The 72,089-nt window shown below is 38.7% G+C and overlaps 2 protein-coding genes, 1 long non-coding RNA gene, 4 other non-coding genes and 1 pseudogene across 7 annotated transcripts; 6 read left to right on the top strand and 2 right to left on the bottom strand.

Annotated features, from left to right (window-relative positions):
- Window positions 1–15,557: 15,557 nt before the first annotated feature.
- On the bottom strand, window positions 15,558–17,630 carry LOC131244614 (uncharacterized). Its single transcript, XR_009170424.1, has 3 exons — window positions 16,499–17,630; window positions 16,248–16,329; window positions 15,558–15,927 (listed from the first exon to the last, which is right to left on the bottom strand). It is a non-coding gene; the product is annotated as an uncharacterized LOC131244614 (long non-coding RNA).
- Window positions 17,631–20,891: 3,261 nt separating this feature from the next.
- LOC131244236 (uncharacterized) lies at window positions 20,892–24,239 on the top strand. Its single transcript, XM_058243875.1, has 6 exons — window positions 20,892–21,004; window positions 22,551–22,616; window positions 22,930–23,080; window positions 23,200–23,280; window positions 23,620–23,746; window positions 24,220–24,239. Exons 1-6 carry the CDS (start codon window positions 20,892–20,894, stop codon window positions 24,237–24,239), a joined length of 558 nt encoding a protein of 185 aa, XP_058099858.1.
- Window positions 24,240–30,647: 6,408 nt separating this feature from the next.
- LOC131244725 (U1 spliceosomal RNA) lies at window positions 30,648–30,808 on the top strand. The gene has a single exon (XR_009170502.1). It is a non-coding gene; the product is annotated as a U1 spliceosomal RNA (small nuclear RNA).
- A 5,541-nt stretch (window positions 30,809–36,349) lies between these two features.
- Window positions 36,350–36,509, top strand: LOC131244703 (U1 spliceosomal RNA). Its single transcript, XR_009170480.1, has one exon. It is a non-coding gene; the product is annotated as a U1 spliceosomal RNA (small nuclear RNA).
- A 5,597-nt stretch (window positions 36,510–42,106) lies between these two features.
- LOC131244969 (U1 spliceosomal RNA) lies at window positions 42,107–42,267 on the top strand. Its single transcript, XR_009170734.1, has one exon. It is a non-coding gene; the product is annotated as a U1 spliceosomal RNA (small nuclear RNA).
- A 5,666-nt stretch (window positions 42,268–47,933) lies between these two features.
- LOC131244772 (U1 spliceosomal RNA) lies at window positions 47,934–48,081 on the top strand (annotated as a pseudogene).
- A 4,776-nt stretch (window positions 48,082–52,857) lies between these two features.
- On the top strand, window positions 52,858–53,018 carry LOC131244981 (U1 spliceosomal RNA). Its single transcript, XR_009170745.1, has one exon. It is a non-coding gene; the product is annotated as a U1 spliceosomal RNA (small nuclear RNA).
- Window positions 53,019–58,363: 5,345 nt separating this feature from the next.
- LOC131243490 (tubulin beta chain-like) lies at window positions 58,364–64,881 on the bottom strand. Its single transcript, XM_058242871.1, has 3 exons — window positions 64,388–64,881; window positions 59,967–60,236; window positions 58,364–59,269 (listed from the first exon to the last, which is right to left on the bottom strand). The coding sequence occupies exons 1-3, from the start codon at window positions 64,782–64,784 to the stop codon at window positions 58,590–58,592; spliced, it is 1,347 nt and encodes a 448-aa protein (XP_058098854.1). The 5' UTR covers window positions 64,785–64,881; the 3' UTR covers window positions 58,364–58,589.
- Between the last annotated feature and the right edge of the window lie 7,208 nt (window positions 64,882–72,089).

Raw genomic sequence — 72,089 nt, 5'->3', positions numbered from 1 at the left:
CGGTGGCCACAGTCGCTGGTTGGGCTTCTTAACCTTCCTAGCGGTGGCATGCAGATGGACGGTTAAGAACGTTCGGGTGGGAAGAAGCCTTCAAATCACAAGGTTAGGGTTAGGGTCATTATATGGTGCAAAATTCGTAATGCACATCCATGATGGGGTCGTCCAATTAACGGTGAAGATCAGCATATAGCTTTGTGGATGTAGTTCTGAATCTTCATGTTCTCACAAAAGCAATGTGGACCCAACTTCAGAGATAATTTACTCTTGCGGAGTGTGCTATGATGGATGATGATACGCAGGCATTTAGAAATTACTTAGAAATGAATATGTGGTACTCTAAATTATGATACCTGCTGTAAATGTATCATCAAACAAAAATTAAGCTCATCTTATTATCTGACTATCAGATTAGTGGACATTTATTGGACGGTTAAAAATGAAAAAAATAAAATCCAATAGTGCTGTTTCCACAAACAAGTGTCCACGAATCAGCGGTTAGGATTGTTCAATCAATCCGATCTCGGGATTGTGACCTGGCGACAGTGGGCTGCACAATCTAATGGGTCCCACTATTGAAGGGCAATTGTACCCAGGTTAGTATGTGAAAATAATCTTATATGCCTTTCCCCATTTAACATGGCCCATTTACTTATTTGATTTTCATCTACGTTGGATGGATGGATAGGATTAATGACCAATACAATAACAGATGGCCATCAAGTGAAGGGCTGACTACATGGATGGTGCAGATCATTGGTCCATCCAACTACATGGCCCCATCATGGATAGGCCAAACGATAACCTCTCCGGCCGCGAGTCACCTAATGCAGAAAGAGTACATTTCTTCAGAAATATAGAAATAGGATTGCGTACTGAGTTACTCAGTACGGTTTTATCGGACTGAGTAAACTCAGTTGGGCCTACTATGAATGTATGTGGGTTATCCACGCCGTCCATCCGTTTTTCGAGAACATTTTAGCGGTTGAGTCTAAAATAGAAGTATTCCCAAAGCTCAAGTGGACCACACTATAAGAAATAATGCGAATAATGACTTCCACCGTTGAAACCTTGCTAAGGCCACAGTGATTTTTATTTGTCATCTAACCTGTTCATAAGATCATAAAATAGAAGTATTCCCAAAGCTCGAGTGGACCACACTATAAGAAATAATGTGAATAATGACTTCCACCGTTGAAACCTTGCTAGGGCCACAATGATTTTTATTTGTCATCTAACCTGTTCATAAGATCACGCAGGCATGGATGAAGGTAAAAAAAAAAAAAAAAAACAAATATCAGCTTGATCCAAAACTTCCATGGGCCCCAAGAAATTTTCAATGGTAGAATTTCAATTCACACTATTTCCCTTGGTGAGGTCTACTTGAGATTTGGATATATCTCATTTTTGGGATCGAGGCATAAAATTATCCGTTAAAATGGATGGACGGAGTAGATAAAATATGCAAATCATGGTAGCCCCACAAAGTTTACTCAGCACACCAGCGTACTGAGTTACTCAGTACCCAATCCGCTTTTAGAAATATAAGCTCGAAATCGTATAGCTGCAAAGATGGTCTATGTTTTACTTGGAGTGTAATAAAAAATTCTCCTACTGAGGGATTTCATTTTGTTGTCACTTACTTGTATTAAACTGCTTTGCTATTACTTATGATCTTCATGATAGTTTCATTTTATGATGTAACCCTCGGTTTCTCGTACTCGAGCGATCATCATCGGGTCATGAGAATCAGGACATTACATAATCAAATTCCATATAAAGTGCACTATATAGTAGGAGTTAAATGTCCACCTCCAATCTTTGTCCTTATTTAAAAATTATAGTGGCCCTGGAAAGTTTTTAATGGTGGAAATTCAATGACCACTTTTTCCTATGATGTGGTGTAACACCCTGTACTTTATAGTCTTCGGGTGTTACCATAAAGACTTAACTTAGTATATGCACAAGTCGACTCATTTAATTGTTCACTTCATTTTAACATAAATCAGATCATTAGGAACCATCTCCATTTATGAATTGAGTCATCCAACCGTTGATTTACATTAAAAACTACTACATCACCAAAAAATTCACATCAACTAAGCTTTGTTAAATTGACAAAGTTGTACGAACTCAATTTTGGGAACAAGGTGTCGAACCAACCATCCATTGGATATTGATGTCTGATAAGATGAAATCCCCACCCTGATGTAACTAATGGGCTATTCAATCCCATATTAGCCATTAAATCCGGTGTAATTAGTGCTAGAACCCTAGATCAATGAGAAGCTTATCTCATAGAATGATTCGACTATTAGAATTTCATAAGTTGTGAATTAACTATATAAATTTAGGAAGCGTGACCATCTAGCTCTGAACTCAACCGTCAAAAACTCATCCAAATAGACTTTAGAATCCCTAGGACCATACCGTGTATGGTCAAATTAAATGCAATCCGACCATCGAATGATTGGAGATCTACAATTAAAGGACCAAAATCTAAATTTATGGCCCATCTGACGGACAGATCTACTAGAAAATCGGTCTGATGACCTATTAGGAGTTGCAATGTAGAATTGGCGGTGTAGATTTGATAAAATATTACCGTGGACCCCACCTTTATACCGGGTGTGCACATCACACCGCGGTGCACTGGATGCACAGCCTGGTCAATCGGGCGTTGACCGGAGCAAAATTTACAAAAAAGGAGAAATCTCTCCCGTTTTCCCGCCCGACGCTAGTTCAAATGGGACCGTCCCATCTGACGAAGCTCTCACCATCCATCTGAATACAGGAGTAAAATCCACACCGTCCATCTGAACTGTAGAGTCCCACCGACCACGACCATGATGGTATTTCCGATTGAAAGCCATCCGCGCCGCCTCGGTTAACAACCCAGCAAACAACACACGAGCGTGTCGCTGACGAGGATGAAATAACCACGTCCGCCTCACCTCTAACCAATCCGACCGTTGGAAACCGTCGGACGGGATCCACGCACGCAATCAGCGCCCCGTCAACCCTACAGTTTCTAAAAACACACCCCCTACCTGACGGATTACGGAAAGAATCTTTCCTAATAAGGAAAGATGCATCTCGTCCGTTCATGGAGGTCTGATAGCTTGTCTCAAACTCATCCTGAACATTGAGATTAGGGTTCTGTAAGGTTACCCTAGCAAACGAGAATATGGAGAGATTTTCAAGTGGCGGTGCGTTTTTCCCTTATGGAGTGGCTGTCTTAACCAAAGGCCCTCCGTGCACCGTTAGATGGACCCCACATAATTTTTGAGCCATATCAGGACCGTCCAAACGGTCCTGATCTATGGATGAACCACCCGATTGAAAATTGCCATTATCATCTCCCATCTTCCTTAAACTGATTGTGAAACCCACCTTCCGTTGATGTGGCCCATTCGCTCATCCAAGCCGTTCATCGGGTGGACCACACCACTTAAAGTCCATCAAGATGAATTGTTCGGACTGCTATCAGAGCGAATGCATAATGATGTCCGGACTGCAAGCCAGCCGCGGCTAACTCAAATCCTCTCCACGCTAATCTGCGTGATTAGCTGTGGAAACGTCCGGAAACAGTAAAGGCTATAAGTAGCCCGATTTTAGGGCGAATCCCAAGGAGAAAAGGATAGGCAATAGAAAGAGGAAGGGACTGAGATTTTGACGCCACTGGGGCGAGTTGCAAGCTGTGTAGCAACTCGACTCAGCTCGAGGCATCTGATTCTAAAGAGGAAGCTGTGATTGGGAAAGAAACTGTAAGAGAGGAAGAAGCAGGGTGAATGAAAAAGGGGAGGCTGTGAGGGTGAGTTCGGGAGAAACTGCTGGGACGAACTCCTAGCTACGATTCCGCCTCAAAACAGGGACCGGAACCGGGTTCGGGCCGAGTATCCCTGACTTCCAGCGTATTAGCTCCCTTCCAGCACTCGTACCGTGCCCTTGATCAGGTAAACTCGCAAATCCTCCCTCAGTTATCGCTGAAATCCGTCTGCTTGGCTGACTTTATTTACTGTCACCTCAACTCAGTCACGAGTTGAGTGACTCAGTTACATTTCTGGATGGAGAATCCAGATCGGAACCCATGGCTGTGATCGGCCTATCATGCACAACGACCAACACCACAATCCAATCTCCAATGGATTCACCCAGTTATTCACTGCTAGCCATAGGAACTCGGTTTGGCGAGCTAGCACTGAGTCAGTGACTCAGGTTCAGTTTTGGGAAGAAAACCCCGACTCAGCTGAGCCTGGGTTACGGTTCGCCCAGTTTAACTTGTGCCCAGCCATGAGGGTTACAGGTTTGCCTAATTGGGGACTGACCCGATCATGTTTCCCAACTGGGTCAACTCAGTACCCCTTATCAGGCTGACTCAGTCAGTTTTTCCGGCCGAGTCAAGCTGACTCCAACCAGTTGCAAGTAATCTTGAGAAGCACTGGGTCCAATAGACCCATGATCTAACCCTATGGCTAACAAAACCCTTGAAACAAGCTCAACTAGTTATTAGTTGGTGACCTCAACCGAGTCAACTCGGTCATGGCTCACTAGTATCTTCTAATGTGACAAACAGGTGCTGATCTCAACTGTTTGCCGTAAAGAATACTCTTCTTCAATCAATCCAAACCAGATCATCACACTCATTTCATTGGATCATTACAAATCAGGGAAAATACCCCAAGGTGAGGAATGTCCCACATTGCTTCATTCATTTCATTGAACTCTAAGCTAGTTTGAGCCTAATGTTTAGGGACACTAAAGTTGTGATTTCATTTCTCTGTTCATTGATCAGCTATGAGTGAATGCCTAGAATTGCTACTATTGTTCATTTAAGGACTTGTATCATATTCTATGTTTGAGATTGCATAGTTACATGTGCATATCTATCTGCCAAGCATGAGGCAAGAGGACCTATTCCCAATCATATTATGAATAGTATTACATGCACGTTCCTGTCTGTAAAACATGAGGAAAGAGATCTTATTCACAGTCATATTATAAATAGTAGAATTTCCCATTACACTCTACATATGCTAGATCCATTCTTGGCTGAATCTGATGTGTTCTAAATTTTGGAACAATATGTATAGTGAACTATTTCTTCTATCTCTACTTTCTGCGATGAACACGATTCTATACTTCATTTCCTATTTCACAGATCCTATATTTATAAGATCTAGACTTAGTCTTGTGTTTTATATAGTATTTTAGAATTTGCTTGACTTTGGGTATAGTACCACTAGTGGTGACAAGAATCATGGTATTGCAATTCACCAAATGAGATCATGTATGATGAATGTTGGATGAGTTCCCTAACTACCTTCCATATGTCACATTCATGGGCCCCATTGGTCCTAGAAAGGGAATATGGAACTATATTGAACTTACCTTAGATTGTTTGACATCCTATTATAAGACCATGAGCTTGGCTATATTTACGAAAGTGATTGTGATAAAATCATGGAGTGTGCGTGAGCATCATGGTGCATGACATCCACGCATGACATATGAGCTTTTCCGAGTACTCAATGTAAGTCACATCTTGTACGATTTACTAAAGGCTCTAGCACTTCAGTTAAACTCACAGAGCATATGCATTTGTGCCACTTTGGGCACTCTTTTTTTACATGAGGCTTTTCCGGGATTAAACACTCCTCGGGCGTACCTCGTATATTTTTCCAGGAGATATCCTTGGGCGCACTCACTTACATGGCTTTTTCCAGGTAGATAATCTACCGCGGGCGGTCTGCATGGTCTTTTCCAGGTGGCTAGTTCTCCTTGGGCGTACCTATGAGTATTTTTCCTGGTGACTAGTTCGCTTTGGGCGACCCTTTATTTTGACAGCTGGATGTGCATCCCCAGATTTGTGACTTGTACATACATTCATACACCCATACATTCATTTATAATTTCATGATTCATCTCCTTGTAAATTGAATATATTGATTTAAACTGTTTTGGAATGATATGATATGCATGAATCCTTGTGGGAAGTTCTCACTGAGTTTTCACTCACCCAATCGTGCGGTTGCACCAAATAGACACAAGTATGATGAACAGGTGGAGACCCCTATGACGGGATTCCAAGGACGGCTGAGGTGGAGCTTGGCGAGGAAGAACTCTATGCGAATGTTGTTGAGCCTTTGGGGCTCCAGGATTTACTTGCTTTTGTACTTCAGATTATATGCTTTGTTTGAGTTGTAAAAATATTTCCCCTATTATGGGATTTTATTTTACTCCTATTTACATGTATTAAGCTTCCTTTTGTTACTCTTGACATCCTTAATTAATGCAATGTTGCCTTACTCCATGTTATGAAATTTGCCGTTATTTAGATGTATGTTAGTCCACTTTTTAACGTAATACTCGGGTTCTTAATGAGGAGCGACTATCCTCGGGTTTTGAGAACCAGGGTGTTACATGTGGTCCACTTGAAATTTGGATCTGCTTATTTTTTTTGTCATGCCCTAAAATGAACTGAAAAAATGGACTGAAAAAATTGGTGGATGACATAAACATAAACATTAAGGTGGTCCAACCATAAGGAAAAAGCACAAACGTCTCAACTGCATCTAGTGTCATACGTTATCCAAGTATTAAAAAAGAATTCTTTTTACAACTTTCTCACAAACGCCAATGCATGCAGATTGTTTGGAGCGGAAAGAAGAGCGACGAGAAAAGAGTGGATTTAAAAGCAGCACAACAAAAAGGAGAGGGGAAAAAGAGAGAACTGAGAAGGCACTATAGCTAAAGAAAAAGAAAAGTAACAGACTAAGCATGGCGCACCAGAAGAAGAAAAAAAAAAGAGGTACATACAATTTTTATTTCATTTACTTCTAGGGTTATCGTGCATAATAGCCGTTGGAGACTTACGGAACCGTAATGGGTCGTTTTTACACCATCTTCATTTCAGACCTCATCGCATAACGGCTAATATGTAACTGATTCAGCACACCTTGGCACTAACTGACTCAACTCTCAATATTCTCAATATAGTGGGCCAAGATCAAAATCCCTCTCCCAATAACCCATCTTAACCATTTAGATCAATTAATAATTATAAAAATAAAGTGTCAACCTTTTTTTCCACTAACTCAGTGGTTGGGCCTATGACCATTTTGTTGGGAGAGATTTATCCCGGACATTAGATCCACGTAAATAGTGGGCCCCTCCATGAAGATCCTCAACTGGTAGGCTGTGCTGTTGAAATCCCTGGATGGCCCAGGGTCAGACTCAGCATACACGTTTGGCCCATGTAATGAGTGGATCAGCCTAATTTTCAAGATATGTGATCCTCATGGAGATTGAAGAGCCCCACTAATTACATGGTTCAGAGATCTGACCTGTTGATGTGATGGGCCTCACCCAAAATGGCAATGCAATAAAAATTCCCCTAATGGGAAGATTGAAACTCTGGAGTGGCAGGCCTTTTGTTGAATGGACTGCTACACTTTTTACATTATAAATTGTCTGCAGATCCATAGCTCAAGTGGTAGACTGAGTGGAAGATACCTCGTTTCAACAATGAGGTCTTGGCATCGATTCCCTAGTGGGGGTGGCTAACACTGAAGTGTGATCTAACAATGGGTGTACTAACAAGCTAACAAAAAAAAAAAAACATTATGAATTGTCTATTTGTCAGGTCACCTATTGAATGGTTGGGATTTTACCATTTATAATATTTTTGGAGCATCCTCCATCCAAAGAGAGGACTCTGATGACAATGGTTTAATCTAGGGAATGATGGTACTTACCTGCTATATGTTTTACAAAAACATCCGAACCCAAAAATATTATGCTGAGTCCTATTAATTTCCATTTTTTTTAACCAACCGAGTTGGTTTAATCTTACACAATGTATGATATCTCTATAGAAAAAAGTTTGTACTGCTTCTATTTTGACTTAGGATGGACAACCCTTTCATAGCATCATCTTACAATATAGACCAATTACCACCTTTTAATGAGTCGGATGGTAATTTTATTTTTTATTTTTTACTTCTTAGAGTTCTCACCATACAAGCATATATGATCCAATGGATGGTCATATAGTAGAAAATTATACATCCTATGGTGGACCGACTGTTTGGACCGTTTTCAGTTGCGTACTGCCCATCACATAAAAGGTCTCACTCTACATCTTGATGCATTGGTGTGATACATTGAAAATTGTAAAGTTGACTATTGTTAAATTTGATTGTTTGAAGGCCACATAATCTATAGTTGTCACACAACTGTGCTGGATTGGATCGAATAGTCACATGTAAAATGATATATGACATTGATTTGTGGTCGAGTTGTTTGATTGTTAGGTTCAAAGTAAAGGATGGCATGAAATTACTGTTGAATACATGGTTAAAACAGACCAAAACAATATTCATACATAGCATTACACTGAGAATCTCAGCATGCATTATGGTCGCCGCCCAATAATAGTAAACAAGAATTTTAAGTGCATTTCATAATAATCATTTCAAAATCAATGTATGAAATGCTTTTATATTTTGGCCAATAATCTTTAAATGTTCCAAGACAATGTGCCCAACTCGTACTGATTCATACATTCACATCATGCTCATTTTAAAGGGTTAATAATATCTCTATTTATTTAATGCAGGATTATTTGGGAATGTAAATATTTGGAATGAGTGGTGTTGGAAAAGGTCAGTAAATATTTTCTAAATATAATTTATGGTTCATTAATTGTTTGATATAGCTCGACTAAGACTACATATGATGCCTAATATACACTTTAAAAAATAGGGATTTTTCAATATGTTGCCATAACTTTTTGGCTATGGACCAAAAACCTCCTGCTTATCTTGTAACCTGCCCATATTTCAATAGCACAAATTACCCTTTACTGCACTTGCAATCTGCCTGTGGATTCACTGGCACGCCATCCCCTGGAAAAACAGATGGTAAAGGTGGATTTCTCACAAACATACTATGGCCCTACAATATTTCAATATCGGTTACAACATTCAATTCCAAATGTTCATGTTCATTTGGCCCACTTGTGTTCTGCATTCGCCTTAATTTTTTATGACATGCCCTAGAATGAGGTGTCAAAACAGATGGACTGAGTGTATTTGTCACAAATATTATTATGGCTGACCAATGATCGAGCAACTCTCACCTCATGTACCTAATGTCTGCGACTATCACACTGATTGGCCTTAAGTGCTGTGAAAATCAAACCTTGACCATACGGGGGGCTCACTTTTATGTTGTTAGAAATCCACCGTGTCCATCTGTTTTCTTAACTCATTTTAAGGTATGGGTCTAAAACTAAGGTAGATAAAAAGCTAAAAGTGGAGTGGATTTGTCACAAACATCATGTTGGGCTCACCTAAGTTAAGCAACCGTCACCTGTGGACTTAAATGTCAACCAAACCTCTGAATCTCATGATGATTAACATTGATTGGGGTGCCAACCCAACTCCGACTATGCATGGTGCGACGATTGATGGTTTTTGGAAATCCACCCGGTCCGTCTGTTTTTTCAGCTCATTTTATGACATGAACCTAAAATTGAAAAAGATCAGGAGCTGAAAATGAGTCTCTGGATGGGCCAAAATCATCCATTTTGTGAGATCATTTTAGAACATGATATCAAAAATGATTCCTATTCAAAGCTTGCATGCATCACACTAAAAATAAAAGCAGGGACAATGGTTTTCACCGTTAAAACATTCATAAGGTACAAATATCATATTGATAGTGTTATTTCCACTTAGATAAACTGCAGGTACAAATATCATCTTGATACAAAACATCTATTGCCTCCACAAAGTTCTGATGGTGGGCGTTCAATCCCCGCTGTTATGGTGGGCCCTACCAATTTTTTAACGGTGAAAATCGTTATCTCCGCTGCTATTTATGGTGTGGTCCAGATGATCTTTGGATATGATTCGTTTATTTGATAATGCTCTAAAATAATCTCTAAAAATAAATGAACGGTGTAGATATAATAAATACATCACTGTGGGCCCCATAAAACTCTAATCTCTTTTGAACCGTTCGTACAACTCGGAGCTCGAGGAGCGTCAATGCTCGTCTTCGCACGACACGTACCTACAACAGCTATATAGCTGGTGTGTGGTACACCAGCCAATCCGCTTCCAATTTCCGAATGCGGATTGCGTACTGAATAACTCAGTAGGCTCTTATGTACTGAGTAAACTCAGTTGGGCCTACAGTGAATGTATTTGTCTTATCCACTCTGTCCATCCATTTTTTTCATATCATTTTAGTGGTTGAGCCCAAAATTGAGGTATATCTAAAGCTCAAGTGGACCATACCACATGAAACAGTGGGAATACTGATTTCCACCGTTGAAACCTTTCTATGGCAAAAGTGATTTTTATTTGTCATCCAACCTGTTCATAATATCAAAAAGATATGGATGAAGTGAAAACACAAATATCAGATTGATCTAAAACTTATGTGGCCCCCATGAAATTTTCAATGGTAGATGTTCAATTCACACCTGGTGGTGTGGTCCATTTGAGGTTTGTATAGGCTTCATTTTTGGTCTGACTACCTAAAATTATCTGCTAAAATGTATGGACGGAGTGGATAAGATGAATAAATGACTGTGGAACCCACAGAGTTTACTTTGTAACCGTTCCTTCGCGAGTTGAATGAGTTGACTATTTGAAGGACTCATTCTCTCGCATGAATAATGGACTGACTGTTTGAAAGGTCCATTCCCTTGTTTGGGATGAGCTGACTATTTGAAAGGCCCATCCCCTAGCTTGTGGTAGTGTCCTTATGAATTGTCCTTTTCTCATGCTTCACCGGCTAACCGGCTCGACATGGAGCGCAACCACAACTCCAGTCCTCCATACCACTTGGCAGAGGATCCACCAGCCCATTCGCAATGGCAAGGAGCAAGGCTGGTGGTAGTGTGTTCACGTAGGATTGGAGGTCGATGACCGAATTGGTGGACCTTTAGTGGATCAAATGGTCCGGCATCAATTCCCCGTAGCTTAATGGAAGTTGGCGATATAGTTGCACAAAGTGTGAAGTTGCAACAGATTTGGGCACAAGAGAGGGTATTATGTGTAAAAATGTCATTAAGTATAGAACGATCCTAAAACTAAGGTTGGTTGCAATGTACCCCTTACTTGCTTGGCACACATTCTCACAATGTCGTGCTCTATTTGTTCTCATGCAAACAGGAGTGGCAACGAGTTGCCTTGGCCAAGGTTAGCAAGAGTCCAATATGCTTACAAAATGGGCAAGAGCCTAACTTTGTGACCCAAGATGAGAAGTATTGGCTGAAACCTGAGCATATTCCTAAGCCCAAGTCCTGCCCAACCTGACCAACTCTAAAAACAAATTCCATTAGGAGACCTCAAACATGATAACTTGTCTTTTTAGGCCTCTACCTCTAAAGCACATGCACATGCACATGCACACATCTGTTGAACACTACATATTTATTTATATCATATCATCATATAAGACTTATTTTATATATGTATATATAGATAGATAGACAGACTTAGGTGGGCACACTACAGACAACAGTTGAGAGAGTAGATACCCACCCATTGAAACTTCCATGATTGTTTATAGGGCCCACTGAGATGTGTTTCAAACATCCAGCCCATCCACTGTGTGTGACCAACTTGTATGAGGAGTCACACAAAGTTTCAGCTTTATCAAAAACTCAGGTGGGCCTCAACAAGCAATTTTAGATGTTTTAGGTACAATTTCACATGGTTTCAGATGGTATGGCCCACTCGAGTTCTGAATACAGCTAATTTTTGGAATATCCCATAACCCAGACGGGACCCATCAAATGCACGGCATGGATGTCTGAATTAGATCATAGTGGGGCCTACAAAGCTCTACTTCATGGGAAGCTCCCATGGTACACACGTGTGAACTCAAGTGGGCCACGTTTTTTTTTTTTTTTTTACTATAACCAACCTGGAACCCTATAAATTTGACAAGAGGCCGGGCTTTTAAGAAGGTGGGGTTGGTTGACCCATGGGCTGACCCATCCATTGCTATTGCTAGCTGGTGCCTCAAATTTTGAATGAAATCAATTCATAGACCACTTTGTAGATGGCTAAGAAATTACATGCCACATTTGGAGAGCAATCAGGAAAGTTGGAGAGATTGCAACCTAGGGTAATCTATAAGAATTAAGAAGAGGCAAAATCCAGAATTGGAACCCACCCTGGAATTGAAATCCAAGAATTTCAAGGGTGTCAAATGACTCCATTTTTACAAATCCTGAAGTGCCAAATGACCCCTTAGGTACAGAATCATACTTTCAAGTTAAAGAGGCAAACAGTTGTAGCCCATTGGCCAACATTAGGCCTCCCTACTTAACTCTAACTAATCCTACTTAGTTTTTTGTGTTTAATAAATAACACAATTAAGTAAAAAAAAGCAAATAAATTAACTTTTAATAAAGAGTTACTTGAAACTTCTAAATGTGTACAAACTGTATGCCCCTTGAGGCTGTACACATTGGACAACACCCCAAACTCTTCAAACAGTTTTGTATATAATACCCCTATAGACAGCTGATTGGATTGTGAGCCTCACAGTCCAATTTGGTTGTGCAAATGGTGCATTAAATTGGATCTGTGGGCTCCCCACAGGCCAACTGGACCACTGTCTTGAAATATTTTCCACACAAACAGAAGTATGATCTGTTTGTGGAACTGGAATCTTTTTGCGAGTTGGATCGTCTTCAATCAAATTCCAATACATTTTAATTCACCTGCTCATCAATCTACGCCACATAATCAACAAGGCATTTTTTGGATAATCCAAAACTCTTTTCGAATTTGTACCGTCTATTAACTGTATTTTGCAACTAACTCCTTGTTTTCTTTTTAATTGTTACAGAAAAATGCCACCTCTGTATAACAGAAACATTCCTGCGGTAGCTCAACCTAATGGAGACATTCCTGCGGCAACTCAACTTTTGGATAATGGAGACATTCATGCCGAAGAGGATACTCAGGTTGAGAATGACGATGAGGAAGAGGACGATGAGGAAGAGGATCCTCGGGTTGAGGATGACAATGAAGCTCCTGCTCTCCCCAATGGAGAGCTACATGGCTCTAACCACGCTCAGGTTGAGGATGGCAATGAAGCTCCTGCTCTCCCCAATGGAGAGCTACACGGCCCTGACCATGGAAATGAGATGCCTCAGGTTGAGGTTTACAATCAGGATGAGGTCGACGTTGAAGCTAATTCTCTCAGGTTCGTTGCTGCAGTGGTTGATGACATCATACTCGAGGGTTTAGAGGATGAATTTCTGGAGTTGATTACCATTACTCACAATAGCTCATTCAATGTGCTATATCAGCAAATAACCGCTCGCTATGATATAATAAACCGGTTTGACAATGCATTTCAGATCGTCTTACACAGTCCGAACTGGGAAGGCACACTCGAAGAAACACACCTAGGTGACATTGAGACCTACCAATGGGTCCAATTTTTTGAGGAAGGTCACACCATCAACATCAACTTCATTGGACAAATGCCTGAACATTAAAATCTTTTTTTTCATCCAACGTGTTGGAAAGGAATGTTCAAATTCAAAATCTTGGCTGGACTGTAACTGTTTATGAATCGTGTTCTTTCACTTGCTATGTTGGTTAGATTGCTTGTAATCAACCAACATAGGTTGAAGTTGACAATGAAGTTGACGCAATTGCTCCAAACCAAGGCGTTGAAGCTAATGCTGAAGAGGATGAGTTCAAGTTCGTTGCTGCAGTGGCTGATGACATCATACTCACCGGTTTAGATGATGAATTTCTGCAGGTGATTTCCATTACTTGCAATAGCTCATTCAATGTGCTATATCATGAAATAACCGCTCGCTATGATCTAACAAACCCGTTTGACAATGCATTTCGAATCGTCTTACACAGTCCGAACTGGGAAGGCATACTCGAAGAAACACACCTAGGTGACATTGAGACCTACCAATGGGTCCAATTTTTTGAGGAAGGTCACACCATCAACATCAACTTCATTGGACAAATGCCTGAACATTAAAATCTTTTTTTTTTTCATCCAACATGTTGGAAAGGAATATTCAAATTCAAAATCTTGGCCGGACTGTAACTGTTTATGAATCATGTTCTTTCACTTGCTATGTTGGTTGGATTGCTTGTAATCAAGACCTCATAGCCATTGTTAGCTGCATTAAAATGCAAAGACACGAATGATTTGGGGGGATGAAGATATGTCCCCTGCAGAGTTCTTTTTATATTCATGAATCGTGGACTAATTACTAGTGAAGTTGATGAGTGTTAATTCCAGATGGCCCCATGTGTGCTGGATTTGGGATGCTCTAGTAGTCCCCATTATGAGGGTTTTTTACAACAACAACCTGCTCAAAGAAGAACATATTCTTATTAGTAAAATGCAAATGTTTTCCAAAATCTACGTTGTATTTTGCATTGATGTTTAAGTTCAGTTCCACATTGTATTTTACATTGAATACACCATTCAACAAAACACCTTTTTAAATTTTGTTTTCTTTTTGTAGAAAACTTGAATAATTGCATTAGGCCCTGTTTGGTAGAGGCCTAAAAATGAGTTAATCCCATTTTAGTTAACAATAATAATTTTTAGAGATCAAGATCTCTAATAGATAATTACTTTTAAATATAAGAAATGAGAAATGCTAGTTATAGCAAGTGAATTTGATAGTGCATCCAAACACACCCTAATGTTTCTAGCATTAGTTTTTATTTTGTTTTATTGTTCCCACAGTAGCAGTGGCATGTTTTGAGAAAATGGCATTCTTGACAAGATGTCTAAATGGACTCAAAGCTACATCTGCAATTAAAATGCACCAATCACATGTAACTGGAATCCTATAGGAGTTGCATGATACATGAGAATATTGAGCTCTACATCTGGATTAAAGGTCTTTCAATTCTTCTACTAACTGGCTACATTATACACCACAACCATCTATTGAGATCGGATGCATGGACAATACATAGCTTAAAAGAAGAAAATACAAACCAAATTTGGTGAAAAGACCTATGGAGAATCAATACAAGGAGATGCAAAGGCTCACAAATATATTATCATCATCTTTTTAGACTTTCTCCCAGTGCGAGCTATTAGCTATAACATATAGATCTTGAAAACAAAGAAAGTAGAATTACCTAGTGTTCTTAATGTAAATAAAGAGATTTCATCAGAGATTCTTCCATTACTTTGAATTGGGCTGCATTATTGACATTTCCTAGCACGCTTCAACAACTGCCAAAATAAATAAATAAAAATGTAAGACTCTACAAAGTTCCATTACTCTGTTCTCATGCCAAGTTGATAAGGGATGGTCAGTAAAAAACACTTTTCTCACATAAACGTGTAGGTTACAAGTGTTTGCTTCTATGCATGAAATACAAATACAAACAATGCAACAACTTTGAAAGAATCAATACAAGTAGATGCAAAGGCTCACAAATATATTATCATCATCTTTTTAGACTTTCTCCCAGTGCGAGCTATTAGTTATCGCATATAGATCTTGAAAACAAAGAAAGTAGAATTACCTAGTGTTCTTAATGTAAATAAAGAGATTTCATCAGAGATTCTTCCATTACTTTGAATTGGGCTGCATTATTGACATTTCCTAGCACGCTTCAACAACTGCCAAAATAAATAAATAAAAATGTAATACTCTACGAAGTTCCATTATTCTGTTCTCATGCCAAGTTGATAAGGGATGGTCAGTAAAAAACACTTTTCTCACACAAACATGTAGGTTACAAGTGTCTGCTTCTATGCATGAAATACAAATACAAACAATGCAACAACTTTGAAGTCCAAGAAGCCATGGCTATAGACAAAACTCCACCTCAATCTATACTTCTCATCTGTAAGCATTTCATGCAAAAGCTATAACCAATTTTGCAAATCCTGCACATATCAATGATGCTATAACTGTTAACTAAGCTTCTAGAGAATGTTATGTTTACAATACATCAGTAGATGCAACAATCTGATGGAATGTAAAAGGTAAGATTAAAATCAAAAGTAGGACATACAATTTGGATGGTTTGATTTTGAGTCATACAGGCATAAGAACCATCATACTCCTACTATAGAATCACCATTTTTTCTCACAAAACAAACCCAAGTGACAAATAGCATCTACATTTTGAAGCATAGTTCTAAAACTCACTAACTCAAATCGAAACTCGTCCTATTGATAAGGTCGAGCAAGAAGTGGTGCTTACAATCGGGCGACCATCCAATCTGAATCTCTATGATGTGTGCAATCTTGTGCCAATCATCGCCATTCTCCTTCTCGCATCCCATCTATAAATGGAGACGGCGATAGATTTGTAGACATTCAAAGTTTGTTAAGTTACAACCTAGATGGCAAACACTCCACTTACATTGGTTGCACCACATTTGTAGCACAAAAATGAAAAGTTTGCAAAGAAAATAACTATTGATTGACATTCAATGTAAGCTTGTCGCTTACTTGATAAGCAGGCTGGCCTGATTTTTAGTTCAACAACCAGCTGCCCTTTGTTCGTTTTCCTACAACTATACGAGGATAGCACTTGTGCTACTAGGCCCCTTCTCCATCTCATTTGTTCGAGTCCCACTTGAATTCCTTGATGAAATTATGGTGTTTAAATGTTCTGTTTGCCAAATAAATATCTCTTAAATTCATACTCACAATGAAATCAGGGAGGGGACAACTAGTTTTATGGTATTAAAACAAGCCACACACATATACAGATTAAATCGGTCAAGTATTTCTTTCTTCAAGCTTTCAAAATGAATTAAATGGATCTATTAACTGCTATATTAACAAAGCTGGGAAGACTAGCTGCTCTAATTCAATGTTTATATGAAACAAAAGCCAACCAATTAAAATTCACAAACTACAAAGTAAAATAACAATGTGGTCCAATAGAATTATACCTGTCTCCGAATATAAGGAAGGTTTATTTCACAGAAGTGGTCCAATAGATCATATGCAACTAGGATGGTCTAGTACAAATGATCATCACAATTATGACCCATCAATTAAAATACAAATCTAGGAGACTTTTATTCTCAATATTTGTACAAACATCCGAATAAAACATAACACAATTGAAACAAAAGAGAAATGGTAAAGATGATAGACTTATAACTTGCTTCCATTGATGTTGCATCATGAACGCTAGCATGATGGTCCTGAACATTGAGAGACATTGCATTAGTTTTATATAAACACATTTGATCAAGTGATAAATGTAACATGTACAATTTCTGAGTGCCTACATATTAAGCATCATTATATGCAGCTTGATATGTAGCCTGAATATAATGTAACACCTCTTTTCCCACATGTGTGGACCATCTAATCATTGGATGTTAGGGTGTGTTTATGGTGTGCCCAACTGATGACCGGTTAAGATCATGCACACATTAACCAAGATGGTGCATGGATCGCATTGCCGGTTCTTTCCCATTCACTGATGCTAGTTGCCAATGGTCTCTTCTAACATCCATTTGTAAGCTATCGAAAGGCTAAGATAGTCTGATTAGTAGTAATTTTCTACTGTTGCCAATCTACAGACGCACCCAACAAACGGTTTGATCATGGACTAATGGAACATCGTGCCCTGTACTTGCAGCCCATTACTTCAAGTACACCAAGAGAAATCAGATTTTTCTTCATGTCAGGAATGTGCCTCACATCAATTAGGGTACGCTCTGTCCCATCAAACATCTTGATGCACACCGTACCAACAACTACAACATTTACAGGCAATGTTATTGCCCACAAATACCTATCCACCATCGCACTCCATGTAGCTGACGAACCAACTCCGATGAGGAGTCATGTGAAAAGATATCCCTGTGTCTAGCATCCACTCATCCTTACGATCATCGTATGGCCGTTTGATTGTAGACACAGACAAAACATCACCATCACATCCACTCGATCCATCTGACGTGGCAACATTGGCCTCCCTGTACAAAGCCTCGGAATCTTCTCTCTTAGATTTAGGATTTGTACAATCCTTCTTTACATGTCCTTTCATCCCATAATTCCAACACTTCACCTTTCCTTTGCCTTGGCCTTGGATTTGGATCTAGAACCTGAAGAACCTGTATCTTGTTCAGAATTCCTACCCCTTGTAAGCAGTGCATCAGAAGATATCCCCATGTCGACGTTAAGCTTTCTCATAGCCCTCCCTTGAAGGGCTAAGATAACGGTGTTGACACTCAAGGTTTTATTTGTGGTGTACATTGTGTCCTTGAATGACTCATAAGACGCCGGAAGAGAATTTGGCAATATACATGCTTGTTCTTCATCTTTCATCACTTCCTCCATATCTAGCAATTTGCAAACCAATTTATTAAAGTTGCTGATGTGAACCTCCAAATCTCCACCCTCTGCCATCTTGAAGTTAAACCACTGCCGCTTCAAGTGTGGGCGATTTTCAGAGGATTTTTTCACATAAACATCCTCTAACTTTGCCCATAACTTAGCCGCAGTTTTCTCCCTCATGACATTGTAGAGAACGCCATCCGTGAGACATAAACAGATCGATGATAAAGCCTTCTTATCAAGAGTATTCCACTCATCATCAGTCATAGTAGACTTTCACTCCTCAAGATACCATCTTCGCCTTGCTTGATTAAGGAACTAACCATCTTGATATTACATAACTCAAAATTATTTTTCCCTTAGTATTTCTCAATATCATACCTAATGCTTCCCATTATTGTTAATCCTGCAGATTCATATCTGTGCCCCAAAGATTGCTTTGATACCACTTGTTGGGGATTTGTGCTACGGAATCACACGGATTTAGATCTAGGATAGCAACCCAATGCCACCAAGAAAACACAAGAGAACACAGAGATTTAACGTGGAAAACCCTTTCGGGAAAAAACCACAGCACAAAGCAACAGAATTCCACTATGAAAGCATAAATTACAAAGAGAAAAAGACTTACCCGATTCGAACAACCTCGAATCTCACCTCGAATCTCACCCTTGCTACACCCTCTAAAAATCCTAAAACCCTTTTAGGAACCCTTGTAACCCCTTTAGAAAGCCTTAGCATACCTTAGAATAGCCCTAGGGACCCCTATTTATAGTTTAGGAAATTCCGCATACGCACCTCTTTGAAACTGCCTCAAATTTACGCAGTCCGCGTAGAATCTGCTTAACCTTCGACTAGTCGAGCCTAACCCTCGACTGGTCGAGCGTCCTGGACATAAAAAAACCTTGCTTGCTGGACTTCGAGTCGAGTGGGCCTCGACCAGTCGAAGGACCCCTTTGACCGGTCGAGCCAGTCCCTCGACTGGTCGAGCAGCACGGTGAATTACAGATTTAAGACATCTGTTTTACAACAAGCATGGCTTCTAAACTACCAATTTCATTTCCTCAGGTGTATGCTTCACGAGGATATATAGTTGTTGCCATTGATTCCCGCTACCATAGTGAACGGGCCAGAAATACAACCACATACAGAGATGTATGTAATCATCTGCAACTATCATGTGTTAGTTGAATAAGGAGATTTTCTTTTCATGCAGTCACAATCTTTTTTTAAAAAATCAGTACTATATGGTGTTACTTCTTTTCGTGCTTCCATTTAAAGCAGTTGGAAATAAAAATAGACAGTTATTTGGCGAGTATCATGTCTTAATAAAAAAGTCAGTTTCAGTTGTTGATTGGTTTCTGGAATTTGAATGCAGCCTCTTGTATCTTCTTGCAAGAATGGCGATACAATGCCTTTCATATTTGATACAGTAATACTATGGCCTTTTGTTTTCTAGCGGATCATATGTGCTTCCTTTAAAAAAAAAAAAAAAAAATTATAAATCAAGTTACATTCAATTTTAGCCTTGAACAATTCTTCCATGGGATTTTCAATGAATAGGATTATAAAGTCATAGAGGCAGGTATGGAATCAAGTTACATTCGAAGCAATGAAGAGAACATTGGGCTGGAATGGGATCTTCCCCTGCTTCTGTTTCCTCCATTGCTTGTTGAAAATCTGCTCAAGGGGTGAGAATGAGGAACTGTTGGGTATTTGTCTATTTGATTTGGGCTGGATGAGTTCTCATGTATCTACTCATTAATGTCTTTTGGTAATTGATCATAATGCTACAAAATTTCACAGTTTCTCAAGTTCGTCTTATAAATATAACTATAGATATGGCTATGCGGAGGGACGCACACAACATCTTTTTTTCTTGTTTTTTTTTTTTTTTTTTTTCCTGTCATCCAAATTACTGAAATCTGTTTTCAGAATTTTCGGCAATTTTACTGGTGAAGGAATTGTTTAGTTCTGAGATGGACTTGTGATACCATACTTAGGGGCTGGCATTTTGCCGCTCGGTGTTTGATCACTGGGTCATTGTTCCCGGTGGCCCTCTAGACAAAAGCATAGTTCTCTAGCTGCTCGAACCTGCCCCCATTCAACACCGTGCTTGTGAGTTCATGGTAAAAACAAGGCGTCAGAAGGTGAGTCCTTGTAAATTTTCTTTTAAGGCCAGTAAATGCAGATCTTTGTTTCTTTCTGCATTTCCTACGCACCCAAAGAAGACTTCAACGGATGTTGAGCGATGATTGTGTTATTGTTTTCGATGACAACATGGTATGAGGGAGAATGTAAGCATCAACCAGTTCTTTGATGAGGCCAGGAGAATGTAAGCATCAACCAGTTCTTTGATGAGGCCAAGGTTGCTGAGCTCGCCTTGCGTAAGAAATACGGAAACACCGTCCTCTCTCTGGCTTCTTCTTTTTCTTTTTCCTTTTTTCTGTTTTCCTTTTTTTAAAAAAATTTATTTATTTTATTTTAAAATCTTGGTGTTTAGAACTAGGGATATAAATGCAAATAACTGGTGTATATTGCAATGTCTGTTGGGTTTTGCACTGTAAGAGAATTCTCTTTGGATGAGTTTCTAGCAATTACTGCAATCAAATGGTGGAAGTTCAACATTTATGCTGTTAGGCTGAGATTCAAGAGGTGTCATGCTTTTATGCCTTTAGATGAATGTTGAATGTGGACAATTGGGTTGTTCTTCTTAACTTGCATTTCTTCTGTAGTGGGCTAGGCCCACCCAATGAGCACACTCCAGGGTATCTACATAGTGGGTCCTGCCCGATGAGGCAAGTGCCACATTGGAACATGTGTAGAGGTTTTGGATCTTGAAAGTGCTACTACTAACATGCTTGATAGCTGAGTCCCTTCAAGTGGGATTGGTATGGATGTTGTTTGTGGGACTCTTCCCCTCTTCATTGACACTTTCTTAAACATATTTGATAACAAAATTATTACATGTTCTTGTGCATAGATTCCAGTGGGGCGCCTGAGAAGGACCCCTTTGTGATGAACCCATCAGAAATGTGAAATTCAAAATTCTCAATGCGACAATCGCTCCCCGAGCCCTTGTAACAGGGAGGTGGTCAGATCATTCCCACAGCTTGACGGTGGCTTATTCGGCTTTCTTCATGGCAACCCTGTGTCTATTGGAATGGGTATATTAGGCAGAGGTGACATTTCATGCCTTTACTAGTGAAAGAACAATTAAGGGGAAAAAATGAATGAAAATCATAGTCAAAAGGATAAAAATCCTCACACCATCTTGTGCTTTTTATTTTGTGGTATTATAAATGTCTGATATTTTGGTCCTTTCCTGTTTTGGATTCAAACCCCAATAGATTGTGCCTCGACGATCTACACTCTCTTATCTCGTACATGTGGGCATGTGACAGCTTATGTTGGAAGCCAGGCACCCCTGCTTATATTGTTAAGGTACAACAATCCTTCAAGTATATGATCGTAATGTTACAAAATTTCACAGTTTTTCAAATTCATCTTATAAATAAAAGCTATAGGTATGGCCACACACAACATCTTTCTGTTTTTCTTTCTTTCTTTCTTTCCTTCTTTCTGTTAGATAGTTTGTTCTTTTCTCCTCGGCAAATAAACTTTTTTCTTTTCAGTTTTATTTATTTGCAAGATGATATCTGGCAGATGTGTGTTATAATTGAACCGCTCATCCTGGGGGTGATACCATACATGTGCTACTCAAATCAGGCTGGTTAGATGATCCCAAGTGCTTAGTTTGAGGAGACAGGGGAAAAAAAAAAGAAGAAGAAGAAAAGATGATCTCATTTTTGTCTTGCTCTATTCAAATCAAGCTACCAGGATTGTCCAATCAACCTGATTTTAGTATACGACCCATATATGGTGGTTCGTTGTATGAGTGGCCTAAACCTTGTATGCATTCCAAGCCTAAATCTTGTGTACACATGGCCATATGTGGAGGTGTGGCACAGGGCCATGCAATCCAAGCATTCCATCACATGGGCCCCACTATCTATATCACATGGTCCAGGAAACCAGGCTGACAAAGAAGTGTTATCTACGTAGATGGACGAATTGGAGTTCATGCTCATGTGCCATGCTAGCACATGTGGCACACGTGTGGGCCTCGTAAAAGCTCTCTAATAAGTCAGTTGGACCCTGAAATATCTATTGATTTTGTTATTGAGTGTCTGTGGCACAGGAAAGGAAAGACAAGGTCGGAGAACAAATATCAGCTCTACAAGAGCTCATCTCCCCCTATGGGAAGGTAATTTGTAGTTGTTAGACACCATTGTAGTGTTATTTTTTTAGCCCATCCGTGTACATGCCCCCACATTTAGCCATTCATTCGGCAGGCCCTGACTACTAGACGCCTGGCCCAGGAAATGTGAGATGTAAATGGAAGGAAATGTTTTGGGTCTCTCCCTCTCTCTCAAACTGAAATTTTATTACAAAAAAAACAGAAACAAGATAAAGAAGATGATGGAATAGAAAGGAAAGCCCCTCTCAGGCAAACAGATGCTTGTTTTGGTTTCTCTGTCCAGAACATTCTAAATTTGTTCTTATGGTGTCTCTATTAGGAGAAACTGGGAGATTTCCCGAAGAGACCTCCGCAATCCTCAGTTTATAGCAGTGGTTGCGACAGACCATGATTTCATGGATGCCGATTACAATGAGTATTCGTCTCAGAGTGCTAGAAGTATGATCTGTTGTCATTCTGTTGCTGTGATTGTAAGTTCTTGTTTTGAGCTTGTGTATCGACGAAATGGAGTATTTAAGCTGGCTGATATCGATTCTTTGAGCTGTGGTTTTTCTTTTCTTTTCTGTTTTCTGATTACTTGTTAATGCAGTTCATGGTTCTTTTGGTCCTACGACACATGCTTCCAATTACAGTCAGCAGAGCCGAAGAGTGTTCATTCACCATATTCGTTGTAATTAAGGATCTAAGAAACATCATTTTTTTTTTAGTATGATTGATTGCAATTTTATCTGAAGAAATCATTCCTTGAGAAAACTGATGTGGCACGTCTGTGGAATCATGAATGAGCATCAATGGGCCCTTACCTGGAAATAGGATTCTCTTCTCAGCATTTGGGTCTGCATGTTTAAGCAACAATCTACATTTCACTTGCATGTGTGGCCCGCCTGATGAGCTGAGTGGCCTGATTTTTGGGCCAGGGCATGTTAGTGATGGGACCCACCTGATGGAAATGCATTCATCCTTGTATTATAATGTTTTGATCCATTTTTTTTTTCTCTCTGACAAACAGCTTCTGTGGTTGAGGACCGTTGGAATTCTTGTTCCAGTTTATATAATGACAAGAGCACTGACTGCAATTCATCACAGGCTCCAGCAACAGGTAGCTCTCTTTTTCCAAACCTACAAGCAGGATCTAGGTTGTTCACCAGGTGGACCCCAACAAATTACCCGCAAACCAAAAATCAGGTCAGGCTTGTCATCAGGTGGGCCACATTATATATGGAAAAAAATGATGGTTTTAGAAACTCATCAATGGCTACACATGTGGACCATCTGATGATCATACTGCAGCATGTAACATTGATGGGGCCCACTGATGAACAGCTTAGAACTCGCATGACGCAAGAGCACATCTTCCTCAGCAGATGTAACACTTTATGCTCCAAAATTCATTGTTTCGTTGTTGTACATTCGGAATCCGACTAACAGAAGTTCCATCTAGGCCATTATCATATATCAACTAACAGAAGTTGGATGGATTGAATTGAATATAGGACTCCCAAGTGCATCATTTGAATTCAAGGCGCCATCATATACAGTGAATGGCCCTTGATGGGTGGTTATGATCTTGTACACGATTCAGCTATGTGACATGAATTGGCTGTTGCAGATCAACAGTCAGATTCATGAATTGTGTATAATACGTTTTCAAATACAGTGGGTATTCTCCTACACAAAAATTAAGTGATTTTGTACAGACTTTCAAGAATCAAGGAATGGGTTATTGTTGGGAGAAAGATCTCTTCTCGACCACACAACAATATTGAAATTGGCATTCTTTTCTTCTTTTTTTTTTACTTTATTATGAGTTAGTTTTCCAAAATGTGTTTTGGTTGAATTTGACTTATGAAGTAAATGGGGCATTCTATATGCAGCTGATGATATATAAAAACTATGACATGATGATGGTTAGCCACATCAGGCATCCATCTCTCTGTTCTATATTAAATGAATGGGCCAAAAGAGGGAAGCAATGATTGCCTGAGGATATGCAGCATCCCCACAATGGAGAATGACCATAGAAAGATCTTTCCGCATTGAAGAATGCTCTCTTGACTTGCATTGGGTAATGATTGCAGTCTCTCTTCATCTTTTTTTTCCTTCATATTCTCATATTCCATGCTTGGTTGCAATTGGAACATTAATGCCAAGAACTTCCCTTCGAATTGCATTTTTTTAATGACATATGTAAGTTCTCTCATATGTATCTAATATTGAACTGACTCACTAAGTTGTTCCATTGTTGATATATCATCATGCAGGAACTGGACACTTAGAAATGGTCATAATACTACTCCTACACGTTTGGTGATTGCTTGGCTTCTATTTCCATATATTATGGATTGTGTTTCTCCCGAGTCAAGAAAACTATTTCTATTGATATATGCCAGCTGCTATCCCAATTTTAGTATTGAATGCTGATATGTTGATGTCATTATAAGCTTGAGCTTTTGGTACTATGTACATAGAAGCATTGCTGTGTATTCTTTGTTGTGCATGTTTCTTTTATTGTTGAATCCGGAATTTTTAGATGAGTTGATCTATCAGGGCATGCACTAGCAATGGTAAGCCAATATTTTTAAAAATAATAAGTAAAAAAAAAATAAAATAGACACTAGCTACTGCTTATAGCCGTAGCCTTAGATCTAAACAACGTTGCCATTTAATTTCGGCCCTATAGCTACGGATATTCGATACTTTTAGCTACAAAAATTGTTCGTAGCTAGAATTCATAGAGCTACGGATTTAAACCGTAGTGATTGAACTAGGGTTTAATTTGTAGCCGATCAACCTACGCCTACAGTCATTCGGCGGCCTTTAACCGTAGCAATATGTCCGTAGGCTTTTCCCTATTTTGTTTGTGTATCTTTAGTCCTTTTTATGTTCAGCTGCTGTTTTTTTAAAATTTATTTATCTACTAAACAGCATGAAAGATGTAATATCCTCCCTCTTGAATATTTCTTTTTGTTTCTTATTTTAAAGCAGAATCTCCCAACTGTATACCCTCTTACAGAACATAAGGCTACATCGTCTGTCCCACTTATAAAAAGTGGGATCTGTCCCCTTAATCTGATGGGACACATGCATGAGAAAAGTTTGTATAAACTGCCTGTTTGGCCCACTTGATGACTAGTGGACTTGCCTGATAAAAGGCCTGGATGTTCTCATGTCCAGTGCTTTGTGTCTGAATGCTGGTTGCTTTGCAGATTCTGCCTAAAACCTAGGCTGGGAATATTTACTGTCATGGTACATGCGTCCAAGATTTAAGGCCATCTATCTGGCAGGGCAAAAATCAGCTGGAGATTTTTTTAGGGGATTTATTTGATACTGTCCTAGTGAGAATATATATGCACGATGTTGGACTTGCGATGTTGATGATGTGGTGTCCCAAAATGTTTGTTGGATTCAATGAGTGTAGATGTGGATGGCAGATATTACTTGGCCTTGGGTTTTCAACAATGAATGGCAATATTGTGGGTACCTAAATCTACCCTTGGGAATGGATTACTTCCTACTATCTTAAGATTCAAATGCTCAAAGTGATTTTAGTTTTAGAGGTTAAAACTTCTACCTTTCCACAATTTCACTACATGAGAATTGAGGGCCTAATATAGCTCTTACATTTGATTAAAGGATGTTTGTTCCTTTCATGGTGTTCTACCAATATTCTATGAAATTCAGTGTAACTTACTGAAGGATATCCATTAATTCACCTCATCCATCCATGTACTCATAAGGTGATCCTTGTATTGTCATGGCCATCCACTGAAAATTTACATGCTAACAAATAGTGGACTCCTAGATTTGTACTGTTAGATCATTATCAAATGTGGTCAAAGTAGTCTTAATAGTTAAAACAAAACTTCAATGCTTAAAACTTTTGAAAAATCGATTAGAACATTTCAAGTGTTGAGCTTAATGGAAAAATCACTTAATGAGTCTTTGATCTAATAAATTTAACTATATATCAGCTCTAAGTAAAATTCAGTTGATCACATGTTGGCCCATGAAAGAATCAACAATTCCTAATAGAATTACCTAGCCATATTCACTTTTAATGGCCACATGTAGCTTTGCAAGAGTAGCCAAAGCCAACTCAACTAAGGTCGTGACTTTTACATTTCCTTGGGTTCGAGGATTAATCAATTTCATGCAATATAAAGTCATGATCATCTAATTTAGCTAATAAGCCCTAAATCAGTTATTTAAACTCAATCTAACCAATGTAAGTGACCAAAGGCCTTAGCTTGAAATCTTGTATCTATGGCACACTCCTATGTGAGTAAAGCATGAAGGCACACCAACACCAAGTTGGTTCTCTAATGATGGAGATTGTTCATCTTGACCAAGTCAGTCACCTTATAGAGGATGACCATACGTTTCATTATAGAGTGTCCACATGTGTCCTATGTGCCCGTGACTGTTATGGTCCAAATAAGGTATTGAGATTAGCATATCACGACTCTCTCTAATTAATGACCATAGTGCTCAATCTCAAGTTCCAAAAGACTGCTAGAGAACTTACACTTCAACTAACTCATATCCATGCAAGTTTAAGGTGACATAAACCCTAAGGTATATTATGATATTGGTCATCATAATTTACGGCTGAGATCAATCCTATACCATCCACATGGCTAGTGGATTAAGACCCACATTGGTTTTTTGTGAGAAATACTCAAATAATTGTGGCCTATCTAAGTTGTTGATCTTGAGATCTTTCACCCCAATGTGGGCCATACCAAGCAAAAAAATTTGTAGGGTCCATTTCCAGTCATATGGTCCACCTAAATCACAAATAAGGCTGGTTTTTTAGCCCTTGGCCTAACATAGGGTGAAGAACCTAGTGATCAGAGTTGATTTTACATCAACATCTTAGCAGGCCACATCTGCCCCTCAAGCCACTACAAGAAAATGGGCTTTACCGGCGGCCAAAAATGCCCCTAAAAGTCCAAAAAACTGCCGGTAAAGGAACTACCAGCGGTTGTACTCAAGCTGCTAAAGGGGGGCGTTGCTATATCTTTTACCGGCGGTCGTACATATTTACCGGCGTTTTTGATGACCGCTGTTAAAATAGAGACTTTTACTGGCGCTTCTGGTGATTGCCGGTAAAAACCATAAAAGCACCAGTAAAAACTGTAAAAGCACTAGTAAAAGCTGTACAAAGTGCCGATAAAAGCTGTAAAAAATGCTGATTAAAGCTATAAGAAATGCCAATAAAATATATAACAAATACCGGTAAAATCTGTAACAAACGCCGCTAAAAGCTGTAACAAGTGCCGGTAGGAGATGGAAAAAGCTCCGGTAAAAGATGAAAAAAGCGCCGCAAAAGGTTGCTACAACTAGGGGTGCACATTGAACCGGTTGAACCGTGGAACTGGACTGGAACCAACCAAATGGTCCGGTTTGGTCCAGTTTTAGAGTGCACAGGTTCCGGTTCCGGTTCCAAAAATCAAAGAACCGATGTAATTAGTTCGGTTCTCGGTTTGGGGGTATGTAGAACCGAACCGAACCGTGAACCGATCCGTATAACCGAACCATAGATCCGAACCGCAGAACTGAACTTGGAACCGAACCAGGAACCCTTTGATTTATTCCATATTTGACTCACGATTTATGGTTTACAATGCACCATTAGATTGTTTCCATAAATGTATTTTAACACACCTTAGACAATATCTAAACCATTCATCAAATGGGTCACAACACGAATGGACATAGGCTAGATTATCAAATAAAACATGCAATTAGGCTAGATTATAAAAAGCCCAGAACCGTGGAACCAATCCGGAACCGAACCGGTTTTAACGGTCCGGTTCCAGTTCGGTTCTAGGGTGCTAACAATCCGGTTCCGGTTCCAAATATCCTAGAACCATTGGGAACGGTTCAGTTCCGGTTTCACGCCAGAACTGGACCAAACTAACCCGTGTGCACCCCTAGCCACAACGCTGGGAAAAAATATGCAGAAACGCTGGTAAAGGCCTGACGAAAAGTCATTTAGACATATCAAAGCACTGGTAAAAGTATTTTTGATCACCACAATAAGGTTGCCAAAACACCGGAAAAGAAATGCAAAAATGATAGAAAAGACATGTCGAAGTGTCATTTAGATATATCAAAGCGTCGGTATACGTTGGTGCAAATCTACAAAGGCATCAGTAAAAGGCTCCCGACAAGCGAGGCATAATTCAAATGTTATGAAATGCCGACATATATCATGGAAAATCTTTAAATATACACAAGTAAAAATTGTTGACTGCTTGTAAAAATGCTGACTGCGAGTTAATTTTTTTCTTAATCCATTTGATTGTTTATATTTAATTGGAACTTATATCGTTTTTAAATATTTAGAACCTAAAAAATATTGCATAACACAATTAAAAATGAATACTAAATAAATTGTATTACTTTACAATGAAAAATATATAATATTTATAATAATGTGTTGAAAATGTTCTGAATACATATAAAAGAAATCCCTTCATCCAGCCATATATCATCTGTCTGGGCTTGCAATCTTTAAATATACACAAGTAAAAACTGTTGACTGCTTGTAAAAATGTTGACCACGAGTTAATTTTTTTCTTAATCTATTTGATTGTTTATATTTAATTGGAACTTATATTGTTTTTAAATATTTAGAACTTAAAAAATGTTGCACAACATAATTAAAAATAAATGCTAAATAAATTGTATTACTTTACATTGAAAAATATATAATATTTACAATAATGTATTGTAAATGTTCTGAATACATATAAAAGAAATCCTTTCATCCAGCCATATATCATCTGTCTGGGCTTGCAACCTGCAAGACAAAATAATAAAAATAAATTAATTACATTTTAACCATTTCATGTGATTTAGATAGCATATCCTATGACAATCAACACCCCAGTAAGAATGCGTCCGTTTCCATATATGCCAATGAAAGGATGGTCCCATTCACTATAAGCAACAGGGTCAAATTCCAATCCAAAACTTACATGGGGCATATCTGGAAAAGTCATCTGGGTACTGCAATTGTGAAATCAGGGCCCTCCATCTGCTGGGCATTATCATGGATGGTCCACAATACAAAATACACCCTAGTTGGATAATCAAAGCTTTTGACTAATTATTTTTCCCCCCACAACTCATCCCTAGTGAGGCCCCAATAGATGGACGGTCTGGATCAGTAAAAGGTGAGCCCACCGGTACTGCAGAGGGGTTTGGTTTTGACATTTTTCTTAATAAACCAATCCACACACACCTCCACTATCAATGGGACACGCCCAACCTGATCATTAAGTCGGCCATCTGATCCATCATAAGGTGGGTCCCACGTGAAAGGTTACCATATATCAAAATTCATTTTGATCCATTCATCAGATGGTCCACACGTGTATGTTGAAAATGAACAGCAGTAGAGTTCCATTAAAGCGTGCATTCGTTTTGTTCAGGATCGTCCAGCTGATGTACGCGGCAACCTGATATTTGCATTGAGGTCGTCTTTATGCATGTAACAGATGTCCACACACTTTCCAGAATTGCACGTGCGATGCGTAAGGGTTACCAAACGTGTATGGTTTTGTTCTTCGCTTCCAAGTCCGGGAGAGCAGGCTGCTTTATACAAATGTACTTAGAAAATCGTATACCTGGATACATGTTTTACCCTCCAAACCATGGCAGATGCATTATCATGTGTCCAAAATCAGATTGATGGAAAGATCCTAACCATTGATTATACATTTCATTTTATCCGTTCATTATATGTCCACTGATTAATCAGACTGTTTTGGTACATTTCATCTAATCCATTCATTATATGTCCACCAATTGATAATTTAAATCATCATTTTAGTGTAAATTTTATTTTATGGCCCATCTATATTGTGGCCCACTATTTGGATTAGACGTATGCAATGTATACATGTTTCTAGTACACTGAGTATGTACCATAAAATGAAGCCTCAGCATCAATCCCATATCGAATAGGGATTAAATAATGGGAAACGAGTGAGGGTTAGAAAAGAGAAGAGATGGTGACCGTTGGATCTACTTACCTGGACGGGGTTGATTGGGCGATTAGGAAGGCCCAGGGCCTAGGTTAGTGGCCTCCATTGCACTTAGAAGGGGTACTCGTTTAGCATCTCCTCAAGTAGGAGAGTGCACGTCATAATTTGTGGTAGAGGGGGTACGCGTTCGCGCGGCCCATACCATTTCTAACCAAATATATTCCTTATCTTCTCGATTAACGGTCTGGATCTTGCCTTACAATGCTCATTAATCTTTTCGATTAATGGTCTAGATGCGACCTTGATGTGTGGTTGGATTCAATTTGAGCCCCTTAGATAAGGCTCTCCACCACCTTGAGCATCCCTCCACAACATGTGCCTGCCACCACCTGCATCAGTCGCGTTGATTGCTCCACTCCATGAGCTAGCCACGTGTTTCCAAATCCATGTAAGGTGGAATCTGAGGGGCCCACTGTGATGTTTGTGTTATATCCACTCCGTTCCACCCACTGTAATTCCTGGCATTCAATCCTAACAAATGTGGTTTAGTAATTTACGGGGATGGAAATTTCTCAAGAGATATTTAGATCTTGACGTTTTTTTTTTTTTGGATATTAGGTAGAAAATCTTGTTGAAAATGAAAATTTAAAAATATTTACTATAAAATTAGTAAATAATTTTAAAACTTACTATATAATAATATGAAGTGAAATATTTTAACATCTAAATAATTTTTTGCATTAAAATCACCATCAGTTTTCAAAAACATTACTTAAGTACCTCTATTAGCAAAGCTCTATTTTAAACTCTATATTTTTTAAAAAGAAAAACTTCTATAATTGATTAAACTTACTTTTTTTCAAATCAATTATACACTTGAAAAAAAATAAAAAATACAATAAAACATGTTCTATTCAAAGTAACCTTGGTGTTGCTGGGGGTGGTGCAGGACATCTCTAATTTGTCTGGTTAATGATGCATCTCCTTAGGGTCTGACACAGCCTTTCCTGAATTCTTGGGTTGTAATTTTTTAAAATCCAAACTTAAATTGGTCAAGGCTTAGTTCTTCTCATGACAGCTGGCGTAATGGGACGTTGACTCATTTCCTCGGGTTTAATAAGTAGAGTGCGGAAGGTGTTGCTACTGGTTAGTTGGTCGATGCCCCAGTATGGGCTTCATCTAGTGGCTTGTCGGTTGCTCCGACGTATCACATCGACCATTAGGGATGGCTATTTCGAAAAGTTTAATGAATCTGACCTTCAACCAGAGGTTGAATATCTCTTCAGCCTTAAAGATGTCAAGAGAGTATTGCGTCGAAGATTTGGGGATAGGGTTCACATTTGGGAAGGTTTGAACCTTAGATCGTTTTAAGGCTAAACATTCAAACATCCGTTTGGCCACCACTTCTACAACGACCAACTTGAAATTATGGTCCCGGTAAAACATGCCTTGTGATAAATTCATCTGATAATTTTCCTCACAGAGGATTCACTCGTAGCAAATGACCCTGGTTGATAACTCAAACAAGTGGCCAAAGTACATGCCTTCGAACTCCTTGCAAAGCTCAAAGTCCATGCCATCTAGAGCAAGTCTGACGAACTCAGCCTTGGATAGATTCACGGGACGCTGGTTCTTGGCACTCTTGAATGGGCGATAAACCCCTCGGCAATTGACGAAGTTTGGACGAATCGGCCTTTGAGACCTCAGGCTCAATTTGGTTGAATTGCATAAGAAAACTCTCCTCCATGTGGAGCTAGGTTTGGATCGAGTTTGCAAGGAGGTTTATATACCAAGAAAAGACGACTCCTATTAGGGAGCTATTGAACAACCTGGGCTTCAAAAAGTCATGGTTCAATACTTCACCATGTTGCACGGTGAATCGACCGATGTGCTTGATCATCATTGTTTCGTCATCTTTGGAGAATAAGGTAAACTCAGGGAACTCGAATCCTTTGGGTAGGTCGAAGTATTGATACATCCGTTGGGGGTAGGATTCGCTATAGATCGATCAAGAAACTCATCCATCGTTCGACCAGGCAATGTATTCTTGGATGAGTCTTATGACATCATCTTAGTCGAGAGGTTGAAGCGGTTGCGTGGGATACTGCCTTTGCACCACTTGGATAATGGTTGCTAAAGATGGTGAGATAGGAGGTTGTCCCCCTGGCATCTTGGCCCTCTAGTAGCCTTGGTGAATGGCCGATGCCATGGAAGGTTGTCTCCTGGGTATTCGGCCACTGGATAATAATTTTATAGCATCGGCGACACAGGCAATTGCTCTCGGGTTGATCGACGCCAGCACAAAATTGTCCCAAAGTATATTGAGATTATCGGGGTCAGTAAATTCTAATTGGTTGTTTTGATCGTTTCTCCTTGCCACCACTGGAGGAGGAATATGACGGCTTAGGGGTTCGGTTTGTTTGATCCTTATAGCGGGTTTAGTCAGTCGTTCTACTTGAAGTTCCACAAGGGAACTGCTAGCAGGTTGGATATTCATCGCCGTTAAAATTCTTTTGAAAAAGTTTTCAATTGCTCTATTAAACAGCTCTACTTGGGCCCTGTTGCCTTCCGTGATCTATCATAAGTCCCCTTTCATCTCAAAGATGTGATTTGCAATATTTCTAAGGGTTGGTTGTTGAGAAGAGTATCATGTGTCTACGTCGATAGGTTCTGATTATTATTTGACATCGCATGGCTCTCCTACAACTTCAGGGATAGAGCTAACCTTTGCTCTACCTACCAGTGTTCGAATTATCTCCGATATTATCAAAAAATATCCGATATTATCTTTAGATCCAACTCAGTGATACCGATAACACTGGTAGCGATACTAATAATGCTAGTAGTGTCAGAAATTCCGGGTATTAAAAATGTATTGCCAACGTATCAATATCGCTAATGTAATCATCAATATTTTCTACTATGTAAATTCTAGGTGTCGCTTATATTGCCAATGTATTAATATCGCTAATGTATCGTCAATATTTTTAATTATGTAAATTCTAGGTAATGCTTGTATCATAAATGTATCGACGATATTTCAATAATATCGTCAATGTATTGATATCATCAAAATTTTTATTTCAATTTTTTTTCATGGACACATGGTTGTATGTAGTGTTCAATTTGTCATTGATAATATCTTGATATTATCGATATCGCAACATGTGAGATATTGAGACCATAATCTTTCGTTTCATTTCCAATTGTTAACGATTTCTTGGTAAAATATTATGTGTTATTGATATTTTGCAATATCGATGGATGTTTGGACGAAAGGTTGGATGGTTAAATAGGCTAGAGGGGATGGTTAGTCTTACAACAACATATGCTTTTAAGTCCACGTTATATGGAAACTTGTTATGTATGTATTCTTTTTACAATTTTTTTTTAAAATTTTTAAATATGCAAATATATACATTTTAACACCTCCTAAAGTTTTGCTAAAAATTCTACCGTTTTTCCTTTGTTTTCTCGCATTTTCAGTTATCAGCGATATTGATATTGTTTCCGTATACCTAGCCAACGAAACTTGTAGCGATACTGATACTTCAAACACTTCTACCTACCATATTACTTTACTAAGAAACATTAAGAATAGCACGTTGTTGTCCCACCGGGTGGGCCAAAAAATAGTGTTACCATTCAATCATATACAAGACCACATGTGTTAACGAATGGCCCGTATTCGGTAAAATGGGTGTGAGTAAGATAATGTTGGGCGTGTCAAAGTCGTACTCAACTTGAATTTGATTGAACGCCTATGACCTCAAGTACCAAATTGGCTATGAGATTAGACCTTTAAAAGTTGACATGACTGTTCAACTACTAATATTGCAAAAATTAGGCGATTTAGAATGAGAGGGTTAATCCTTCTGAATAAGATCTTTTTGCCTTAAGTCAATGACTTTTCTTTCAGCATTGATCATGGATCTCTGATTTCTCAATAATGAAATAATAGATGATTAAAAGGAAAAAAAATAAAGGCTAATAGTTAATTTTATTAATTTATAATGAAGATTAGTACAATCGGTGAGAACGTAAAATAAGTAGAGAAGAATGAACGATAAATATCTACGATCGTCTGTGTGAATAAATAATCGATGCGAATAGCCAACTAGATGTGATCGGTGTGATCTTCCAAGTATGGTGGGCCGTTGATATTTACACTACTCCTAAACGTACTGCAAAAATAACATTAGATAACAACGACCTAAGATACACTAAACTCCGGACTTTCTTTAGTAGAGCCGGACAGAAGTGAAGGATCTAAGGTTAAAATTAAGATAAGATAGCGTTGTGCTATGAGAGGTTGTATATGATTGCTCAATTTATGCCTCGAGCTCTTCGTAGGGTGCTCCTTATATAGACTAGGAGGATCGTTAAGTATAGTGGGCTTCCTTGCCGGTATGTGATCCTTGAAGGTTACATGATCATATCCTAGTTCGAATTCATCCTCACATTCCTTGATTTCCTTGTAATTTAGGAATCATTTGCTTCTCGAACATTTGTAGTCATCATGATTGTATGAGACAGTCTTGTCGATCATATCTGGATTGTGATAAATTTCCAATCTCGGTAAGTCATCATAAGTTTGTTGAGCACATTACTCTATTACATGTGCCACTTGTGTGAGGGGTATGTTTTCTTTTCGCAGTGTCTCACTTTTTTTTGCTACAAACGTGCATAATGTCCTGAGTTACTCTGCTTTTGGTGGGCGACGTGTTGTTGAAGGAATGGGGTCAAAAGATATCTTCAATGCATGAGTAAAATTTGTCTGTCATTCGTACATAGTATAGTATCGACACATTGTCACATCTCATTAATCTGCGTAGATGCACCATGATAGGTGTAAACATACAGATGATGATAGTTTTTTGGGCCTTGGGCCAAACATGAGGCATACACCTGGGATCGAGGAAGATTTTACATAAATATCAAGGTGGGACCCATCCCAGCTGCCACCCCTTTGCTTGCATGGGTCACCTAGAAATCTAACCAAAGGTACTATAGTGGTAATTTATACAAAACTTTTTTGAAAAAGGTAATGAATGTAAATTGTGCAGACGAGTGGGTACTATTTTGTAAATTTTCAAAAAATTTAAACAAATAAAAATTAAAAAATCATTCGTGTTTGCTAACCCCATACACACCATTGTCCATGCACAGCTCTACACGTGGCACTGATGATTACGTGGGACATCTGATTTTTGCATCAGGTGGATCCCACGTGAAAAGTGGCTATATATAGCAATCATGTTGATCCATTCATCAGATGGTCCACACTGTATGTTGACCCACTTTATGCACGGATTAGATGTTCACACACTTTCGAGAAATGCACGTGCGATGCGTATGGGCTAGCAAATGTGTATGGTTTTGTTCTTCGTTCCCAAGTTCAGTAGCTCAAAAAATTGTATACCTGGATACTTGTTTAACCCTCCAAACCATGGGAAATACATTATCATGAGTCCAAAGTCAAATTGATGGAAAGATCCTAACCACTGATTAATTGGACTGTTTTGGTACATTCCTTTTATCAGTCCGATACATGTCCCCCTATATTGTGGCCCACTGTTTGGATGGTTATTTTGGATTAGATGTATACAATGTATATAAGTTTTTAGTAGACGAGTATGTATCATAACTTGAAGCCTGAGTATCAATCCCACATCGTGTGGAGGCTAAATAATGGGAACGGAGTGAGAGTTAGAAAAGAGAAGAGATGGTGACCGTTGGATCATACTTACCTGGACGGGTCGATTGGGTGATCAGGAAGGTCCAAGGCTTAGGTTAGTGGCCTCCATTGCACTTAGGAGGAGCGCTTGCTTAGCATCTCCTCAAGTAGGAGAGTGCACGTCATAATTTGTGGTAGAGGGGGTACGCGCACGCGCGGCCCCTACCATGCCTAATCCAAACTTTTCCTTTTTCTTCTTGATTAACGGTTTAGATATCATCCTTAAATGGTCATTAATCTTGTTGATTAATGGTCTGGATGCCACCCTCATGTATGAATTGGTCGGATGCCACCATCATGTATGATTGAATTGATTTGGACCCTTAGCTAAAGCTGATGGAGATAATACAACCGTGGTGATCCTCCACTCGTCCTATAACTTGCATGAAGTGAAACATTTTAACTTCTAAATAATTTTTGCATTAAAATCAACATCTGATTAGAAATTTTAATTATTTGAATTAAAATTTACTATTTCAACCTTATTTAAACACAACATATAGATACACCGCTGAAAGTCAGTTGGGTTGGTGCTCAACCCTAGCCCAACCTTCAGCCAGTTGGGTTGGTGCTCAACCCTAGCCCAACCCAAGGTTCCTACACAACACGACATATGCTAATATTTTCATTATTACATTAGTTTATTATATTTCAATGCACATCTTATTTTTCATCGTAAAGGATTTTATTTTTTTTAAACAAACAAGCTAAAATATAGGACAATGAAACCATGTTAAACTTGCAATTTTATAGTCTACTCCTTTAAAAGTCGTGTTGTGTAGCACACAATCTATTTGGGAGAGAAATCTAGCATATCTTGTTAGCTTGAGTCATCGGAAATGATGTAGACCACTGAGACCCAATAGCACTAAAATTTTCTATGCCTTCAACACAGACCATCCACACTCAATTATAATTTATTAGTAACTTATATATTGATCGGGTTTGAGTTGGGTTAAGCAACCCAAGACCTCAACCCGAGACCTGTTGAGGGTCAAATATTGCATATTAGACCTCAGTTCGGACTCGATACATCCTGCCCGAGCCCAACCCAATGTTGGGTCGGTCACGGGTTAGTCAGGTTGAACCCACCCAACTTCAGCCCTACGTATAGACATATATATGCACATAAATAACCCTTTTTCATTTCATTTTTTTAGTGGAAACCATGTTAAACTTGCAATTTTCATTCTTCGACGTTTCTTTAAAACTGGATTTTGATTATATTTTTAACGATTAATACCTAATTAAATTCTTTTTAAAAAAAAATCCCTTTTACTAGACAACTCTCCCATCCTATTGTGCTAACTATGCATAGTACTATCTTGTAATCTTATTTTGTGAATGTCTGTCTACCGTTGAAACCCTCTTGGGGGTCAGAGAAGTTTTGGATCAATATCATGAGAATTGATGGCCTAATATAGCTCTTACATTTGATTAAAGGATGCTTGTTCCTTTCATGGTGTTCTACCAATATTCTACGAAATTTAGTGTAACTTACTGTGAAGGATATCCATTAATTCACCTCATCCATCCATGTACTCATAATGTGATCCTTGTATTGTCATGGCCATCCACTGAAAATCTACATGTTAACAAATTGTGGACTCTTAGATTTGTATTGTCAGATCACTATCAAATGCAGTCAAAGTAGTCTTAATAGTTAAAACAAAACTTCAATGCTTAAAACTTTTGAAAAATCGATTAGAACATTTCAAGTGTTGAGCTTAATGGAAAAATCACTTAATGAGTCTTTGATCTAATAATTTTAACTATATATCAGCTCTAAGTAAAATTCAGTTGATCCCATGTTGGCCCATGAAAGAATCAACAATTCCTAATAGAATTACCTAGCCATATTCACTTTTAATGGCCACATGTAGCTTCGCAAGAGTAGCCAAAGCCAACTCAACTAAGGTCGTGACTTTTACATTTCCTTGGGTTCGAGGATTAATCAATTTCATGCAATATAAAGTCATGATCATCTAATTTAGCTAATAAGCCCTACATCAGTTATTTAAACTCAATCTAACCAATGTAAGTGACCAAAGGCCTTAGCTTGAAATCTTGTATCTATGGCACACCAACACCAAGTTGGTTCTCTAATGATGGAGATTGTTCATCTTGACCAAGTTAGTCACCTTATAGAGGATGACCATACGTTTTATTATAGAGTGTCCACATGTGTCCTATGTGCCGGTGACTGTTATGGTCTAAATAAGGTATTGAGATTAGCATATCACGACTCTCTCTAATTAATGACCATAGTGCTCAATCTCAAGTTCCAAAAGACTGCTAGAGAACTCACACTTCAACTAACTCATATCCATGTAAGTTTAAGGTGACATAAACCCTAAGGTATATTATGATATTGGTCATCATAATTTACGGCTGAGATCAATCCTATACCACCCACATGGCTAGCGGATTAAGACCTACATTGGTTTTTCATGACAAATACTCAAATAATTGTGGCCCATTTAAGTTGTTGATCTTGAGATCTTTCACCCTAATATGGGCCATACCAAGCAAAAAAATTTGTAGGGTCCATTTCCAATCATATGGTCCTCCTAAATCACAAATGAGGCTGGTTTTTTAGCCCTTGGCCTAACATAGGGTGAAGAACCTAGTGATCAGAGTTGATTTTGCATCAACATCTTAGTAGGCCACACCTGCCCCTCAAGCCACTACAAGAAAATGGGGCTTTACCGGAGGCCAAAAATGCCCCTAAAAGTCCAAAAAACTGATGGTAAAGGAATTTCCAGTGGTTGTACTCGAGCCGCTAAAGGGGGGCGTCGCTATATCTTTTACTGGTGATCCAACATATTTACCGGCATTTTTTATGACCGCCGCTAAAATAGAGACTTTTACCGGCGCTTCTGGTGACTGCCGAAAAAACTGTAAAAGCACTGGTAAAAGCTGTACGAAGTGTCGAAAAAGCTGTAAAAAATGCCGGTTAAATTTATAAGAAACGCCAGTAAAATATATAACAAACACCGGTAAAAGTTGTAACAAGTGCCAGTAGGAGATGGAAAAAGCGCCAGTAAAAGATGAAAAAAGCACTGCAAAAGGTTGCCACAACTAGGGGTGCACATTGAACTGGTAGAACCGTGGAACCGGACCAGAACCAACCAAACGGTCCGGTTTGGTCCAGTTTTAGAGTGCACCGGTTCCGGTTCCAAAAATCAAAGAACCGATGTAATCGATTCGGTTCTCAGTTTGGGGGTATGTAGAACTGAATTGAACCGTGAACCGATTCGTATAACCGAACCATAGATCCAAACTACGGAACCAAACTTGGAACCGAACTAGGAACCCTTTGATTTATTCCATATTTGACTCATGATATATGGTTTACAATACACCATTAGATTGTTTCCATAAATGTATTTTAGCACACCTTATACAATATGTAAACCATTCATCAAATGGGTCACAACACGAATGGACATGGGCTAGATTATAAAATAAAACATGCAATTGGGCTGGATCATAAAAAGCCCAGAACCGTGGAATCGAACCGGTTTTAACGGTCCGGTTCCAGTTCGGTTCTAGGGTGCTAACAGTCTGGTTCCGGTTCCAAATATCCTAGAACCGTTGGGAACGGTTCGGTTCCGGTTTCACCCAGAACCGGACCGAACTGACCCGTGTGCACCCCTAGCCACAATGCCGGGAAAAAATATGCAAAAACTCCGGTAAAGGCCTGATGAAAAGTCATTTAGACATATCAAAGTGCTGGTAAAAGTATTTTTGATCGCCACAATAAAGTTGCCAAAACACCGGGAAAGAAATGCAAAAATGACAGAAAAGGCATGTCGAAGTGTCATTTAGACATATCAAAGCGTCGGTATACGTTGGTGCAAATCTACAAAGGCATCGGTAAAAGGCTCCCGATAAGCCAGGCATAATTCAAATGTTATGAAACGCCGACATATATATCATAGAAAATCTTTAAATATAGGCAAGTAAAAATTGCTGACTGCTTGTAAAAATGCTGACCGCGAGTTACTTTTTTTTCTTAATCCATTTGATTGTCTATATTTAATTGGAACTTATATTGTTTTTAAATATTTAGAACCAAAAAAATGTTGCATAACACAATTAAAAATGAATACTAAATAAATTGTATTACTTTACAATGAAAAATATATAATATTTACAATAATGTGTTGAAAATGTTCTGAATACGTATTAAAGAAATCCCTTCATCCAGCCATATATCATCTGTCTGGGCTTGCAATCTTTAAATATACGCAAGTAAAAACTGCCGACTGCTTGTAAAAATGCTGACCGCGAGTTAATTTTTTTTCTTAATCCATTTGATTGTTTATATTTAATTGGAACTTATATTGTTTTTAAATATTTAGAACTTAAAAAATGTTTCATAACACAATTAAAAATAAAAACTAAATAAATCATATTACTTTACAATGAAAAATATATAATATTTACAATAATGTATTGAAAATGTTCTGAATACATATAAAAGAAATCCCTTCATCCAGCCATATATCATCTGTCTAAGCCTGCAACCTGGAAGACAAAATAATAAAAATAAATAAATTACATTTTAACCATTTCATGTGATTTAGATAGCATATCATATGACAATCAACACCTCGGTAGGAACAGGTTCGTTTCCATATACGATAATGAAAGGATGGTCCCATTCATTATAAGCACAAGGGTCAAATTCCAATCCAAAACTTACATGGGGCATATCCGGAAAAGTCGTCTGGGTACTGCAATTGCAAAATCAGGGCCCTCCATCTGTTGGGCATTATCATGGATGGTCCATAATACAAAATACACCCTAGTTGGATAATCAAATCTTTTGACTAATTATTTTTCCCCCACAACTCATCCCTAGTGAGGCCCCAATAGATGGACGGTCTGGATCAGTAAAAGGTGAGCCCACCGGTACTGCAGAGGGGTTTGGTTTTGACATTTTTCTTAATAAACCAATCCACACACACCTCTACGATCAACGGGACACACCCAACCCGACCATTAAGTCGGCCATCTGATCCATCATAAGGTGGGTCCCACGTGAAAGGTTACCATATATCAAAATTCATTTTGATCCATTAATCAGATGGTCCACACGTGTATGTTGAAAATGAACAGCAGTAGAGTTCCATTAAAGCGTGCATTCGTTTTGTTCAGGATCGTCCAGCTGATGTACGCAGCAACCTGTTATTTGCATTGAGGTCGTCTTTATGCATGTAACAGGTGTCCACACACTTTCCAGAATTGCACGTGTGATGCGTAAGGGTTACCAAACGTGTATGGTTTTGTTCTTCACTTCCAAGTCCGGGAGAGCAGGCTGCTTCATACAAATGTACTTAGAAAATCGTATACCTAGATACATGTTTTACCCTCCAAACCATGGCAGATGCATTATCATGTGTCCAAAATCAGATTGATGGAAAGATCCTAACCATTGATTATACATTTCATTTTATCCGTTCATTATATGTCCACTGATTAATCAGACAGTTTTGGTAAATTTCATCTAATCCATTCATTATATGTCCACCAATTGATAATTTAAAACATCATTTTAGTGTAAATTTTATTTTATGGCCCATCTATATTGTGGCCCACTATTTGGATTAGACGTATGCAATGTATGCAGGTTTCTAGTACACTGAGTATGTACCATAAGATGAAGCCTGAGCATCAATCCCATACCGAATAGGGATTAAATAATGGGAAACGAGTGAGGGTTAGAAAAGAGAAGAGATGGTGACCGTTGGATCATACTTACCTGGACGGGGTTGATTGGGCGATCAGGAAGGCCCAGGGCCTAGGTTAGTGGCCTCCATTGCACTTAGGAGGGGCACTTGCATAGCATCTCCTCAAGTAGGAGAGTGCACGTCATAATTTGTGGTAGAGGGGGTACGCGTTGGCGCGGCCCCTACCATTTCTAACCAAATATATTCCTTATCTTCTTGATTAACGGTCTGGATCTCGCCTTACAATGTTCATTAATGTTTTCGATTAATGGTCTAGATGCGACCTTGATGTGTGGTTGGATTCAATTTGGGCCCCTTAGATAAGGCTCTCCACCACCTTGACCATCGCTCCACAACATGTGCCTGCCACCACCTGCATCAGTGCGACGATCGCTCCACTCCATGAGCCAGCCACCAATCTGATGGTTGTGTTATATATCCAGTCCGTTCCTTTTTGGCCACACACAAGAAGCCGTAGGCGTGTTTCGAAATCCATGTAAGGTGGAATCTGAGGGGCCCACTGTGATGTTTGTGTTATATCCACTCCGTTCTTTTTTGGCCACACATAAGAACATCACCACCTACTGTAATTCCTAGCATTCAATCCTAACAAATGTGGTTTAGTAATTAACGGGGATGGAAATTTCTCAAGAGATATTTAGATTTTGACGTTTTTTTTTTTTTTTTTTTTTGGATATTAGGTAGAAAATCTTGTTGAAAATGAAAAATTAAAAATATTTACTATAAAATTAGTAAATAATTTTAAAACTTACTATATAATAATATGAAGTGAAATATTTTAACATCTAAATAATTTTTGCATTAAAATCACCATCAGTTTTCAAAAACATTACTTAAGTACCTCTATTAGCAAAGCTCTATTTTAAACTCTATATTTTTAAAAAAGAAAAACTTTTATAATAGATTAAACTTACTTTTTTTTCAAATCAATTAAACACTTGAAAAAAAAAAAAAAAAATACAATAAAACATGTTCTATTCAAAGTAACCTTGGTCTTGCTGGGGGTGGTGCAGGACATCTCTAATTTGTCTGGTTAATGATGCATCTCTTTAGGGTCTGACACAGCCTTTCCTGAATTCTTGGGTTGTAATTTTTTAGAATCCAAACTTAAATTGGTCAAGGCTTAGTTCTTCTCATGACAGCTGGCGTAGTTTTGATAAGTAGAGTGCGGAAGGTGTTGCTACTGGTTAGTTGGTCGATGCCCCAGTATGGGCTTCATCTAGTGGCTTGTCGGGTGCTCCGACATATCACATCGACCATTAGGGATGGCTATTTCGAAAATTTTAATAAATCTGACCTTCAACCAGAGGTCGAATATCTCTTCAGCCTTAAAGATGTCGAAAGAGTGTTGCATCGAAGATTTGGGGATAGGGTTCACATTTGCGAAGGTTTGAACCTTAGATCGTTTTAAGGCTAAACATTCAAACATCCGTTTGGCCACCACTTCCACGACGACCAACTTGTAGTTAGGGTCTTGATAAAACATGCCTTGTGATAAGTTCATCTGATAATTCTCCTCGCAGAGGATTTGCTCATAGCAAGTGACCCTGGTTGATAACTCAAACAAGTGGCCAAAGTACATGCCTTCGAACTCCTTGCAAAGCTCAAAGTCCATGCCATCTAGAGCAAGTCTAACGAACTCAGCCTTGGATAGATTCACAGGATGCTGGTTCTTGGCACTCTTGAATGGGCGATAAATTACTCGACAATTGACGAAGTTTGGACGAATTGGCCTATGAGACCACAGGCTCGATTTGGTTGAATTGCATAAGAAAACTCTCCCCCATGTGGAGCTAGGTTTGGATCGAGTTTGCAAGGAGGTTTATATACCAAGGAAAGACCACTCCTATTAGGGAGCTATTGAACAACCTGAGCTTTAAAAAGTCATGGTTCAATACTTTACCATGTTGCACAGTGAACCGACCGATGTGCTTGATCATCATTATTTCGTCATCTTTGGAGAATAAGGTAAACTCAAGGAACTCGAATCCTTGGGTAGGTCGAAGTATTGATACATCCGTTGGGGGTAGGATTTTCTATAGATCGATTAAGAAACTCATTCATCGTTCGACCAGGCAATGTATTCTTGGATGAGTCTTATGACATCATCTTAGTCGAGAGGTTGAAGCGGTTGCGTGGGATACTACCTTTGCACCACTTGGATAATGGTTGCTAAAGATGGTGAGATAGGAGGTTGTCCCCCTGGTATCTTGGCCCTCTGGTAGCCTTGGTGAATGGCCGATGCCATGGAAGGTTGTCCCCTGGGTATTCGGCCACTGGCTAATAATTTTATAGCATCAGCGACACAGGCAATTGCCCTCGGGTTGATCGACGCCAGCACAAAATTGTCCCAAAGTATATTGAGATTATCGGGGTTAGTAAATTCTAATTGGTTGTTTTGATCGTTTCTCCTTGCCACCACTGGAGGAGGAATATGACGGCTTTAGGGGTTCGGTTTGTTTGATCCTTATAGGGGGTTTAGTCAGTTGTTCTACTTGAAGTTCCACAAGGGAACTACTAGCAGGTTGGATATTCATCGCCGTTAAAATTCTTTCGAAAAAGTTTTCGATTGCTCTATTAAACAGCTCTACTTGGGCTCTGTTGCCTTCCATGATCTATCGTAAGTCCCCTTTCATCTCAAAGATGTGATTTGCGATATTTCTAAGGGTTGGTTGTCGAGAAGAGTATCATGTGTCTATGTTGATAGGTTCTGATTATTATTTGACATCACATGGCTCTCCTACAACTTCAGGGATAGAACTAACCTTTGCTCTACCTATCAGTGTTCGAATTATCTCTGATATTGTCTTTAGCTCCAACTCAGTGATACCGATAACACTGGTAGCGATACTAATAATGCTAGTAGTGTCAGAAATTCTAAGTATTAACAATGTATTGCCAACGTATCAGTATCGCTAATGTAATCGTCAATATTTTCAACTATATAAATTATAGGTGTCGCTTATATTGCCAATATATTAATATCGCTAATGTATTGCCAATATTTTTAACTATGTAAATTCTAAGTAAGGCTTGTATCATAAATGTATCGACGATATTTCAATAATATCGTCAATGTATTGATATCATCAAAATTTTTGTTTCAATTTTTTTTCATGGACACATGGTTGTATGTAGTGTTCAATTTGTCATTAATAATATCTTGATATTATCGATATCGCAACATGCGAGATATTGAGACCACAATTTTTCGTTTTATTTTCAATTGTTGATAATTTTTTGGTAAAATAGTATGTGTTATTAATATTTTGCAATATCGATGGATGTTTGGATGGAAGGTTGGATGGTTAAATAGGCTAGAGGGGATGGTTAGTCTTACAACAACATATGCTTTTAAGTCCACGTTAAATGGAAACTTGTTATGTATGCATTCTTTTTACAATTTATTTTTTTCAATTTCTAAATATGCAAATATTTACATTTTAACACCTCCTAAAGTTTCGCTAAAAATTCTACCGTTTTTCCTATGTTTTCTCGCATTTTCAGTTATCAGCGATATTGATATTGCTTCCGTATACCTAGCCAACGAAACTTGTAGTGATGCTGATACTTCAAACACCGCTACCTACCATATTACTTTACTAAGAAACATTAAGAATAGCACACTGTTGTCCCACTAGGTGTGCCAAAAAATAGTGTTACCATTCAATCATATACAAGACCACATGTGTTAACGAATAGCCCGTATTCGGTAAAATGGGTGTGAGTAGGAAAATGTTGGGCGTGTCAAAGTCGTACTCAACTCGAATTTGATTGAACGCCTATGACCTCAGGTACCAAATTGGCTATGAGATTAGACCTTTGAAGGTTGACATGACTGTCCAGCTACTAATATTGCAAAAATTAGGCGATTTAGAAAGAGAGGGTTAATCCTTCTGAATGAGATTTTTTTGCCTTAAGTCAATGACTTTTCTTTCAACGTTGATCATGGACCTCTGATTTCTCAATAATGGAATAATAGATTATTAAAAGTAAAAAAATAAAGGCTAATAGTTAATTTTATTAATTTATAATGAAGATTAGTACAATCAGTGAGAACGTAAAATAAGTAGAGAAGAATGAACGATAAATATCTACGATCGTCTGTGTGAATAAATAATCGATGCGAATAGCCAACTAGATGTGATCGGTGTGATCTTCCAAATATGGACTCTATTAATCAAAGATTTGATGATGGTGGGCCGTTGATATTTACACTACTCCTAAGCGTACTGCAGAAATAACATTAGATAACAACGATCTAAGATACACTAAACTCCGGACTTTCTTTAGCAGAGCCGGACAGAAGTGAAGGTTCTAAGGTTAAAATTAAGATAAGATAGCGTTGTGCTGTGAGAGGTTGTATATGATTGCTCAATTTATGCCTCGAGCTCTTCGTAGGGTGCTCCTTATATAGACTAGGAGGTTCGTTAAGTATAGTGGGCTTCCTTGCCGGTATGTGATCCTTGAAGGTTACATGATCATATCCTAGTCCGAATTCATCCTCACATTCCTTGATTTCCTTGTAATTTAGGAATCATTTGCTTCTCGAACATTTGTAGTCATCATGATTGTATGAGACAGTCTTATCGATCATATCTGGATTGTGATAAATTTCCAATCTCGGTAAGTCATTATAAGTTTGTTGAGTACATTACTTGATTACACGTGCCACTTGTGTGAGGAGTATGTTTTCTTTTTACAGTGTCTCACTTTTTTCGACTACAAACATGTATAATGCTCTGAGTTACTCTGCTTTTGGTGGGCGACGTGTTGTTGAAGGAATGGGGTCAAAAGATATCTTCAATGCATGAGTAAGATTTTGTCCGTCATTCGTACATAGTATAGTATCGACACGTTGTCACATCTCATTAATCTGCATAGATGCACCATGATAGGTGTAAACATACAGATGATGACAGTTTTTTGGGCCTTGGGCCAAAAATGAGGCATACACCTGGGATCAAGGAAGATTTTACATAAATATGAAGGTGGGACCCATCCCAGCTGCCACCCCTTTGCTCGCATGGGTCACCTAGAAATCTAACCAAAGGTACTATAGCGGTAATTTATCCAAAACTTTTTTGAAAAAGGTAATGAATGTAAATTGTGCAGACGAGTGGGTACTATTTTGTAAATTTCCAAAAAAAATAAATAAATAAATAAATAATCATTTGTGTTTGCTACCCCACACGCACCATTGTCCATGCACAACTCTACACGTGGCACTGATGATTACGTGGGACATCTGATTTTTGCATCAGGTGGATCCCACGTGAAAAGTGGCCATATATAGCAATCATGTTGATCCATTCATCAGATGGTCCACACTGTATGTTGACCCACTTTATGCACGGATTAGATGTTCACACACTTTCCAGAAATGCACGTGCGATGCGTATGGGCTAGCAAATGTGTATGATTTTGTTCTTCGTTCCCAAGTTCAGTAGCTCAAAAAATTGTATACCTGGATACTTGTTTAGCCCTCCAAACCATGGGAAATGCATTATCATGAGTCCAAAGTCAAATTGATGGAAAGATCCTAACCACTGATTAATAGGACTGTTTTGGTAAATTCCTTTTATCCGTCCAATACATGTCTACTAATTGATTATTTAAAACATCATCTTAGTACATATTTTTTTTCATGGTCCACCTATATTGTGGCCTACTGTTTGGATGGTTATTTTGAATTAGATGTATACAGGTTTTTAGTAGACTAGTATGTATCATAACATGAAGCCTGAGTATCAATACCACATCGAATGGAGGCTAAATAATGGGAACGGAGTGAGAGTTAGAAAAGAGAAGAGATAGTGACCGTTGGATCATACTTACCTGGACGGGTTGATTGGGCGATCAGGAAGGCCCACGGCTTAGGTTAGTGGCCTCCATTGCACTTAGGAGGGGTACTCACTTAGCATCTCCTCAAGTAGGAGAGTGCACGTCATAGGGTACGACGCACGCACGGCCCCTACCATGCCTAATCCAAACTTTTCCTTTTTCTTCATGCCACCCTCATGTATGATTGAATTGATTTGGACCCTTAGCTAAAGCTGATGGAGATAATACAACCGTGGTGATCCACCACTCGTCCTATAACTTGCATGAAGTGAAACATTTTAACTTCTAAATAATTTTTGCATTAAAATCATCATCTGATTAGAAATTTTAATTATTCTAATTAAAATTTACTATTTCAACCTTATTTAAACACAACATATAGATACACGGCTGAAAGTCAGTCGGGTTGGGTTGGTGCTCAACCCTAGCCCAACCCAAGGTTCCTACACAACACGACATATGCTAATATTTTCATTATTACATTAGTCTATTATATTTCAATGCACATCTTATTTTCTGTATTTATGATTTTATTAATTATATATATAGTTATTTTTCATCATAAAGAATTTTATTTTTTTCTAAACAAACAAGCTAAAATATAGGACAATGAGACCATGTTAAACTTGCAATTTTATAGTCTACTCCTTTAAAAATCGTGTTGTGTAGCACACAATCTATTTGGGAGAGAAATCTAGCATATTTTGTTAGCTTGAGTCATCGGAAATGATGTAGACCAATGAGACCCAATAGCACTGGAATTTTCTATGCCTTCAACACAGACAATCCACACTCAATTATAATTTATTAGTAACTTATATATTAATCGGGTTTGAGTTGGGCCAAGCAACCCAAGACCTCAACCCGAGACCGACCCAAGTTTTATCGGGTTGGTGTCTGTATAGCCCAAAGCCCAAGTTCGGACTCGATACATCCTGCCCGAGCCCAACCCAATGTCGGGTCGGTCACGGGTCGGTCGGGTTGAACCCGCCCAACTTCAGCCCTACGTATAGACACATATATGCACATAAATAACCCTTTTTCATTTCATTTTTTTAGTGGAAACCATGTTGAACTTGCAATTTTCATTCTCCAACGTTTCTTTTAAACTGAATTTTGATTATATTTTTAACGATTAATACCTAATTAAATTCTTTTAATCCCTTTTACTGGACAACTCTCCTATCCTATTGTGCTAACTATGCATAGTACTATATTGTAATCTTATTTTGTGAACATTTTGGTGATTTCCTATCATCTTTTTCTCTTCATTATTGTTATGCAAAAGTTTTCAGCTTTGATGATCAAATGTTGGGAAGATGCTTTTGATTAGATCTCTTTTTTGCAAGGGTTGTTTCTCCACCACTTATCTTTTTTTCTTTTTCTTTTTCTTTTTTGTCAATGATCTTATTGTTTCTCCAATGCTGGCCCCTTGCCTGTTATGAACCTTAAGTGCTTATTCCTTGAGTTTAGCATGTTGTCAGGCCTAGAGATTTAACTTTGATAAAAGTATCATTATCTTCTCAGTTTCCTGCCTTTGCAAAGAAACCATTTCAGCCATCTTGGGATTAAGGAAGCAAGCCTTTCAATCAAGAATTTTGGGTTCCTTTATTTTCAGCGCGCCGTCATATTAAAGATTGTGAGTCCCTAATGGATAATTTAAACAAAAGGCTAGGTGTATGGAAGATTAGTTTGCTATCTTTTACTCGTAATCTTGAGCTGATAAGATCTACCTTTTCCAGTATCTGTATTTTCTAATCCAAAGTTGTACTTCTTCCGGAGGGTTGTTTCTCTATTCTTGTAAATGCATTAGGACTTTTTTCTAAAGTGGTTCTAAATTCTGCTCTATCGGTTGAGATTAGATTTGCAAGCCCAAGAATGAAGGAGGCTTGGGAATTTCCTCTTTGGACATCGCTCGATCGCATCTCCTCAGGTAGTTTTGAAATCCTAAATGGTGATCAAAGCTTTTGGGGTATGTGGGTTCGTGAGAAATACAATAGAGGTAACTCTTTTGAGTTTTAGAAACATCTTCTACAGCTTCTCGGGCTTGGTGGAGCATCCTTGGGACTCAAGACCTGACCAAAGTACATATAAAATTTCTTGTTGGAAATGGAAATTTTTCTAAGTTTTTTGTTTGAGCCATTGGTGAGTGTGTCTCGTCTCTTTGATCACTTGGACAGTTGTGCTTTCTATAATCTTGGGATGGATAATGATATAAAGGTCCATGCTCTTATTGGACAGTTGGAGCTTATCTTGTGCTGCTATTCACAACTCTGTGGATCTTTTGTGTTTTCCCCTACATTTGAGGCCCATCGCGGAGCGATTTGTATCATAGATGGCCCAAGGCCTTGGGAACAAAAGCCGTCAGATCCTCTCTTGATTCTGTTCCACGAACATTCTAGTCATTGCTATTGAGCTCCACAATCAAGAATGTCTTGAGGTTGTCCTCAACCTGGATTGATCCTCTTGGGTTATTCATCTATGCCCATTTCATATGCAAATATCTTGGAATTAAATGCCTGTGTGAGTATTATAGGGCACTACAGTAGGCGTGTTACTTAGGGCCCGTTTGGATCGTAAGTTACTTAAGATAAGTTACTTGTGCCACAAGTTATCTAATTAATTTATACTTATTAAGAAGATATGTTTGGTAAACAATCTACTTATCAGCTTCTCCTCTCTTTCATCTCTCCTATGCTTCTCTTTGACAACTAATGAAAAGTAGAAAAGTGAAATTTTTTTTAAACTACAGTGTTTAAGTACATATAAGTAAAAAAGTTACTTAAAATTAATCATAAACCAAACTTATCTGAAATAAGTTACTTATCTACACCAGTGAGTAGAAAAAGTAACTTATTTGGTGGTTTCCAAATGGGCCCTTATTGGCATTCAGTCACCTAGTTCATCCATTAGATTTCTATCATCATTAGAGCAGATTGCTTGCTTTAATTTATTTTCTTTTTTCTTGACCTGAGGTGTGGGCTTTCAGCTTCTTTTTTTTTTTTAACACACGCACACACACCCCACACACTCACGCTAGTGGAATTTCACCACCTATGGATACTCGAACCCTTGACCAGGTGTTGAAACTCCTGAGAGTCTACCACCCGTGTGGGTGGGCTTTCAGCTTGTTTCTTCTTCATTGCCCACAATGTTGGCCGCTCTATCTCCCTAGCAAGAGGTGTGAGCTCTTTCTAATTTCTAACTTAATGTGTGGGTTTTTCCTCTTTTCCTTTCTCTCCTTTTTCCCTATTTCTTTTGTAATTTTTCAGGCTTTTGCATACTTGGATGGTAATGAATTCTTTATGCTTACCTTTCCATAAATGATGAGGAATAAGTCTAGCTGGTCCGATCAACTAAGAACTTTCAATCTTTCATGTGTCTACAACATCCAATCTATCCAATAGGTTGACCCTGTAATAAGGATCACCTTTTGGAAAACTTAGCAATAGTACTTATTGGGTTTACCATACTTGTGCTTTGTTATTTATCAATAGCTGGACATTTTTTTATATGGTGTGGCCCACTTGATGAGTAGGTAGGGCTAAATTTTGTACTAGGAGGTTAAGTGGGGCTAACTTATTAGTAGGCTTGGATTTCACATGCACTCAAGAGGTTGGAAGTTATCATTGGGGTGTAATATAACATGCTATCCTATTGGTTGAACTTGAGACCTCCAATTAAAAAATGAAAATTTTATTGGACACCAATCCTTGATTTTTTATGGGGACCATCATAATGCGAGATCCCACTATGACCACTAAATGTGTAATCCAATGATAGACGCAGGGCTATAAAATCAAGCTGACTTGTGATTCAGGTGAGCCATGGCAAAGGAAATAGTTGAGAGAGTAATCAGGGGCTGATTTTTGGGCCTTGCACTGAACTTGGGTATACACTTCATGTGAGTTGGATTTCACGTAAACACGTGATCCACCCCAGCTGCCACCCCTTTGCTCACATAGCCCACCCCAGCCACCGCTGAAGAAATCTAATAGAAGGTACTCTAATTACTTGAATTAATGTGGCAGTTCATTGAAAACCTTTATGAGAAAGGCAAAGGTACCAGAATGTAAATTACATAATAGGTAGGTAGTATTTTGTACGATTCCCAAAGAAAAAAAAATCATGTTTGCTAGCCCCCATACACCCCTGTCCATGCACAGATCTACACGTGGCACTGATGATTACGTCAGACATCTGATTGGTGCAGCAGGTGGGTCCAACATGAAAGGTCACCATAAATAGCAATCATGTTGATCCATTCATCAAATGGTCCACACGTGTATGTTGAGAATGGACCGAAGGAAAGTTCCATCAAAGCGTCCATTGGTTTTGTTCAGAATCGCCCTGCTGATATACGAACCAACCTGATATTTGCATGAGATCATCTTCACTGCCTGACCCACTTTATACATGGATCAGATGTGCACACACTTTCCAGAATTGCACGTGCGATGCATATGGGCCAGCAAATGTGCATGGTTTTGTTCTTCGTTTCCAAGTTCGGGCCCCATCAGAGTACGGTGCTTCATACAAATGTACTTAGAAAATCGTATATGTTTAACCCTCCAAACCATGGCAGATACATTATCATGGATCTAAAGTCAGATTAATGGAAAAATCATGACCACTGATTAATCAGACTGTTTTGGTATGTTTCATTTTGATCGTTCATTATGTGTCCACCAATTGATCATTTAAAACATCATTTTAATGTACATTTTGTTTTATTGCCTTTCTACATTGTGGCCCACCATTTGGACTAGACGTATGCAATGTATACAGGTTTTGAGTACATGAGTATGTACCATAACATGAAGCCAGCGCATCAATCCCATATCGAATAGGTACCAAATATGGGAAAGAAGTGAGGGTAACAAAAGGGAATAGATGGTAACCGTTGGATCATACTTACCTGGACGGGGTCGTTTGGGTGACCAAAAAGGCCCAGGGCCTAGGTTTGTGGCTTCCATTGCACTTAGGAGGGGCACTGACTTAGCATCTCCTCAAGTAGGAGAGTGCACGTCATAATTTGTGATAGAGGGGGTACGCGTTCGCGCGGCCCCTGCTATTTCAAACCAAATATTTCCCTAGTCTTCTTTATTAACGGTCTGGATCTCACCACACAATGTTCATTAGTTTTTCTGATTAATGGTCTAGATGCAACCTTGATGTGTGGTTGGATTCGCTTGGACCCATTAAATAAGGCTTTACGCCTTTGCAATTACTGCTCCACTATCAGCCACCATGATTAAGTTCCGTCCAGATAGAAATCCTAGTACGGGTGTTAGTGGGCTGGGTTAGGGTCCGGCCAATTTCAGTCCAAGGCTATCTTTTATTAATCCCTCTGGCATGTTTCATTTTATAATATTTGATCTGTTTATTTGGTGGGCCTTGTGGTCTACAGAGAGAGGGAGGCCAGCTTACCGCAAATAGCCAAGGACGGCTGCAGTAGTTAAAATTCACGTATTACCTTGAAAGGAAGGGCCTTATTTTAGGGTTATTTAAAAATAAATAAATAAATTTAACAAGAAAGTTCACTGTTAGAAGTTGCTGGCTAGGGTGAGCCCCACCATAGTACTGATATAAAATCTGCCCAGGGTCCAAAAATCAACCTTGTTGCACCACATATTGGAAAGTATAAAGTATAAGGCAACGCTCACCCTCTAAATTGTTTCTCTTTGTGGGACCCACCTGAATAATAAGGAATGGGCTTGATGTTTAGAGACTAGGACTAAGTTTTGGTGTGGTATCTAATGGTTGTAGTGGAATATTTTATATAATAATCACTGTGAGCCCTATAAATACCAAAGGTGGACTTCATTCTTCCAATTGTTTCCCTTACAGTGGCCCACCTGAATTGCAGCTTGGTTTCAGTTTTTATTTTTTATTTTGCCATGAGCATGATGTAGGATTACACATCTAATGGTTAAGACTTAGGCGGGGCCCATAAAAAATCAAGGACAGTCATTAGTTGAAAAAAAATTATAAGATGGCGAGCCCTTGATTTTTTATGAGCACAACCATAATGTATATGAGATCTACTCCAACCATTAAATGTGTAATCCCATGTTAGACCAAGGATGAAAAAAAGTAGGTTGTTCGGTGACTTAGTTGGGCTACGATAAGGAAACAGTTGCAAGAGAAACATCTGCCATTAATTCTTACAAGGACCACTTTAACCATTACATGCTACACCAATATTTGAGTATAGGGCCCAAAAATCAAACCCATACCTGATTCAGGTGGGCCACACCAAGGGAAACAGTTCAAAGGGTAACCAATGTCCTTGTATTGGCTCTAACCGTGTAGCCCACTTGATTTATGAATGGGGCTGATTTTGGGCCATGGGCTTACCGCGTCCGGTGGATTTCACATCAACTCCAAGGTGGAGCCCACTCAAGCAACAACCCGCTCTCAAAAATTCACAAGAAAATATTTTCTCGATACAATCCACCTTCTGCATGCGTGAAATAACTCTTTACTAGAGGTGTGCGCTTTTTTTTTAAGGGGACCACCGTAATGTGTACCTGAGATCCACTATGACCATTAGATGTGTAATCTTACTTTATGCCCATGGCCAAAAAAAACAAGATAACTCACAATTTAAGTGGGCCACACCAAGGGGAACAACTGTGAGAGAGACACCCACCCTTGATATTTACAAAGCCCATCGTGATGATTATATAAAATCCACTTTGATCATTAGATATCACATCAAAACTTATTAACTATAACTTGAAATCTAGTTCTAATTGAGTTATCAACTTGAGAAGATGAATTGAATTCAAAGTCCATTGACTAGTGATTCCGATATGCTTGGTCTTTTTTATAATTGTTTTTACAATTCTATCTCACTAGGTTAAAAATCCATATCAACCGTTATTCTTAGATTAAAATCTTAGTATATTCTTACTAAGTCGCATGATATTACTGAGTTATTACTATATCGTAGCTCCATACTTGGAGTTGTCAATCCTAGGGATTGATAAAGGTTTCGGCGCCATTGAGGAACTTTGCATTGAGAATACTTAGATTAAATGAAATCATCTCGAAAGAAGATTTGGAAGAAAATGGTGGTGAAATGCCTTTTTGGGTTCCTTGGAGAGTCGCACAAGTAAACAAAAGTGCCGCCAAGTAGATGTCTGTCATACATGTGGCACGCTAATGATACTCCAAAACAATTTAATTATCAGCTGCACTAAATTTACACTAATAAAATTATCCAAACCTTCCTAAGATCGACCATCTAAATGGACAGTCTAAAAACATTGGCAAGTTGCTTATTTGTAATCCTTACCGTTGCAGTCTACCTGAGGCTCAAATTTTCCTCTTTTTTTGCTAAAGTATATATTTCAATAGGCTTATTATAATCATTCCACTAAATATCACATATGTACATTCATTTGAGATATTAAAGTTGATTTGAGATATCATACATGTTCTATAAATTTTTTGAAAAATTTCAATTCCTCTCATTTACTTCCATCCAAATTGAATATTTGAATTTCAATTACATTTCATTTACTTCCCTCTAAACTGAATATTTGAATTTCAATTGCATTTCATTTACTCCCATCTAAATTCAAATGCAACTAAGTAAGCCATTTACTCCCAATTCATTTAACTCCAATTTCGTTTCCCATTTTTGGTGAGAGATTTTTAGATTTTTGACATTTTTTTCTGGATATTAGGTAGAAAACCCTGCTGAAGATGAAAGTTTTAAAATACTTATTATAAATTAGTAAATAATTTTAAAACTCGAGTACAGTATGAAGTGAACATCTGAACTGAATTTTGAATATATTGTGAACACAATACCAAATTAAATACGAACATTTCTGATACAAATTTATCTATAGCCGTATCGTCTTTTTCCTTTTTTAACTTGCTGTATTCTGCTTTCAATGAAAATGTTGTCATATTTTCAAACTATAGATTGGAGATAACATAAGGATCGCATCTTGTGGGGAGTGTGGTGCGTAACTGGCATTCCTCCAGGCAGATTCATTTCACCACCCACCCATGAGAGTCATCACAATGTCTAAACTTTAGCCATTGGATTTGAGCCCTTCTTCAACTACGCAAACCTGTACTTGAGCTGTGAGCCTCGTAGGCAATTCTAAGGCCTGTTTGTTTCACTGATTACCATAATAATGTAAAGTGGAATATGCAGTGATTACAAATTATATGTCTCCTAACAACGTCTATATTTGACCTATCAGCATTAAAATTGTAATGCTAGCATTTTTACATTAATGTCAAACTATGATATTGCAACTTGGATTCAAAAATTTCAAAATTACATTAAGAAAAAGTGAAATGATTACAAATTCATTTACCCATCTTCTAATACATCTGCAATGTCCCTCGAATGCATCGAATTGAGCAGCTATTCTCATGTTTGTTACAGCAGTGTGGTAAACTCATAATGATGACACTCTTAGTTTACCTGTTACCCAGGTAATTGGGAAAACAAAAAAGCCCCTGACACCGTACCAGGCCAGGTAAAACACAGCAACAAATGACACATCCTTTGATCCTAAGATAATATTAAGGGTCATTTGGCAACATAGATTTGAATTCAAATCCTAATTACCATAGGAATTATCTTAAGGGTCATTTGGCAACATAGATTCGAATTAAAATCCTAATTACCATAGGATCAATGTGAATGGGGCCCAAAAATCAGACTAGTCTGTGATTCATTTGGACCATACAAAGGAAAACAACAACCCTCACCATTCAAACTATTTCCCCTTCGTGTTTCCTACCCGAATCATGATGTGCCTGATTTGTCAGGGGCCTAAATTATTTTAGAATGGTTGGGGTGGTGGATTTCATTTAATCATCACAGTAGGCCCTAAAAATGACTTAAGGTGGGTGTCCCTCTCCCGAGCTGGAGCTGTTTCCATTTATATGGTTCACTTAATCACAGGCCATGCTGCTTTTTCGGTTCTGCGGCTAAAATGGGTTGCGATCTCCCTTCATATTGCCCACTTGAATCACAGACCAAGCTACTTTTTCAATCCTACGGCTAAAATGGGTTGCGATCTCCCTTCATATTGCCCACTTGAATCACAGACCAAGCTACTTTTTCAATCCTACGGCTAAAATGGGATGACGCATTTCACATCAGTAGGATCAGGCTTGAAATCACGCCTCAACATACGGATTTTAAAAAGCGTGAATCAGGGGTAAATAAATTGCATTTACCACTGTATATACCATTGCAAACGCCAACAGCTTGTATTATTACCACCGAATCAATGTTGCCAAAGGACCCCCCTAGGGTCATTGCCTCCAACTGAACTGGACTTGATATGTCATTGTCTAGACTCCTCTCAGCACCAAACCGCTTGTCTCATCGACTGGACAGCAAATTGTCAACACCTCAACTGTCCTGGACTTGATGTGTAACTGCCCGGGCCCTTTTGAATACTGAAGCACTAGTCTCTCCGACTCGACTGCAACTAACAAATTTCCGGTGGAGAAACAGACCCACACAGCTAGTGTTTTTCTATGGTTCAACATAGGTTTTCGGTATGCAGGATTAAATATTTTTGGCAAAACTTTCCCCGGGTATCCCAAACCTCAAGATTCTGAAAACGAGATTTGTCACTATGCTACAAATCCATGCATTTGGGAGCATTTATTACCAAAAAAAAAAAAATCTCCTGCTTTTAAGCAAGTCTCTCCAAAGTCTTTAGTTTTTCTTCTCCCTCTTCTTCTTCCTTTTTTTTTTAAAAAAAAAAATAATAATAAATTTAATTTACCCTAAATCCTTGATTTGTGGGGATATGGACTTGGAAAATCTACCGATTTAACAAATCGGTCCCATGGCCGGGTCATTAAAAAAGAAGAAGAAACAATGAGAGAGAGAGAGAGAGAGAGAGAGAGAGAGAGAGAGATCTGAATACATGGATTGTGAAATCCATGACAAACATCCGTCACCCCAATAGAAAGAAAGCAGGGCAGTTTCCCTTAACCACAATGCTGTTTATACAGGCGTGGAAAATGCCGGCCGGTTATCTTTTAAGATAAAATGCTCAAGAGGAGATTGAAAAAGCAATTCACGGTACATGCACTGGCATAACACTAGTGCCACATCTCGGTCATCATCCATCAGGTAGGTTCCACCATGAATATGCCCATCCATTATCAGGTGCGTCACAAGAGTCATGTTGTACATGTATCAGTGACCAACTTTCTCCAGATGGACCATCCAATTCTCTCACACATAAGTGTGGCTCATCTGATGATGAGACCTTCCTGACGAGTGACCCAGACACCTCACACAGATGAGATGAACAAAAGGCTTCTACGGGCACAAATCTTCTGTAGCCTTTTTCTCCCATCTTCCAATTATCCTGACCGGTAGAAAAGAGAACAGCGGAGACAAAAAGGGCCAGGGAAGTAGAAGCAGCAATTTTATTCAGTACTTGATACGGAACGCAGGGGAATCAACAACAACAATAACAGTAGATTAAACATGGAAGCTATGAGAGCAAAAGCAAAACAGCAGGAAGCAAAAGGTCTGCAGGAAGAACACAAACACCAAAATTATAGGACTGAAATGAAGAGAAAAGGATACAGAAATCTTGACCAAGTTGATACTGTTCGCCGTGCCCACTCCCCCTCAATTTTCATAGTTGTCTTCGACTCCTTCCTCGTACTCTCCCTCGTCCTCCTCCACGGTTGCATCCTGGTACTGCTGGTACTCTGACACCAGGTCGTTCATGTTGCTCTCCGCCTCTGTGAACTCCATCTCATCCATCCCTTCACCAGTGTACCAGTGCAAAAACGCCTTGCGCCGGAACATGGCCGTGAACTGCTCACTCACCCTTCGGAACATCTCCTGTATCGAAGTGGAGTTGCCGATGAACGTCGACGCCATCTTCAGGCCCGTTGGGGGAATGTCGCAGACGCTCGACTTGACATTGTTCGGGATCCACTCCACGAAGTAGGATGAGTTCTTGTTCTGGACGTTGATCATCTGCTCATCCACCTCCTTGGTGCTCATCTTGCCACGGAACATGGCAGAGGCAGTGAGGTAGCGGCCATGGCGGGGGTCAGCCGCGCACATCATGTTCTTGGCGTCCCACATCTGTTGGGTGAGCTCCGGGACGGTGAGGGATATGTACTGCTGGGAGCCACGGGAGGTAAGGGGGGCAAACCCAACCATGAAGAAGTGGAGCCGGGGGAAAGGGATGAGGTTCACAGCCAGCTTTCGGAGGTCAGAGTTCAGCTGGCCAGGGAACCTCAGGCAGCACGTCACTCCGCTCATCGTTGCGGATATCAGATGGTTCAGGTCCCCAACTGCGAACAGCAATTAAGTCAAACACAACAATAATCTTCAACATTGACAATTCTTTCAAACTTAACATCACGGTCTGTTTGGAATGCGGTAATGAAATCCCAAATTCTGCAGATTTCTATCAAAAAGGATTTTGAAGGATATTTTGTTTCTCCAAAACATCCACACAAAAGTGAAGTGTAAACCCTTTCAAAATTCACTTTATTTGGTCTCCTGCTCAAAAGAAGATGGATATGATTATCCAATCCCCATTTGGAGAAGCTAGGTGTCCAAACAGGTCCCTTTTGCATATAATTTTGACATAAAAGTCATCATTGAGTCAAAGACGGGGTAATCACTAAAATTGGACGCTAAGCAATTTCCCCGAGACGCAGTGAACCAAAGTTATACTTCTATGGATCAAACATAAAAATAAAAGTTTATTCATATGGCTGTGTTTGGATGCACATTTGATTTACAATAATAAGTTCAATAGAGTAGTCTAAAATGATTTCTAATCAGGAAAGTAGGCTTGAAATTGCATTCTCATGCTTTTCAGGTGGAACTTGAAAAAAAACATAGTTGCAACTTGGAGCCCAGTCTGTCACAATAGGAATACAAATGGTAATTATCTACTTTGTCGAACTTATATCATGTGCAATTCAATTCAATAGACAATCGAAATATAACCTCTTCAGATATCCTAATGAAGATACTTACAGCTTGGGGTGCTGAGCTTCAGGGTCCTGAAGCAGATGTCATAGAGTGCTTCATTGTCCAGGACCATGCATTCATCAGCATTCTCCACCAGCTGGTGCACTGAGAGGGTGGCGTTGTAGGGTTCCACAACCGTGTCAGAGACCTTGGGAGAAGGGAAAACTGAGAAGGTAAGCATCATCCTGTCTGGGTACTCTTCCCTCATCTTTGATATCAGAAGTGTCCCCATGCCAGATCCTGTCCCTCCTCCAAGTGAATGGCAGACTTGGAAACCTGACAAAAAGAAAAGAAAGTAGATATACAGTAAGTGACCACAGAAGGAGAGTTTTTCTGCAACATTGATCTACCCACAACAGGCATAAATCAATGCATAAAAACTGATATTAAATGTCACATTAGGTAAAATTACTAACAGCAAACTTGAATCTTTTAGTAAAAGGAAGTGCAGCTCACTAGAAATGAGGGGACTACAAGGCACAGTCATTCCATCAATCATGTAGTTCCTTCGTTCAAAATGGGGAATGATTAGGGGAGGGCTGCCCAACTGTACAAATGGCATGTGCCTCGAATCAAGCCTTCAAAACTCAGTTTCGGAATGCAAGTCATCCTATACTGGACTGAGTCACATATCACTGATACCTATACGACTCATGTAACACAGGATGTGAAGCCTGGACAAAACAAGGTAAACATTTAAAAATGCGACCGGTCCAAATCATCCTGTACTACAAACAAATTTGTTTTACAAGCTGCCTCCTAGCTAGACAGAGGCATGCATGCACATGTATATCCAACCACAAATGCATCAGTTTGATACACATACAGACACATTGTGCCTCACACTTGTTGGATAATAAGTTACCATCCAACCAGATTCTGGCTGTCCATCCAAGATTATATCCAAAACAAAAAAGTTACAATCCAACTAGAGCGTAAGTATCAACATGTCAAGTTCTAACACCCAACCTGTCCAAAAGGTTGCCCAAACATGAAGAACCTGTGTGTGTGTGTGTGTGTGTGTGTGTGGGTGGGGGCATGAGGTCAAGCTCTATGGACCTGACTCGAATGTGTGTACCACATCCACACCATCAATTAGATGCATCCTTCCATGGCGGGCCCTGGGCCTAAAAATCAGGCCAATTCATGACTTGGTTGGGCCACCCCATAGACAACAGTTGAGGGTGGATGCCGACCCAAAGGGCCCATTGTGATGTGGTTCAGACATCTAACCCATCCATTGTGAGTGTCCCACTTGGATGAGGGATCACACCAAATTTCCGGCCATTCCAAAACTTAGGTGGGTCTCGCCAAGTGCTTTTAGACTTTTAGGCATGATTTTACATAATTTCAGATTGTATGGCATATGGGGGCGTAACGACTATTACAACCACCGTAACGGTTGAAAATTTTCTTTTGCCCAAAAATTCTGAAAAAATATTTAGAAAATCAAGTATAATGTAAATATTCCAAATATGTATTCTTTTTTAAAAAAAAAAAAAAAAAACAAAACATGTTTTTGGTAGTGTTACGGTCCACTCTTTGGTAAGAGTGTTGCATACTTGGATGAACAAATTCGCTAGACTGCCCGATACAACAGTCTTACCAAAGAGTGGATCCTACTATACCTAGGGAAGGGATGAACATGCAAGTATATGCAGCCAGAAGGTTTCAGTTGTGATAATTGAACTCTTCAAATTGCAACTCTGAAATGGACAGTAAGCTAGTAAAGCCTTCTCAGGAACTTCAAACAAAGAGCAAAGATCAGAAAAGTGAGTTCTATAAAAACTGTTAGATTTCCATTGCTGCAGCTGTGATCTTTTAATGCTCAAATCTCAAAACATGGGGGAAGAAAGAAAGAAAAAAGTAATACTGGGATGAGGTTTTAGTCATTGAAGCAAACTAACTACATAAAAACAGTCCCATCCTCCAAAATCCAAGCAAAACCAAGGAACAGAAACATAAGAAACACCTGTGAGTCATCTCAACCATGGTTTTGAGAATCAGTTATGTCATAAGCCGTTCAAGTGTAGCCAAACTGGGGCAGCAATATTCATATTTTTCCCTCAAATTTCTTGAGGAAAAATGGTGTATAAACATTGAAGATATTATTTATTGACATACAATATTTAGGATATTACATACAAGAATTTTAAAGTCAGTCAGGTACTCAGCACTCAGCTTTAAATAGGCAACTCGACGGAGAACATTCTTACCAAAGAATAACCCATTACACCATCAAATACCAAAAAAAAAAAAAAACAAAAAAAACGAAAAAACTAAAAAAAACAAAAACAAAAACAAAAAAAACAAAAAAAAACAAAAACAAAAAAACAAAAACACAAAAACACAAAACAAAACAAAACAGAAAAAACAAACAAACAAACAAATATTTTTTGTGATTTTTTTCTCCCAAAAAAACAAAGAAGGAAAAAACAGCCATTACGGCCTGTTATCTTAACAGCCAAAAAGCTGGCTGATGCCAATACTCAAAACCTTAAGGGCGTGTTTGGGCGGTGGGATTAGAAGGGATTAGGTGGGATGGGATTCAAAAAACATAATTATTACCCATGGCAGGGATTGTCCCCTGTTGCCATGGGATAAGATTAATTCCATGCTTTGTTGGTAATACGGTGGTACATTGAATGGATATACCCACCATCATTTGAAATTACTGAGAATAACACACGTGTTATATCTAAACCGTTCATTTATTTTGTAACCTCATTTTATGGCATGGGCCTAAAAATGAGGTAGATCCAAAACTTATGTGGCCCCAAAGAAGTTTTCAACGGTAAGTATTCAATCCCCGTTGCTTTCTATGGTGGGGTCCACTTGAGCTTTAGATTTACCTGATTTTTTGGCCCATGCTCTAAAATAATCTCAAAAAATGGGTGGACGGTGTGGATATAGCCCACACATCATGGTGGGACCTACACAACTTGCTAACATTGAGTGAAATTGGCACGGGATCCAATGCAATTCCATCTAATCTAATTCCCACCTAATTCCATTCTTCCCAAACATGGAGTGGAATTGGCACAGGACCAGATGAATCCCATCCCACCTAATCCCTTCTAATCCCACTGCCCAAACACGCCCTAACCTCATCACTGAAACCAAAATCAGAGATTGAATAAGAAGAATCCAATGACATTTCAGGAAAAAAAAAATCACCAAATTGGAGACAAACCTTACTACAATCCCAAGATCCATCAAAATTAATGAAAGTAAGGTATAACAATGATTCCAGGTGCTTCAAAATCCCCCAAACTACAGCATAAATAGAAAAGGCACGGATAAAGACATCTGAAAGAAAAGAAAGCATCTACAATGCATGGATTTAGCATTTTAAGAAAAATCATACCACCAAAAGGAGACCCAAGATTAGTGAACAGGTTTCAGACACATGAATGACTACAAAGACAACAAAGATTTGAGAATTGCAATCCAAATCATGGGTTGATCTCATCAATCTTCAGAATTCTCAGAAAAAATAACATGCTAGAAGAAAATTTCAGAATAATAGATCTGCATTCAAATCAAAATAATGGATCTAAAAAAATTCAACTTCCACAAGTTAGAGTACAATAGAATCCAAAATTTGCAAATTTCAATGTAGAATCTTGAACGTACTAAAAACATTCACTTAAACATCAAAAGTTTGGCAACATTCACAGATCCGAAGTTCCAATGTTCAAAATCAAGATAAAAAATTGCCGTTGGTAATTCTTATAGAAAAATAAAAGGCAGATGAAAGATCTGGAGAAATGGATCTCAAATTTCAATCAAAATCACAGATCCGAAAGAATTTGTTGCTACAAAATCCAAAACAACAGAAGAAAGAACCATTCAAAATCCCAGAATTTCAACAAACATTCACAGATCAGAAGATCCCATGGTCAAAGTCAAGATCAAGATCCATACATTGCAGTTGGTAATTCCCAACAATAATTAAAAAATTAACAGATAAAAAGAAGATCTGGTGAAGCAGATCTCACATTTCCATCAAAATCACAGATCCAAACAAATTCATCTCTAAAAATATCCAAAACCTGCACAATTCGACGCGCATTCCAAAATAACTGAAGCAAATGCCACTCAAGATCTGCATTTCAATAAAATCCACAGATCAGAAGAACCAACAATCAACATCAACATCAAGATCTATATGTCTACAATGCAGTAAAATATTCTCAGATAAAAAACTATGACAGAGAAAGATGAAAGATGAAAGATCAGATCTCGCATTTCAATCAACACAGATCCAAAAGGATTCATCTCTACAACATCCAAGAAATGCACAATTTAACACAAAATCCAAATCAACTGAAGCAAAATAAATAAATAGATACTCAATATACCAACATTTCAACATGATTCAGAGATCAGGAGATCGAGATTGAGATCAGGATTGAGATCTATACCTTGCAGACAATCACAGTTCTCAGCCTCCTTCCGGACAACATCAAGGACCGAATCAATCAGCTCCGCTCCCTCAGTATAATGCCCTTTTGCCCAGTTATTCCCGGCACCGGACTGACCAAAGACGAAGTTGTCAGGACGGAAGATCTGGCCGTAGGGCCCCGATCGGATGCTGTCCATGGTCCCGGGCTCGAGATCCATGAGGACAGCCCGGGGAACGTACCGACCACCGGATGCTTCGTTGTAGTAGACGTTGATGCGCTCGAGCTGAAGATCGGACGTCCCACCTTTGAATCGCCCAGTGGGATCGATGCCGTGCTCGTCGCAGATCACTTCCCAGAACTTGGCCCCGATCTGGTTGCCGCATTGGCCTCCTTGAACGTGCAGGATTTCTCTCATTTTGCTGAGAGTTTCTTCTCTGCTAGGGTTAGGGTTTTTTTGGATGGTTGGAGAGGGGCTCCGATTCGAGCCTTTGAAGAGGAGAGAGAGGGCGGTGAGATGGGGTTGGCTATTTATAGGGGCGCGGGTGGCGAGATCTTGCTGGCGGTAAATGAGTGTTCGTTTTCGGTATGTCGCGGTTGAAAATGTTTAGAATATGTCGCTCCTTTGGGTCCACTTTCAGAAACGGTAGGATGATTGGAACCGTCCATAATTTTTTTCATAGAATTAATGATTTATTAAAATTATTTATATTTAATAATATGTATTAAAAAATGATTCCAAACTTTGATTTTTATGTCGAATATGAACCATTGAAAAATGTTCTTTACAACGTTCTAGGTTTACAAGGATGTAGCGATGTTTAAAATCATCTATTTAGTGTAATTATATTTATTTAGAGGTTTTAGATAATTATTAATAATATGGACGGTTAAGATCATTTCAATATGTTAAATCGTGGGCCCCAATGAATCGACAAATAATAATTAACTAAACCGCGATATATGCAAAACGAACTTGGTAAGTATTCCATACCCTATAAATACTGAAACGATTCGCGGAGAGAGATTGAAATGGTGAATCTCCGCACACGTGCTCATTTATTATACGTGCAACCTATCCGTGCCATTTAAAAGATGGCTATCAACGCTATAATGCATTTTCCCGAAAATCAGTCTTTCCAACTAATCAGATGGCCTGTTTTAATGAATTGGAATATAGACCGTTCGTTATTTTTGGTTGGACATTTATTTACGGCCGACTGATGGGTATGAAACCTTATAAAATTATTTACCGTGCTTGGAATTTTAACTTTGGTCCACACCGTATGAATGGGCCGTATCTCTCACTTGTGCGCCATGGTTGCACGTGTGGACGATTCAACTGCTGAATCTCATGTGTGCCACGGTTTAACATGGAGGCCGGCAGTCAGATGGGAGAGCGGTTTGGGTGGTTCCCTCGATCCACCTACGCCGGTGGATCCATAACTGCGGGGTCCACTCTGATGTATGTGGCACGCCATCCATCCATTTTGACATATCGAGCGGATTAGGTACTACCCCTGTTCGGAGATGGGGCCACCGTGATGTATTAATTTTATACACACCGTCCATCCTTTTTTTCATATCATTTTAGAATAATAGATCAATAATAAGTCAGATCCAAGTATCAAGTGGAACACATGCCCACCATTGAAACATTTTTAGGGTCCACAGCGTTTTTTATTAGCCATCCAACCTGTTGATGTGGTTATATATAACTGGATGAAGTGAAAAACCAAATATCATCTTGATCCAAAACTTTTGTGGCCCTAAGAAATTTTTCAACGGTAGTAATTTAATCTTGTGGTCCATTTGACCTTTGGATCTATGGATAAAAATCATACATCATGTCAGCCCCTCGAAGCCACTGCCTGTCCCGAGCTCTGAATAGGCAGGGGTAATCCCTAATCCGCCCCTTTGACATATCCTTTTACCAATATAAAAATGGAGCAAATTCAAATCTTAGGTGGACCACCGTAATATTTATTTGCTATCAAACGTGCTGCTAAGGTGAAAAAGACTGGATGAATAGACAACACAAATACTAAATAAAAAACTTATGTGGCTCACAAGAAGTTTTTACTTGACATAGATAAAAGGGCAATATAAATATCAGCTTAATCTAAAACTTTTGTAGCATATAAAAAGTTTTAATAGTTAAATTATCATTGTTTCCTATATTATGTACCACCTAAATTTTGGATTTGCTCCATTTTTGAGATCATGCCTAAAATGAGTTTTTAATACGGGGGTTCCACACCACACCCCTTAGATGGGCTCATATCAGGAACATGCACTGAATCACAAATCAATCTGGTTCTGTCATCAGGTAGCCCACAAGTTCGCTTGAGTGGCACACCGCACCTCAAATGAGATGATCGCCTTGTTTTGGCACCGATGCATGTGCATAGCTTTGGTGGCCCAGGTCTTTACCCCCACGCAACGCTTCGTGGCAGCATGCCCTCTTCAATTGGAAGCAAGTACCTGCTAACTCAATACACTTAAAACCCTATTGGTCTACCATGATGTATGTATTTTATCCCCTCTTATCCATTTTACCATATAGTATTAGCTCTTGAGAAAAAAAAAAAGAAGACCGATATTCAAATAAACATCACTGTGTAGCCTAGCAAGGTTTTCAATAGTGGAAATCGAAATCATTATTCCCACTGTTTCTTGTGATATGGTCTACTTGAGCTTTGGATATGCTTTGATTTTGGTAAAATGATATGGAAAAAATTGATGTACAACATGGAAAGACCACATACATTCATAGTGGCCCAATAAAGTTTACTCAGTGTAATAAGAGCCTATTGAGCAACTAAGAAGGCAATCCAATTTCTCTTCAATATTGGCTTCGTACATTGGAGCTGGATCTTTATCACTTTAAAAGTCCTCAGGCGCCCATTTCTAAGTTAGGTATCTGTTGATTGGCAATCCTGGCAGTTGATATGATGTGCCCGAGTGGATGAAACTTCATTTAAATTGGGAGGTCATGACCCTCCCCATACCTATCCTAACAATAGATTGTCAAGAGGATAATACAGCACCGTTCAAAATTGAGCAGTAAAGTTGGATGGACAGGAACATCAGATTTGACAGAATGTTCGGACATACATGTGTGGCTCACATGTTTTGCCATGAGTCGTGGGACGGAGCACCTTTTGAGCATGCTTTACATGGCTTCATCTCCGAGGGTAAGACAATTTGTTGTCCAATCAAAACATGTTTTGTCATGTTGTGTTGTGCCGGCTGGCTGGACAGGGGCAGTACCCAATCCAAGTCCCATCACCTTACGTGTAAAGAGTTGAGCGCCCAGGGAAGTAATTTTAACAGGGACTAAGACATAAAGGGACGTTTCTAAATGGAATCCCATTTTGGAAATTTCTATTTGGGCTTGGATTTTTAAAACTCTGAATTTCTTAAGTTGTGTTTGTTGTATGTATTTGAGATAATGTGATGTAGAGCAGCTGCATATGCATTTTTAACATAGCAGGATCATAAGATGTTCGAATGAAGGCGACAGTAATATGTTTGAAATAGGCCTGATCCTATATAGGATATGAAGTAATTTTGCCCCAAGCGCATTTAGTTTAAAGCGACTTATTGTAGATATGAAAATTTTATTGTTTGAAGTGTTAACCGTAAAATAATTGTAAGTTTTAATCCAGGCATTATTACGAAACACATAACCTATCAATCTTTATACATTAGTGATGTTCATTTCGCAAGAAAACAAAAGTATTTGATGTCAAATTTAAGATTTAATTTTTTTTATTACTTTTGATAATTTTTATTTTCATTGTATCTCATTATTCTTATAATTTTAGGATTTTTATCTTTTTTAGAAGTTGTTTATAATAAAACTATGAATGCTTTAGTAAAAATTTATTGTCATTTTTTTTTTTTTTTTGATAAAATTGACCTTTGGGAGAGTTTTTGCTATTTTGAATCAGATTTTTAGGTTATCCATATAAGTAATATAATCAAGCAATCTTAGATCATTATTCAATATAAATAAATAAATTCTCTCTTACTTCTCGTGGATTCAAGAACTCACAGTGTGGATTCAATGTCTTGATTACTCGAGGAAGATGGTGATCTTCCTCTTCATTATTTCACACTCTTTTATGTATCATGATGTATCTGATGGATTAAATGTTATAAAATATTCTAAACGTCATATATGTGTGCAACATAAGAGGATGATTGTTGTAAATCCACTGTGAGGCAATAAGATAAGATGATGACTGCATAAAGGCCATTGTAAGACAAACTTTACCTAACAGTATGATAATTCTAAAAATTTTGTTAGTTTACAAAAGTGACCCCACTAATTTTATAATTGATGCACAATATTATATGTTTGTTGGGATGTTTGCAAATTTCTCCAATGATATACTTCATATAATGATTACATGGGCACAAGTTTTGTGGCATTTTATTATTATGGCATAAATGCAAGTAAAAGGATCCAACGATGTGAATGAATAGAATTCGAATACCGAAAGAAATGAGGAGATGATATTTAGGACCAATTAAAGTTGATCCCAAAATTCTAAATTTTATAAGTTAAGGATCTCCCTTGGAATTGAAAAGTCTAAAAATCTTTAATTTGAAATTATTTAGTATTGAAATCTAAGCTTTTATAGTCTACCAAATCATATATTTTAATTCTCAACTGCTCAATATATATATATATATATATATATATATATATATATATATATATATATTGTGCTAAACTAACTCTCAATCTATTTAGAAAATGGGATTGGGTGGCATGGAACTCCATTTGCTCCAATGTAAATCTGATCTAGCATTTAGAAAAGATTAAAAGAATTGAATTAATCTAAGTTTCATGTCAACCAATTTACTAAGAAATACAATCAAGGTTTTTTGTGGATTTCAAAATCCACTACATTTGTAAGCCCATGTTAATGCATGTGTTTTTATCTACACCGTCCATCCATATGCACCCTTTACATAAGACAATCCAGTTGCATACACATACAAGTGATTAGTTGGTCCGTTGATTACAATTTCATAATCCGCCAAATATAAGTTTCACTTAATACAGCAACTTTCACAAATGTATAAGTTATCCCAAATGTAAGATTGGATGGTTAAAACACTATTATATTTTTAGGCATGAAATTATTATATAATAACGGTGTTAATACCACCTGATGCAATTTAATACTATATTCAATACCATTTAATCTCGCATTCCAACCAAACCCAAGGTTTTTTCATGGTCTATCACCGTAGAACTAAATCTTTTAGCTGTGACTTACTCATATACAGTGATTAATCAAAACTGTCAAATGGGTGGGCCCCAAAGTTGATGACCCATAGCACAAAACTACATCAGTGGCATATGGACTCGGATTGGCTACTCCCCCGGCCACTAGCCTGGTGGTCGGTGCTCTGTGGGCCCCACCATGATGTATATGTTTCATCCATGCCGTTCATCCATTTTTATAGATCATTTTATGGCTTAATGCCAAAAATTAGAGGGATATAAATCTCAGGTTGACCGCACCACAGGAAAACAATAATGATTAGATATCCACCATTAAAATCCTCCCAAGGCCCACTATATTGTTTAATTGAAATCCAATCTGTTGATCAGGTCATACAGACCTAGATGAAGGGAAAAAAACAAGATCATCTTGATCCAAAACTTTTATGGTCCCCAAAAAGTTTTTAATGGTTGACATTTATTCAACACTGTTTCCTGTAATGTGGTCAACTTAAGATCGAGATGTTCCTCATTTTTGGTCTCATACCCTAAAATGATCTAGAAAAATAGATGGACGGCATGGATGAAAAACATACATCACGGTGGGGCCCACAGAGCACCGACCATCAGCCATTGGCTGGTGGCAAGGGGGAGTAGCCAATCCGTTTCAGTTGATAACTTGATACTCTTTATACATCAGCAACATCACCAGTGGCACGTCATGTGCAAGGCACGTGGAGAGAAGGTGTCGGTGCAGATGGAAGCTGAAACGATTCCCGTAAAAGATCATAATCCACTACAGATGTAACATCCGAACCATGTGGTCCCACCGTTTTGGCATGTACCTCAAATCCAGTGCATCCATCAGGTGTGCTCTTGGAGTTAGACCTTGCGATGAAATATCTACTCGATTCAAAACTCAGGTGGGCCACACCACATTTAAAATCTGAAATGGGACACCAACCATGGGTTTGTGTGTAGGGCTCCAACTAATTTTCTATTTAATCTAAACCGTTTATCAGGTTCTATTTCATCTAAACCGTTCCCCAAAGGTTTTAATGGTAATTTAATATTGTTCTTCATATTTTTGGACCATTGAAGTTTTAGATGAGGATTATTTTGGGGTTGTACGGCGAACACGATAGACTTAATCTGATGGACTGAGTTGATGTAAAACGGACAATATGGTGGGCCCCACAAATATCAGGTGTTATAAGATCTTTTTGAAACATGAAGCGGCTTATTCAGATATGGTAGATATTCGCGCGGTGCATTTATTTTATTTTTTTTTAATATATTGAGGAGCGGGCGAGATATCTATCTTGCTTGGAAAGCATCGGACTCGCAGCAAATGAGGGTGCGGATTAGATGCGGCACCGGCCACACCCAACACGGTGCGGCCCTGACTGTGGGCCCCATCTTGATGTATGTATTGTATGTCCGCACCGTCCATCCGTTTTTCAAGATAATTTTATCTTATGAGACAAAAATTTTTGCAGATCCAAAACTTAAGTGGACCACACCATAGTAAAGAGTGGTGATTGAATATCCACCGTTAAAAAATTCCTAAGACCCACCATAATGTTTATTTGCCGTATTGATAAGGTCATAGAGACCCAGATGAAGGGAAAATAAATAAATATCAGCTTGATCCAAAACATTTATGGCCCACGAGAAGTTTGTAATGGTCAATCAATACCGTTTCCTATGTTGTGGTCCACCTGAGATTTGAATCTGCTTCATTTTTATTCCCGATACCTCAAATGAGTTTTAAAACGGATGGACGATGTGGATATAAAATAAATACATCAAGGTGGGCCCCATGGTCAGGGGTACACCGTGTTGGGTGAGGCTGGGGCTGCAACTAATCCACTCCACAGAACTGATAGTAAAGATTAGATGCTATCAGGGGCTTTGAAAACTAGTTTAAAGGTTTTCCGGACTCAGACAGAATCGTTTGGTCTTGAAGTGAGTCCATTTCCACGAGTCAGGTTGGGTCACCCTCATTTCTATATTCAGTTGCACAAACTCATGTCAGTATGCAAGTTATAAAACACCATTCTGGTCCGAAACTCAAGTGAGTCAGGCAACAACAAACAACAGCAAACTGTAGAATTGAAAACCCACAATCGGAATTTTTTGGAGTCCACATAAGTTTTACATTAGTCTAATATATATCCGCATTTTCCCTTCATATCCTTGTAGGAATGACCTAATTGATGGGTTGGACAGCATATAAACATCAGAGCGGGCCTCAAGAAGGACTCAATGGTGGGCATTCTATGCAAATACTTTTGTGGAATGCTAATAGGACTTACTGTGCATTGGATATGGAGATCAGAAGAGTTAGACAGCTTACCAATTTGTGCTGCTATTGCTGTGAAGTAGGAGGTCTGATGTCTTTCTCTGAGGTCTTCCTTTCCTTACACTCTTTAAGGAAGAAGAGACAACTTAGAACTTCTTATGATAGTGTAGGAT

Source organism: Magnolia sinica, chromosome 4 (assembly GCF_029962835.1).
Source record: "Magnolia sinica isolate HGM2019 chromosome 4, MsV1, whole genome shotgun sequence".
NCBI lineage: Eukaryota > Viridiplantae > Streptophyta > Magnoliopsida > Magnoliales > Magnoliaceae > Magnolia > Magnolia sinica.
Note: the sequence above shows the minus strand (reverse complement) of the source record. Positions and strands in the feature narration are given on the sequence as shown.

Excerpts from the sequence above, each read along its gene's own strand:
- LOC131244236 (XM_058243875.1), top strand. The coding sequence starts at position 20,892 with ATGTCTGTTGGGTTTTGCACTGTAAGAGAATTCTCTTTGGATGAGTTT. Across the intron at positions 21,005-22,550 it reads GTTAGGCTGAGATTCAAGAG|GAAAGGAAAGACAAGGTCGG; the intron begins GTGTCATGCTTT and ends TCTGTGGCACAG. Across the intron at positions 23,747-24,219 it reads AACCTACAAGCAGGATCTAG|ATCAACAGTCAGATTCATGA; the intron begins GTTGTTCACCAG and ends TGGCTGTTGCAG.
- LOC131243490 (XM_058242871.1), bottom strand. The coding sequence starts at position 64,784 with ATGAGAGAAATCCTGCACGTTCAAGGAGGCCAATGCGGCAACCAGATC. Across the intron at positions 60,237-64,387 it reads GAACTGTGATTGTCTGCAAG|GTTTCCAAGTCTGCCATTCA; the intron begins GTATAGATCTCA and ends TCTTTTTGTCAG. Across the intron at positions 59,270-59,966 it reads GAAGCTCAGCACCCCAAGCT|TTGGGGACCTGAACCATCTG; the intron begins GTAAGTATCTTC and ends TGCTGTTCGCAG.